Here is a 72089-nt window from a genome sequence, read left to right as displayed (position 1 = left end):
TCGCCCTATTCATCCCCCCCCCTCTAGGCGACTTTCACCCTCCCCGACGCCCGAGCCCCCGAGGAGGAGGAGGTGGCTTTGACCCCTACGTTGGAGCATAGCAAGGCTCTTCCTTCGCCTGCCCCCAAGATGGGCAATTCAACTATTCCTCCTACAATTGTGAAGCATGCTACGGTTTCAAGATGCCTAACCTAGCCCTGATGGTCCTAGGACTACAGACCCTTCCGGTGACCGCGACGTTGGTGGGTTCAGTCTCGTCGATGACGCTTGCATCGATGCCAGATGACGTGACACTAGTGTCATATTTGACCATCATCGTGGATGTGGCCACGGAGGTTTCGCTTCCCATGCCTTCAACTATGGTGGCGGTAGAGCTCATTCCTTTGCTGGCTCCTAAGCCCCAGTTAGATCTTAAAGCATCCTCATGGCAAGGTCTCCTCTGTCATTTGGGTCAAACGGGGGAGGTTAAATTGTATCGGGATGTAGACGTGTCAAACCATGGGAGGTCACCTCCAAATTCCATCGCTGCGACAAGAACATGTGGGTTTTTGCCTTCCCACACATTCATGTCCTCCTGCGTTGGGTTTTTGTCATTGACTAATTGCACGATCTTTTAATTTCAGGGGGCAAGACGCCTCTCTACACATCGCTCCGCAGAAGTCACCACGACGCGAGATGACACTTGTCACCTACGTGTCATCCCTGCATCTTCGCCAAGCACTTTCAGTGTGTCCATGGCGACTATCGAGGAGCTGCCTGGATCGTCTCCCGTGGGTGTGACTACAATAGTGGAGACCATGTTGGCAGTGGTTGTCCTTGATTCACTAGCTAGAAAGGTCACCTATTCGGGAGAAGGCGATGTGGGGGATAAATATCCCTCAGGTTGTGTCTAACAAAAACAACTTGAAATGTAAGTTACAGTGTCGTACTTGAGAGCACCTAGAGGGGGGTGAAAAGGTGATCCTGCGAAAACTTGAAACTTAATCCGAAAAACTTGATTAGGAGTTAGCACGAATAAGCCAAGTGGCTAGAGAGGAGAACTTGCACAACACGATAACCACAAAGAGATCAACACAGAGATGGCACAGTGGTTTATCCCGTGGTTCGGCCAAGTCCAACACTTGCCTATTCCACGTTGTGGCATCCCAATGGACGAGGGTTGCAATCAACCCCTTTCAAGCGGTCCAAAGACCCACTTGAATACCACGGTGTTTTGCTTTCTCTTTACTATATCCCACTTGCGAGGAATCTCCACAACTTGGAGCCTCTCGCCCTTACACTTTGATGTTCACAAAGAAGCACAGAGTAAGGGAGGGATGAGCAACGCACACAAGACACGAAATCAGAGTACAACACGCACACAAGTCACAACAAGAGCTCACAACACAACCCGACAAGTTCACAACTCAAATGGAGCTCTAGTTGCTATCACAAAGAATCAAATGCGTGAAATCGAAGTCTTGGTGCTTAGGAATGCTTAGAGAATGCTTGGTGTCCTCCTCCATGCGCCTAAGGGTCCCTTTTATAGCCCCAAGGCAGCTAGGAGTCGTTGAGAGCATTCCAGGAAGGCAATTCTTGCCTTCTATCGCTTGGCGCACCGGACAGTCCGGTGCACCACCGGACACTGTCCGGTGCGGATTTCTTTCCTTCTTTGGTGAAGCCGACCATTGGCGGTTCAGAGCCGTTGGCGCACCGGATACTGTCCGGTGCACACCAGACAGTCCGGTGCCCCCTTCTGACCGTTGGCTCTGCCACGCGTCGCGCGCGGATTCTGCGGTCGACCGTTGGCCCGGCTGACCGTTGGCTCACCGGACAGTCCGGTGATTTATAGTCGTACGTCACCGACGATTTCCCGAGAGCAGCAAGTTCGCCTGAGCCAGCCTGGCGCACCGGACACTGTCCGGTGCACCCAGACTGAGCAGACTTTTGGCTGCTTCGAGCCAAGCTTTTCCAATTGAATTTCCTCTGATTCTAACACTTAGACAAACATGTTAGTACACAAAAACCAATGTACTAAGTCTAGAATCATACCTTTATATTGATTTGCACCTTATCCACAATTTGGCATAGTTTATCACTTAAGTACTTGTGTTGGACACTAAATCACCAAAACACTTAGAAATGGCCCAAGGGCACATTTCCCTTTCAATCTCCCCCTTTTTGGTGATTTATGCCAACACAATAAAAAGCAACTAAAAGAAGTGCAACATCAATGCAAATGAAAACATAAAATTGTTTTGATTCAAATTTGGCATATATGGATCATTCTTTGCCACCACTTGGTTTGTTTTTGCAAATTAAACTCAATTTCCTATCTCTAAGTCAAACACACTTGTTGAAACACAAAGAGAGATATTTCATGAGAAATTGATCAAGGATTCAAAAACTCCCCCTCTTTCCCATAATCAAGCCTTCTCCCCACAAGAAACCAACTTTTGACAATAAGAGACAAACAAGAGTATTTTGACAAACAAAAGCTCTAACTCTACTATTTTCAAAATTCTCAAGTGGTAGTTGATCCATTTCTTGCTTTGGCCTGATCCATTTCTTGCTTTGGCCTTATTTTCTCCCCCTTTGGCATAAAGCACCAAAACGGGATCAATTTTGGCCCTTTAACCCCATTGCCTCACCAAAATCTTCAACTAAGAGTAAAAAGGCAATAAGAGTACAAAGATGAACTTGGAATTAGTTACTCTTTCATCGGAGTGCAGTGAAAGTCTTGCATGGTCCAAGTCCACCTTTCCCTTTCAAACCTCCTTTGAGACTAAAGTAAGCAAACTCAAGTACACAGTTAGTCTCAAAGGGTCAAGTTGTAGCACATCTCCCCCTAAATATGTGCATCACTTGCAAATGGACTTGTGAGGTCCGGGGAGTGCTTGTACAACTTGAGCACCATAAATAAACAACAAAATGCATTAAGGAACATGATCAAGGCATAAAACACATGTATGCTATAAATCAATCTAGGTTCCACGAATCTAAGACATTTAGCTCACTACGCAGCTTGCAAAAGGTCGACTCATCTAGAGGCTTGGTAAAGATATCGGCTAGCTGGTTCTCGGTGCTAACATGAAACACTTCGATATCACCCTTTTGCTGGTGGTCTCTCAAAAAGTGATGTCGGATGTCAATGTGCTTTGTGCGGCTGTGTTCAACAGAATTATCTGCCATGCGGATAGCACTCTCATTATCACATAGGAGTGGGACTTTGCTCAGATTGTAGCCAAAGTCCCGGAGGGTTTGCCTCATCCAAAGTAGTTGCGTGCAACATTGTCCTGCGGCAACATACTCGGCCTCAGCGGTGGATAGGGCAACGGAAGTTTGTTTCTTAGAGCTCCACGACACCAGGGACCTTCCTAAGAATTGGCACGTCCCCGATGTACTCTTCCTATCGACCTTACATCCAGCATAGTCGGAGTCTAAATATCCAATCAAGTCAAAGGTTGTAGCATCCCAAAAATTCAAATTCTGAAATTTTCTCAAACTCGCCCTAAATTCAAAATGAATTTCAAATTTCATTTCAAAATGTTTGTTTGCGAGTTGATATCAACAAATAAAGTATAGTGGTCTATATTCTCTCTAAAATCCTCCTCAAAATACCCTACAAATATTTCCTCAGTGATCCCCCTCAAATTGTTTATAGAAATACTGCCCAGATATTTCCCTAGTGATCCTCTTCAAGTTCTTTCCAGAAATACTGCCCAAATATTCCACCGATATATCTCCAGATATTTTCCTCCTGAGAAATACCTTCAGAATCATTTTTCAAGTCCCTATAAATATTTTCTTCATAACTTTCCTCATGCTCATACGTATACGTATGCCTCCAGTGTCATACGGTGAGCTCTACAAGCAAATCTCACTTATACAAGACAAATACATGCTAATCTCCCACTAATCCTCTCATCCTCCCACTAATCCTCTCATCCCTCCCCCTAATCCCCCCACCATGGCTATAAATAGAGGGGCAAGGGCCTCCTCTCATCCCACCCCAAGCCATTTCATGGCAACTCTCTCCCCCCCACACACACACCCACTCCATGTTCCACACAAGCACACACTAGCACAAGGATCGTTCGATCGTTCTTCGATCGTTCGTCCCCCTGTTCTTAGTTTGTTCGTTCGTTCGTCCGATCGTTCGTCCGATCGTTCATGGTTCGTTCGTCCGTTCGTTCGATCGTTCGATCGTTCGTCCGTTCGTTCATCCAAATAATCTTTTTCCTACCGTTATGCTGCCGAAATTCCGATCGTTCGTTCGTTCGATCATTCGATCGTTCATCGTTCGTTCATAGTTCCTATTCATCGTTCATCGTTCGTTCATAGTCCCTATTCATCGTTCTTCTAGATAATCTTTGTCCTGCCGTTATGCTGCCGAAATTCCGATCGTTCGTTCGTTCGATCATTCGATCGTTCATCGTTCGTTCATAGTCCCTATTCATCGTTCATCGTTCGTTCATAGTCCATATTCATCGTTCTTCTAGATAATCTTTGTCCTGTCGTTATGCTGCCGAAATTCCGATCGTTCGTTCGTACGATCATTCGATCGTTCGCCCGTTCGTTCGTCCAAATAATCTTTTCCTGCCGTTATGCTGCCGAAATTCCGATCGTTCGTTCGTCCGATCATTCGATCGTTCGTCCGTTCGTTCATAGTTCCTATTCATCGTTCATCGTCCGTTCATACGAACTATTCACTATCACTATTCACCATTACTATTCACCATTACTATTCACTATTACTATTCATTGTTACTATTCACATACACTATTCATCATCGTTACTATTTATCGTTACTATTCATCGATGATATCTATAATTTCTTTTCCATCGCCACTATTCATCGTTACTGATCATCGTTACTATTCATCGGTCATCTAGTCATCCCAAATTTCAACTACTCGTACATCATGTTGTCCGGTCCACCTAAGACCAGCCAGACCCATATTCCAGTCATACGAACTCCGGTGACTGTGATTTTTCTTCCAGTAGGGAACTTCCCATCTGGTCACCCATCCTAGGTTTCTCCAAGTTGAGCACGCTTAACTTTGAGAATCCTTCGAACCAGGCTCCCAAACTCAGATTCCAATAAATCTCGTTTCTAAATTCTTATCAAACTATTCCCTACCCAACCATGTCATCCCTTAAGCATGGTCCATATTCCAGAAAACTCCCAAAATACTCTTGTCCCATATTCTGCCTATAACTCTCCTGTTCATACTAAGTCAGACGATTCATTCGTCACTATTCTCACCAACAGTGAACTTCACTGTGCTACACCACATACACCCAGCTACCCTCTCCCTCTCCACACACACTCAACACCCTCAGCCAAGGCAAACACCCCACCCACTCAGTTACTCTGCTCTGCCGGCTACACACATAGTGTCGCTTCGCCTCCAGTCCACCCTCCTGGTAAGCACCTCCGCTCCACCACCAGTAATATCACAACACCACATGACACAGATTCTACTCAAGACTCTACCCATCCATATATCGCTATTCTGACCACTATACTAAATATTTGTTGGTATACTTGCTGGTTTGTATGTTTGCTTGTTCATGTTGCATAGTTATCGGAGCGTTCGTGCCGTCTCGTGGAGGCCAGATCTGCAAGTCTACGCTAGGCGGTGGAGCCAGAAGCCAGTTCCGCGAGCTCCCCTTCCCCCTTCGCCGGATAAGCACGGCAAGCTCACTGGATCCCTTTGATGCATAAATTACCTATGTTTTACAACCACAACCCTCAGCCTGTTATTTTATGCATAATATGAATTTGAGACAAGTTATTATGGCCACCCAGCCGCTTGCCGCAATCAATCCCTGATATAATTGTTACAAATGATTTGAGGAAAGGTGTGAGTTTTCAAAAGAAAATGCTTTTCAAAATGCGTTTGATGAAGGGTTTTCACCCTTATCACCTTTGAGTAGGGATAATCAGGGACTCCCTGGTTTAGGGGAGGGCCTAAGGTGTTGGCTCAGCTGGTTTAGGCGTGAGCAGAAGGATTGTCCCCTCATATAAGGACCGGTTTGTCATCTTCACTACCTGTACTCTTTAATAGTACAACCACTCGAGACTGTGTGGGCAGTCACTCAATCTGAACCCGTACGGTCCAACCCCAGGGTTATGAAGGCTGGGGAGCACCGGGAGGATAAGGAGGGGGAAAGTTTTGTCCGGTTTGGACATGGTGGTGGCCTGACTCCTTCCGGATAACCGTTAAGGTTAGGACATGCGGGGAAAGAAAGAGAGTCGGATTCGGGTCTCATTGGCCATGGGATCGCAGAGCCGAACTAGTGGGTAAAGTGTACACCTCTGCGCAGAGTTTGAGAACCTATTCGAATAGTCTGTGTCCACAGGAATGGACGAGTCTGGTGTGGTATGGCAATTAGTGTTTGGTTTTTCCAAAAAAAGGGTGTGTTTGAGAAAAGTGGTTTTTAAAAGGACCGGCGGTTGAGCCGTGAGCTATGGTGGACGGGAAGTCCAATAGCTGTTTTTGAAAATGAAAACCAGTGGGAAACTGCTGAGATACCTGGATGGTTTAGTCCAGGGGATTTTGTTATAATACTGAAAAACTTCCTGCTCCTTTTGGAGAGGATGCACTTTGCAAAATACAAAATGTTTTTCAAAACAACCCTGCATAAAATATTGCTGTTTCTGCAAATATCCTGAGCTCTACATATTCCATGCATTATATCTGATTTCCCCATTCCGCGGGTGAAGGTGGGCTGCTGAGTACGTTTGTACTCACCCTTGCTTATTTGTTGTTTTTTCAGAAAAAGGAGATCAGGTAAGAGTTACGACTGTTCCCAACCTTGCCTGTGGCTGTTGGACCGCTGAATTGCTTCGCTGCGTATATCGGGCTGCTTCAGCCCCACTCTGATGATATGTCCCGAGTTGTGGACCAACTCTTAAAGTTGTTCGCCACCTTTGTAGGTTTGTCTCGTTTAAGCAGATTTGGTATCATCTGATGTATAAATGTGTTTACTAGCCTCCTGGGACTAGTAATTGTATCACATTTGAGTCCCAGAGGATTCGGGACGCTTCAGGTGGTATCAGAACTGTTAGGTTGGCCGCAGGACGTAACCCTTAGCCTGATCCAAAAGTTTTTGAGTCCAAACTATTTTCTTAAAAAAAATTCTTGCTCGCATCCCTTCATTTCAAAAATGTTTTCCCCCTTTCCTTCTCTCAGAAGTCAGATGGAGGTTCAGTGCCAAACCAGCTTCTGCCAGAATGAAGATGGTTTGCCCAAGTTGCTGAGAGCATGCACAGTCCGCCTCGGAATCAGGAGCCAGCCAGAGTATGATGGTCGTGAATTCGTCGAGCATGGCACAGAGAAGTGTGTCGTGACTGTATACATTGGATCCAGTCCGCACCATGTGGAATGGAGTGTCACTGCTGCTGGGCACAGATTCAAAGACACCTGCCAAGTCGTCGCCCGCAAGGCATTGAGGACCCTGTGTCAGATCTATGAAGAAGAAGTGGCCGACACACCGCTCAGATTCTTTCCGCCCTTTCAAAGAGACCGTCCCGTTTGGATGGCCAGGATGCGTGCATTGGAAGGTCAGCAGCTGCTTGAGGATGACCCCACAGTCGTGTACCTCACTGCATACCTGCTCACCCTGGATGCCCAGTATGATTTCTTGGCTCGGCACCACCGTCAGATGATTGCCTGAGCAGAAGATGCAGAGAAGCGCAACCGTAAGCTCCATGTGGATCTCACCACAGCTCAAGCCCGTGTAGCTGCCTTGGAAAGTCGTGAAGCCATTGCTGTTGAAGCCCTGAAGCAAGCCAAGGATGAGCACGTCCAGAACTTGATGGAGGCCTACTTGGTAACCCATAACCAACGTAGAGCCCTGCGGATCCAAGAGCCTGCTCCATCCAACCCAGTTCAACCCAGGAGAGCTGAAGACCCCCAGATTCTTGAAGGTCACCCGGTCTCTATCAGAGGAGAAAAGAAGGCTTGGGAACTCCCGGAAGGAGCCATAGTCTTGGAAGGAATTCCAGTCTCCCCTCAGGCTATGGATAAGCAAGAGCACCCTGAATCCTCCCAAGATCCCCCGCTAGAGTTGTTTGAACCCCTCACCATGAAGAAGATTCCAGCACCATCCCTTGAGGTCAAGGAAGAAGCTGCAAGCACCCCGCCAGCACCGCCGCCCTCAGAGGAGCTACAAGAGCCAGTCCCGCTTGAAGAAGAGTTCGACCCTGTCCTGCCATCTCAGTCGCCGCCAGAAGAAGTCATCAACGTCAGCTCCCTCTTGACCCATCCAGGAGATGTCTCAGATTGAAGTTGTGTGCCAGCCCTGCCAGAAGAGAAGTTGTCTGGTCTGAAGTTAGTATGCCCAGTCCTCTGCATGCATTGGGTAGTGAAGTTTTTCTTCACTTTGGCTAGAGCCCTGCATGTATGAGAGTTAATCGTGTAGTCCCGTGCTTTGAAAAACTCTATTTGTGTGGCCCCCTAGGGCATTTCAAAATGAATTTCGCTTGATGTTTTCTTCCCTTTGGAGTGCATATGTGATGCTTTAACGTTAGTGCTCATAAGTTGCATTTAGCATAGTTCTCAATTCAAGAGCCAAGCAATAGTAGTTATGCTTAGCCCCCGAATCTGAGTAGTCCGTGCTTTGGAAAAACTCTATTCTTCCCCTATTCAAAACATTCGATTTGTTTGTGCTTATCATTGCTGAGCTTGTGTGTTTTTTTAAGAAAGGTTTTCTCTAAAAAAACATAGATCACAAATTAGATCTAATCCTCACCTTATGCTTCCATTCTCATCTTAACCCATCTCAAGAGAAAAGTGCCTTACCCAAGAAGATACCGGGAAGCTTACCCTTGAAGCCTGGAACAAGCTACAGAAGAAGCCAGTCCAGCCGCTCAGTCAAAAGGACCGACCGTGAGAATCAAAGCACTGCCCCTGAGTCAAAGTAAACAGGAAAAGAGGACAGAAGGAGTTATTACCATACACAGAGGCAAAGATTCTTGGAACCAGAGACCACAAACATCAGGGTCATCGACCCCACCACTCACCCGTGCCCCCCCACGCGTGCCCGCCTCCATGTGCACTACCACCGCCCCACGCCCCCCTTTGCAGCGCACTACCGCCGCCCACGCCACCTTTGCAGCGCACCCACCGCCACCATCATCGCCGGCAACACCAGGCCCCCTCCCCTTATCGCACCCGCTGCCGCGTAGCACCTACTCCATCACCACTGCTCCGCAACCGAACACCCCCGCTCGCCTATAAAACCCCCCCACCATCTCCCTCAACTCCCATCTCGCTCAAAGCAAAAGCACACTCCAGATAAATCCCCTCTGCCAAATCGCAAGCAACTCCATTTTTCCACTCCCTCGCCCCTAAGATCACAATGCTTGGTGATTCTTGGGTTGAAGACTGTTGTATATGGTTCAACATCTTCGGTTTCCTCCTCTGTATGATGGTAATACTCTTTGATAGAATCCTCGAGTGGGAAGAGCAAAGAGAAAGAAAGAGGCAGTGAAAAGTGAAAAGTGAGAAGAGAAAAGAAGATAGTGAAGAGAAGATGAGAAGAAGGTTGTCCCAGAATCAACCCTGTGTCAGTCATTTCTCCGCAGCCTGCTCAAGCAGCAGCAGCAGAAGAAGGCCCCGTAACACCCTTGTTATGAGGTACTTCAAGGAGTTCAAATCCCCAAGATTCAAGAGTTCTACCCTCATTCTTTTTAAGTGGGGTAGTATTCCAGTAAGGTTCCTGCTATGGGGAAAAAGAAGAAGGCCTGTAGCAAGCTTGTGGAGGACCAAGTCATCAAAGCATATAAGTTTCTGGATGAGAAGTGATCACCCAAGTTTTGTTGATGAAGCACCAGAAGACCAATCAAGGAAGGAATCCATGTGGGAGTTCGCAAGAGAAAGGTTTGCGTGTTGGCATCGATGCTTCTTCAATAAGCTAGCTGCCAAGCAAAAGCTAGAAGCCTGAAGATGATCTTTGAGTAGCCAGAATCAGTGTTTTCAATCAGCAACCAGATGTTCCTCAAAGACCAGACTTTGTTGAAGTTTCATCTCCTCGAAGAGTTGCAAAGTGAAGATATGTAGCTGAAGTAAAGCTATACCCATAACCCTTCTAAACCGAATCTCGAGGACGAGATTCCTTTTAAGTGGGGTAGATTTGTAGCATCCCAAAAATTCAAATTCTGAAATTTTCTCAAACTCGCCCTAAATTCAAAATGAATTTCAAATTTCATTTCAAAATGTTTGTTTGCGAGTTGATATCAACAAATAAAGTATAGTGGTCTATATTCTCTCTAAAATCCTCCTCAAAATACCCTACAAATATTTCCTCAGTGATCCCCCTCAAATTGTTTACAGAAATACTGCCCAGATATTTCCCTAGTGATCCTCTTCAAGTTCTTTCCAGAAATACTGCCCAAATATTCCACCGATATATCTCCAGATATTTTCCTCCTGAGAAATACCTTCAGAATCATTTTTCAAGTCCCTATAAATATTTTCTTCATAACTTTCCTCATGCTCATACGTATACGTATGCCTCCAGTGTCATACGGTGAGCTCTACAAGCAAATCTCACTTATACAAGACAAATACATGCTAATCTCCCACTAATCCTCTCATCCTCCCACTAATCCTCTCATCCCTCCCCCTAATCCCCCCACCATGGCTATAAATAGAGGGGCAAGGGCCTCCTCTCATCCCACCCCAAGCCATTTCATGGCAACTCTCTCCCCCCCCCACACACACACCCACTCCATGTTCCACACAAGCACACACTAGCACAAGGATCGTTCGATCGTTCTTCGATCGTTCGTCCCCCTGTTCTTAGTTTGTTCGTTCGTTCGTCCGATCGTTCGTCCGATCGTTCATGGTTCGTTCGTTCGTTCGTTCGATCGTTCGATCGTTCGTCCGTTCGTTCGTCCAAATAATCTTTTTCCTACCGTTATGCTGCCAAAATTCCGATCGTTCGTTCGTTCGATCATTCGATCGTTCATCGTTCGTTCATAGTTCCTATTCATCGTTCATCGTTCGTTCATAGTCCCTATTCATCGTTCTTCCAGATAATCTTTGTCCTGTCGTTATGCTGCCGAAATTCCGATCGTTCGTTCGTTCGATCATTCGATCGTTCATCGTTCGTTCATAGTCCCTATTCATCGTTCATCGTTCGTTCATAGTCCCTATTCATCGTTCTTCTAGATAATCTTTGTCCTGTCGTTATGCTGCCGAAATTCCGATCGTTCGTTCGTACGATCATTCGATCGTTCGCCCGTTCGTTCGTCCAAATAATCTTTTCCTGCCGTTATGCTGCCGAAATTCCGATCGTTCGTTCGTCCGATCATTCGATCGTTCGTCCGTTCGTTCATAGTTCCTATTCATCGTTCATCGTCCGTTCATACGAACTATTCACTATCACTATTCACCATTACTATTCACCATTACTATTCACTATTACTATTCATTGTTACTATTCACATACACTATTCATCATCGTTACTATTTATCGTTACTATTCATCATCGTTACTATTCATCGATGATATCTATAATTTCTTTTCCATCGCCACTATTCATCGTTACTGATCATCGTTACTATTCATCGGTCATCTAGTCATCCCAAATTTCAACTACTCATACATCATGTTGTCCAGTCCACCTAAGACCAGCCAGACCCATATTCCAGTCATACGAACTCCGGTGACTGTGATTTTTCTTCCAGTAGGGAACTTCCCATCTGGTCACCCATCCTAGGTTTCTCCAAGTTGAGCACGCTTAACTTTGAGAATCCTTCGAACCAGGCTCCCAAACTCAGATTCCAATAAATCTCGTTTCTAAATTCTTATCAAACTATTCCCTACCCAACCATGTCATCCCTTAAGCATGGTCCATATTCCAGAAAACTCCCAAAATACTCTTGTCCCATATTCTGCCTATAACTCTCCTGTTCATACTAAGTCAGACGATTCATTCGTCACTATTCTCACCAACAGTGAACTTCACTGTACTACACCACATACACCCAGCTATAAATACACCCAGCTACCCTCTCCCTCTCCACACACACTCAACACCCTCAGCCAAGGCAAACACCCCACCCACTCAGTTACTCTGCTCTGCCGGCTACACACATAGTGTCGCTTCGCCTCCAGTCCACCCTCCTGGTAAGCACCTCCGCTCCACCACCAGTAATATCACAACACCACATGACACAGATTCTACTCAAGACTCTACCCATCCATATATCGCTATTCTGACCACTATACTAAATATTTGTTGGTATACTTGCTGGTTTGTATGTTTGCTTGTTCATGTTGCATAGTTATCGGAGCGTTCGTGCCGTCTCGTGGAGGCCAGATCTGCAAGTCTACGCTAGGCGGTGGAGCCAGAAGCCAGTTCCGCGAGCTCCCCTTCCCCCTTCGCCGGATAAGCACGGCAAGCTCACTGGATCCCTTTGATGCATAAATTACCTATGTTTTACAACCACAACCCTCAGCTTGTTATTTTATGCATAATATGAATTTGAGACAAGTTATTATGGCCACCCAGCCGCTTGCCGCAATCAATCCCTGATATAATTGTTACAAATGATTTGAGGAAAGGTGTGAGTTTTCAAAAGAAAATGCTTTTCAAAATGCGTTTGATGAAGGGTTTTCACCCTTATCACCTTTGAGTAGGGATAATCAGGGACTCCCTGGTTTAGGGGAGGGCCTAAGGTGTTGGCTCAGCTGGTTTAGGCGTGAGCAGAAGGATTGTCCCCTCATATAAGGACCGGTTTGTCATCTTCACTACCTGTACTCTTTAATAGTACAACCACTCGAGACTGTGTAGGCAGTCACTCAATCTGAACCCGTACGGTCCAACCCCAGGGTTATGAAGGCTGGGGAGCACCGGGAGGATAAGGAGGGGGAAAGTTTTGTCCGGTTTGGACATGGTGGTGGCCTGACTCCTTCCGGATAACCGTTAAGGTTAGGACATGCGGGGAAAGAAAGAGAGTCAGATTCGGGTCTCATTGGCCATGGGATCGCAGAGCCGAACTAGTGGGTAAAGTGTACACCTCTGCGCAGAGTTTGAGAACCTATTCGAATAGTCTGTGTCCACAGGAATGGATGAGTCTGGTGTGGTATGGCAATTAGTGTTTGGTTTTTCCAAAAAAAAGGGTGTGTTTGAGAAAAGTGGTTTTTAAAAGGACCGGCGGTTGAGCCGTGAGCTATGGTGGACGGGAAGTCCAATAGCTGTTTTTGAAAATGAAAACCAGTGGGAAACTGCTGAGATACCTGGATGGTTTAGTCCAGGGGATTTTGTTATAATACTGAAAAACTTCCTGCTCCTTTTGGAGAGGATGCACTTTGCAAAATACAAAATGTTTTTCAAAACAACCCTGCATAAAATATTGCTGTTTCTGCAAATATCCTGAGCTCTACATATTCCATGCATTATATCTGATTTCCCCATTCCGCGGGTGAAGGTGGGCTGCTGAGTACGTTTGTACTCACCCTTGCTTATTTGTTGTTTTTTCAGAAAAAGGAGATCAGGTAAGAGTTACGACTGTTCCCAACCTTGCCTATGGCTGTTGGACCGCTGAATTGCTTCGCTGCGTATATCGGACTGCTTCAGCCCCACTCTGATGATATGTCCCGAGTTGTGGACCAACTCTTAAAGTTGTTCGCCACCTTTGTAGGTTTGTCTCGTTTAAGCAGATTTGGTATCATCTGATGTATAAATGTGTTTACTAGCCTCCTGGGACTAGTAATTGTATCACATTTGAGTCCAAGAGGATTCGGGACGCTTCAAAGGTAGACCCCTTTGGATACCAGATCCCGAAGCAAGGCGTAGCGACTAAATATCTAAGAATTCGCTTCACAGCCACTAAATGACACTCCCTTGGATCGGATTGAAATCTAGCACACATGCATACGCTAAGCATAATATCCGGTCTACTAGCACATAAATAAAGTAAGGACCCTATCATAGACCGGTATGCTTTTTGATCAACGGACTTACCTCCTTTGTTGAGGTCGGTGTGTCCGTCGGTTCCCATTGGAGTCTTTGCGGGCTTGGCGTCCTTCATCCCAAACCGCTTGATCAAGTATTGCGTGTACTTCGTTTGGGAGATGAAGGTCCCATCCTTGAGTTGCTTCACTTGGAACCCAAGGAAGTAGCTTAACTCTCCCATCATTGACATCTCAAACTTTTGAGTCATCACCCTGCTAAACTCTTCACAAGACTTTTGGTTAGTAGAACCAAATATTATGTCATCGACATAAATTTGGCACACAAAAAGATCACCATCACAAGTCTTAGTAAAAAGAGTTGGATCGGCTTTCCCAACCTTGAAAGCATTAGCAATTAGAAAATCTCTAAGACATTCATACCATGCTCTTGGGGCTTGCTTAAGTCCATAGAGCGCCTTAGAGAGCTTACACACGTGGTTGGGATACCGTTCATCCTCAAAGCCAGGGGGTTGCTCCACGTACACCTCCTCCTTAATTGGCCCGTTGAGGAAAGCGCTCTTCACATCCATTTGGAACAACCTGAAAGAATGGTGAGTAGCATAGGCTAACAATATGCGAATTGACTCTAGCCTAGCCACAGGAGCAAAAGTCTTCTCAAAGTCCAAACCTGCGACTTGGGCATAACCTTTTGCCACAATTCGTGCCTTGTTCCTTGTCATCACCCTGTGCTCGTCTTGTTTGTTGCGAAACACCCACTTGGTTCCCACGACATTTTGCTTGGGACGAGGCACCAGTGTCCAAACTTCATTCCTCTTGAAGTTGTTGATCTCTTCTTGCATGGCCAACACCCAGTCCGGATCTAGCAAGGCCTCTTCTACCCTGAAAGGCTCAATAGAAGAGACAAAGGAGTAATGCTCACAAAAATTAACTAATCGAGAGCGAGTAGTTACTCCCTTGCTTATGTCACCCAATATTTGGTCGACGGGATGATTCCTTTGAATCGTCGCTCGAACTTGGGTTGGAGGTGCCGGTTGTGCTTCTTCCTCTATCACAAGAACATCTTGTGCTCCCCCTTGATCACACGCCTCTTCTTGATGAACCTGTTCATCGTCTTGAGTTGGGGGATGCACCATTGTTGAGGAAGAAGGTTGATCTTGCTCCTTTTGTTCTAGTGGCCTCACATCTCCAATCGCCATGGTGCGTATTGCGGCCGTTGGAACGTCTTCTTCATCTACATCATCAAGATCAACAACTTGCTCTCTTGGAGAGCCATTAGTCTCATCAAATACAACATCGCTGGAGACTTCAACCAAACCCGATGATTTGTTGAAGACCCTATACGCCTTTGTATTTGAGTCATAACCTAACAAAAACCCTTCTACGGCTTTGGGAGCAAATTTGGAATTCCTACCCTTCTTCACTAGAATGTAGCATTTACTCCCAAAAACTCGGAAATACGAAACATTGGGTTTGTTAATGGTTAGTAGCTCATACGAAGTCTTCTTGAGGAGGCGATGAAGGTAGACCCGGTTGATGGCGTGGCAAGCCATGTTCACGGCTTCCGACCAAAAGCGCTCGGGGGTCTTGAACTCTCAAAGCATCGTCCTCACCATGTCTATAAGCGTCCTGTTCTTCCTCTCTACCACACCATTTTGCTGTGGCGTGTAGGGAGCGGAGAACTCGTGCTTGATTCCTTCCTCCTCAAGATACTCCTCCACTTGAAGGTTCTTGAACTCGGACCCATTGTCGCTCCTTATCTTCTTCACTTTGAGCTCAAACTCGTTTTGGGCTCTCCTTAGGAAGCGCTTGAGGGTCCCTTGGGTTTCAGATTTATCCTGCAAAAAGAATACCCAAGTGAAGTGGGGAAAAATCATCAACTATAACAAGACCATACTTACTTCCTCCTATGCTTAGATAGGCGACGGGTCCGAAGAGGTCCATATGAAGTAACTCCAGGGGTCTTGATGTTGTCATCACATTTTTGGCATGATGAGAGCTTCCCACCTGTTTCCCTGCTTGACAAGCTGCACAAGGTCTATCTTTTTCGAAAGTAACATTAGTTAGACCTATCACGTGTTCTCCCTTTAGAAGCTTGTGAAGGTTCTTCATCCCCACATGTGATAAGCGGCGATGCCACAGCCAGCCCATGCTAGTCTTAGCAATTAAGCATGCATCTAGACCGGCCTCCTCTTTTGCAAAATCAACTAAATAGAGTTTGCCGTCTAATACACCCTTAAAAGCTAATGAACCATCACTTCTTCTAAAGGCAGACACATCTACATTTGTGAATAGACAATTATATCCCATATTACATAATTGACTTACGGATAACAAATTATATCCAAGCGACTCAACTAAGAATACATTAGAAATAGAGTGCTCATTTGAGATTGCAATCTTGCCTAAGCCTTTAACCTTGCCTTGATTCCCGTCACCGAATATGATTGAATCTTGGGAATCTTTATTCTTGACGTAGGAGGTGAACATCTTCTTCTCCCCCGTCATGTGGTTTGTGCATCCGCTGTCGATAATCCAGCTTGATCCCCCGGATGCATAAACCTGCAAGGCAAATTTAGGCTTGGGTCTTAGGTACCCAACTCTTGTTGGGTCCTACAAGGTTAGTGACAATATCCTTAGGGACCCAAATGCAAGTTTTATCTCCCTTGCATTTTGCCCCTAGTTTCCTAGCAATCACTTTCCTATCCTTTCTACAAATCGCAAATGATGCATTGCAAGCATGATAGATTGTAGAAGGTTCATTTATTATTTTCCTAGAAACATGAACAACATTTCTTCTAGGCATGTGATTAATAACATTTCTCCTAGCTAAATTTCTATCATGCATAATAGAAGAACTAGAAGCAACCATGGCATGAGAATCAAAAGCATCATAACTTCTATAACCATTTCTAGAATGTCTCCTATCATGATACATGAAGGCATGGTTCTTTTGAGCACTGCTAGCCATAGGGGCCTTGCCTTTCTCCTTGGCGGAGATGGAAGCCTTATGGCTTGTTAAGTTCTTGACTTCCCTCTTGAAGCCAAGACCATCCTTAATTGAGGGGTGTCTACCAATCGTGTAGGCATCCCTTGCAAATTTTAGCTTGTCAAATTCACTCTTGCTAGTCTTAAGTTGGGCATTAAGACTAGCCACTTCATCATTTAATTTAGAAATGCAAACTAGGTGTTCACTACTAGCATCATCATTAAAATCTTTGCACCTATTGCAAATCATAACATGTTCTACACAAGAGTTAGATTTACTTGCTACTTCTAGTTTAGCATTTAAATCATCATTAACACATTTTAAAGTAGAAATGGTTTCATGACAAGTAGATAGTTCACAAGAAAGCATTTCATTCCTTTTAACTTCTAGAGCAAGAGAATTTTGTGCACTAACAAATTTATCATGCTCTTCATATAAAAGGTTCTCTTGTTTTTCTAGTAATCTATTCTTATCATTCAAAGCATCAATCAATTCATTAATCTTATCAATCTTAGTTCTATCTAATCCCTTGAATAAGCATGAATAGTCTATTTCATCATCATCACTAGACTCATCCTCGCTTGAAGAAGCATAAGTAGTATTGTTTCGAGTACATACCTTCTTCTCCTTTGCCATGAGGCATGTGTGATGCTCGTTGGGGAAGAGGGATGACTTGTTGAAGGCGGTGGCGGCGAGTCCTTCGTTGTCGGAGTCGGACGAGGAGCAATCTGAATCCCACTCCTTTCCAAGATGTGCCTCGCCCTTCGCCTTCTTGTAGTTCTTCTTCTTTTCCCACCTTCCACTCTTCTTTTCCTGGTCACTATCATTATAGGGACAATTAGCGATAAAATGACCAATCTTACCGCATTTGAAGCAGGAGCGCTTCCCCTTCATCTTGTTCTTGTTGGGGTGCTCCTTGCGACCCTTTAGCGCCGTCTTGAACCGCTTGATGATAAGGGCCATTTCTTCCTCATTAAGCCCGGCCGCCTCAACTTGCGCCACCTTGCTAGGTGGTGCCTCCTTGCTCATTGTCGCTTTGAGAGCAACGGTTTGAGGCTCGTGGATTGGGCCATTCAATGCATCATCCACGTATCTCGCCTCCTTGATCATCATCCGCCCGCTTACAAATTTCCCAAGAATTTCTTCGGGCGACATCTTGGTGTACCTAGGATTTTCACGAATGTTGTTTACCAGATGTGGATCAAGTACAGTAAAGTACCTTAGCATTAGGCGGACGACGTCGTGGTCCGTCCATCGCGTGCTTCCATAGCTCCTTATCTTGTTGACGAGGGTCTTGAGCCTGTTGTACGTCTGGGTTGGCTCCTCCCCTCTTATCATCGCGAATCTCCCGAGTTCGCCTTCCACCAACTCCATCTTGGTGAGCATGGTGACGTCGTTCCCCTCATGTGAGATCTTGAGGGTGTCCCAGATCTGCTTGGCATTGTCCAAACCGCTCACCTTATGGTACTCGTCCCTGCACAATGAGGCTAACAACACAGTAGTAGCTTGTGCATTTTTATGAATCTGTTCATTGATAAACAAAGGACTATCCGAGCTATCAAATTTCATTCCATTCTCTACTATCTCCCATATACTAGGATGGAGAGAGAACAAGTGACTACGCATTTTGTGACTCCAAAATCCGTAGTCCTCTCCATCAAAATGAGGAGGTTTACCAAGTGGAATGGAGAGTAAATGAGCATTGGTACTTAGAGGAATACGAGAATAATCAAAAGAGAAGTTTGAATTAACCGTCTTCTTTTTCTCATAGTCGTTGTCGTCGTCCTTTTGGGAAGAAGAGGATTTGTCGCTGTCGTAGTAGACTATCTCTTTGATGCGCCTTATTTTCTTCTTCCTCCCATCTTTTCTTTTGTGGCTCGAGCCCGAGTCAGTAGGCTTGTCCTCCTTTGGATCATTGACAAAGGACTCCTTCTCCTTATCGTTGACCACCATCCCCTTGCCCTTAGGATCCATCTCTTCGGGCGATTAGTCCCTTTCTTGAAGAGAACGACTCTGATACCAATTGAGAGCACCTAGAGGGGGGGTGAATAGGTGATCCTGCGAAAACTTGAAACTTAATCCGCAAAACTTGATTAGGAGTTAGCACGAATAAGCCAAGTGGCTAGAGAGGAGAACTTGCACAACACGATAACCACAAAGAGATCAACACAGAGATGGCACAGTGGTTTATCCCGTGGTTCGGCCAAGTCCAACACTTGCCTATTCCACATTGTGGCGTCCCAACGGAAGAGGGTTGCAATCAACCCCTTTCAAGCGGTCCAAAGACCCACTTGAATACCACGGTGTTTTGCTTTCTCTTTACTATATCCCACTTGCGAGGAATCTCCACAACTTGGAGCCTCTCGCCCTTACACTTTGATGTTCACAAAGAAGCACGGAGTAAGGGAGGGTTGAGCAACGCACACAAGACACGAAATCAGAGTACCAACACGCACACAAGTCACAACAAGAGCTCACAACACAACCCGACAAGTTCACAACTCAAATGGAGCTCTAGTTGCTATCACAAAGAATCAAATGCGCGAAATCGAAGTCTTGGTGCTTAGGAATGCTTAGAGAATGCTTGGTGTCCTCCTCCATGCGCCTAGGGGTCCCTTTTATAGCCCCAAGGCAGCTAGGAGCCGTTGAGAGCATTCCAGGATGGCAATTCTTGCCTTCTGTCGCTTGGCGCACCGGACAGTCCGGTGCACCACCGGACACTGTTCGGTGCACCACCGGACACTGTCCGGTGCGGATTTCTTTCCTTCTTTGGCGAAGCCGACCGTTGGCGGTTCAGAGCCGTTGGCGCACCGGAAACTGTCCGGTGCACACCGGACAGTCCGGTGCCCCCTTCTGACCGTTGGCTCTGCCACGCGTCGCGCGCGGATTCTGCGGCCGACCGTTGGCCCGGCTGACTGTTGGCTCACCAGACAGTCCGGTGCACCACCGGACAGTCCGATGATTTATAGCCGTACGTCGCCGACGATTTCCCGAGAGCAGCAAGTTCGCCTGAGCCAGCCTGGCGCACCGGACACTGTCCGGTGCACCACCGGACAGTCCGGTGCACCCAGACTGAGCAGACTTTTGGCTGCTTCGAGCCAAGCTTTTCCAATTGAATTTCCTCTAATTCTAACACTTAGATAAACATGTTAGTACACAAAAACCAATGTACTAAGTCTAGAATCATACCTTTATATTGATTTGCACCTTATCCACAATTTGGCATAGTTTATCACTTAAGTACTTGTGTTGGACACTAAATCACCAAAACACTTAGAAATGACCTAAGGACATATTTCCCTTTCAGTACTCCTTACATCTATTTTGCGATGTGAAGGGTTTTGTTAAGTAAAATAGGTGTTCTAATGTCGTTTGTAAAGTTTGTGTCTCACCCAAATAATTTTAATTTAACCTCTCCTAGAGCTGTTGAATTCGTGTGAAATCAAAGTTGGATGGTTCTAAAATATGTTTCCAAAATTTTCTAGCATTTTATTTTTCTATGGGCAACCTTTTCTAAAATAATACTTGGCGTTGTTTCATTTGTGCTTTGCGTTCGTGTGTTTGCATGGTTTATTTTGTATGAAAAATTAATTATAAATTTTGGATGTTTTTGTGTCTAGTTTTGAAAGATCAGAATTTCAAAAGTATTTTACATGAATATCTTTGAACTTTGAAGGAAAAATTTAAGGTTTCTAAATTGACATAATTTGGAAATTATAATATGAAATAATTGCTGCGGAAAGTTCAAAACTAAAAAAATAAAAAAACTATATTAATAAAATGTGTAATTCATATTATAGTAAACAAATTCACCAAAGATGAGTTTAGCCCAAAAATCTCAGGGGCCCAGAAATGACCGGCCTGACGCACTACCACCCAATTTGATCGAATGGTTGAGATCTCATCTCACCTCTGAAAATTTCATCCATGAGGGCTTGAGTCCTATTTTTATGAGGTCAATGATCCAAATGACAAAAGGTGAAGCATAATGTTTGGAGTTTAAAAATCTAAATTTCTAGAATAGAAAGACTCTTATTAGTCTTTGGTCAACCAGTCAAATACTGTTTTGCACTATAAAATATATTGTTTTGCTTACTAAAATTTAAAATAGAATTCGTCTAAATCGTATAATATAACTTATTTTAAACGGTCATTGGGGCAAGGCAACCGGCGGAAGCTAGCTAAGAGCCAACCATCACGTCGGGCAAGAGCAGTTCTCGGCGACCGAATGGCTCGACGAACTGTGACCGTGGGAAGTGAGTAGGGCGGCGATGGCCTCCCCCTCCCCCTCCTCTCGTCGGCCTCCTAGCTCAGGTCCTCTTGCTTCTCGTGCTCCCCTGCCCCCTGGTCTTCTCGTTTCCTCAAGCATGGACCTCGCTCTCCTGGACTTTCGGTCGGGGTTAGCCTTCGAGGATTCCCTCCGGCTTAATTTGACTTCTTCGGTTTGTCCTGCTCGCCTCTGTCTTCGGTCGTCCTTCTGGTTGGTGGTTTCTTTTGGCAGATGCATTTTCAAGTTGAACTCGGATTCTATTGGTCATCTCCTCCAGGCCGCCCTTGGTGGGTTCGCGTCTGGGTTTGAGGTGCTTCAGCTCGCTGATCGGGTTTTTCGGTTTTCGGTTTCTTCGATGGTCGTGGGTTTCCATATCTACAATTCCAGATGTATTGATCGTAAGGAATTTAGAACATTCTTCAACCTTTGGAACCAAGGTGGCCCTAACTGGAGACAAGAATTCAAGATTTTTACGGATGAAGAAACGGCATCTTGGCTGGATGTTCGGGGCAGGAAGAGATTATCTTTTGCGGATATTGTTAAGCTCCCTCTCACTGGTGCTAATGTTGTCCCGATTCGTAGCAATATTAAGTTCTCTGGTGGTGATGAGCATCAGGCTCACACTAGAATATCTGCGTTCAATCGTATGGGCTCTCCTTCTCGTAATTTGGCTCCGGTTCGCAGCGATAAGAGGTTCTCCGCTGGTGGGACGCATCAGCCTCGCTTCAGAATTTCTGCGTTCAATCGCCTGGGATTGCCCGCCCCTAGGTCGTGGTCTTCATCCTCTCAGCGGAGGGCTGTGTCCCCAAGGTTTTCGAATTCTAGGAGGGTTTCCTCATCACTGCTTTTCCCTGATCCTATTGGCGAAGTTCATGGCGGCAGAATTCGTGACTGTTACAAATTTCAAAATTCGAATTTTAACTGGTCTCGGACTCGCAACCTTCAATGGCGTCCCGTTCGGGTTCGAGGGCCTGCTGGGCCACTGGGCCCACCTGTCTTCCGCTGTCATTTCTGTAAGGTGAGGGGGCACTTGGAATTATTTTGTCCCTCTAAGAAATCTTCTTTCGGTTTTCCTTTAGCCTCGTTCCCTGCCTTTGGGAGTCGTGCCATTTTGGTGGGAAATCGAAAATCTCTGGACCACAGTACCTGGTTTCGCTCCCCCGTGGTGTCTCTGATCGGTGGACCCCTAGCTATAGTTGCTTCGAGGAGTTCGCCCGGGAGGTATTAAAAAATCCGAATCGTCACCTCTCCAGTCCCTGACGCTTTCTTTGGGTGTCACTTCATCAAAACCCCAAACTGCTCCTTCTTCGACTGCTGGTTGGCGATCCTCGCTTCCTTCTCCGATGGCGTATAGGTGTGTTGATCCCGAGCCCTTTCTTCCGCCGGGCTTCAGCGCTTCGATGGTCCTGCACTGGGAGGTTATGGCCAGGTCAGTGACTAGGCGTCTCCCGCCAATGCATGAGGATTGGGCTATTATCAATATTCAACCTTTACCTGATCATGAGGTCACTTTCCGACGGTGAGGGATGTGGTTAGAGAATATTTGGTGGAGCACCGGTGGGTTGGGGTGCGGGATATCCAGCGGTCGCACCTGGGTCAGGTTCTGGTTCAGTTTAGCAGTGTGCTTGAAAGAGACAATCTTGTCTTGCTTGGTCCGCAGCAATACCTCGATGCCACCTTCACTGCTCAGCGACATAATGATGCTTGGAACCGCAGGGCGCTTTTTTTTAATCGCGAATGCTGGCTTATGTTGTTGGGATTCCCCCTTGATTATCGTTCCTCAGAGTACTTGCAGGCTGCTATTGGCTCCTTTGGTAGATTAATCTTGTGGGAGGAAGACAGACACAATGTTTATAGGACTATGCTTAGGGTTCGGGTCACGTCTCTCGAGGAGGTCCCGCAGTTCATTGTTTTTTCGGAGGCTGATGGTTTTATCGGTGACTCGTGGACAGTGCAGTGTGAAATCATTCAACAAACCTTGCTGGGGGGCCAGCCCCAAGATGAAGATCTGGTGCCGGTGGTCCCGGAAGATGGTCAGCAGCTCCCTCTCGCGTTCTTTGGTCTGGGTCAGCCTATGCCTGCTGCGGGGTGGGATCTCAATTTCCCGCCAGAAGGCAATGTTCAAGTTCAGCCAGCAGACAATATTCAAGGGGATTGGGACCAGTGGATTGTTAATGACCCACCTACGCAGTAGCCCCAGGAGGACCTGCCACCTGACGAGCAGCAAGTCAACAATCAGCATTCGGGCCTGTCCTCGGATAGTTCTTCTAGTCCCATTCATGGTGTTCCGGTGCAGAATGGGCAGATTCTTGATGACCTGGACGTGGTTGGGCCGGTGCTACGCTTTAATGCCCCTGCCCTCCCTGCTTTGGGTGATGCTCCTATGAATGGGCTCCAGGAGGTTGACGGCCCACCAAACCAGGGAGATCTCCATGTGCCGGGGGATATTCTTATCCCTGATGCCCAGCCAGAGGAACAAATCAACAATGGTCCCAACAATATGGTGTTGAACTATATGTTCTCCCAGGATTGGCAGCCAGACCCTGTTTTACTGAGTCACTTGGAAAGGAAAAGGAATGCCCAATTCTATAGGATCTGGGCTAACTATTTTGCTCCCGCTGGTAAGCCAGAATTCTCTGTGCAGATCCCTAAGAAGTGGTCTCCTTTCTTCATGTCTAACCTGCTACATGAAGATTCTTTCAACTGGTCGAAATCTTTCTTGTCTTCAGATATTCCTTCTGCTTTGCTGGAGCCTGAGTCTGAGACTCACCCTTTTGCCATCCCCAAGAAATGTCCTAATGGCAAGTTCCTTGAATCTGTCCTCTCAGAAGAATCTACTGGCAACGTCTCTGCTCCGTCAGACTCGGCCTCTTCCCCCTCCAAGCCTACAGTTGTGGAATCTGACCTGAGGAGAAGTAAGAGACTGCGTGATGCTCGGGCTGGGTTCAGGCAGGACTCTTGCCAGAAAAAGAACTGTCTGATGTGTCAACATAAGTTTGAGGGCCCTCCTTCCTTATCAGCCAAGGCCATCAAAAACCTAGGGGGAAAATTTTGCAATCTGTCAGAAGTGGATCTGTCTGATAAAGCTCTGAAGAAGAAGAAGAATCCCTCTGGATGTGTTGGCCCCAATAAGCCAGGGAAAAAAGACAATGAGGATAAGAAACAGGACTCTGCAGATGAAGACAACTAATTTGATGGTGTTGCTCCGGGTGGGGGGATTTTGCAGGACTTTACTTCGTCGGGCTTTTTGGCTGTTTCTGCCCCGGCGTATTTGTTTTGTTGTTGCGGTGTCAAACTTTGTGGTTTCTGGTTATTTCGTTGTGCCCTGTTCTAACAGATACTTGTTTGCCCACCCAGTAATTGGGTTTGGGTTTCCTTTCGTCGACAAACCTGATTATGCCCCCGATGAATAGTCACAACGCAGTTATTTTTTCTGAATGGTCTGTTTTAAGCTTTAATGTCTGTGGGATCAATTCAGTGGTTAAAGTGAATGGTATTCATTGTGCGATTAGGGAATCCAGATGTGATATTATCTGCTTGCAGGAAACCAAGAAGGAATTTTTCGACAGGGCTGATCTCAGAAAGTTTTGTCCCAACTCCTTTGACTCACTCGCTTTTGTCCCCTTGGTGGGAAATTCGGGTGGTTTCATTATTGTTTGGAATAGCTCGAAGTTGGTGGGCAGTGTTATTTACCAGAATGATTATGCTCTTTCGGTTGAATTTTCTGCTAATTCGTCGAATGAATCCTGGATTGTCACGAATATTTACGCGCCCTGTTCTCCGCATGGGAAAATTGAATTCCTAAATTGGTTCTCCAATATAAATATGCCCTCGGAAAAACTTTGGCTGATTGTTGGGGAATTTAATCTTACTCGTAGGCCCGAAAACAGGAATATCGCTGGGGGGCCTTAGCCTGATGTTGAAATTTAATGAGTCAATTAGCCAGCTTGATCTGATGGAAATTCCTCTCCATGGTCTGTCCTTTACTTGGTCGAATAGGCAAAGAGAGCCCCTTCTTCAGAGACTCGATTGGTTTTTCATCTCGCAAGAATGGTCAGTTTTCTACCCCGACACTCACGCAACTACGCTGCCTAGGGACATCTCCGACCATGTTCCTTGTCTGATTTCTTTCAAGTCAAAGGTCCCCAAGCCTAAGCTTTTTAGGTTTGAAAATTTCTGGCTGCAATTTGAAGATTTTATGTCTGTCTTTCAAAATTCTTGGACTGGTCAGCCAATTCTTTGTGACAAAGCGAAGAACTTAACAGCAAAATTCAAGTACACTAGAAAGGCTCTCAAAGAATGGCAGCGGTCTCTGCCAAAAATTGATAAAACAGTGAGACAAATTAAGTTGCTTATTGAGTTCATTGACATAATTGAGGAGGATCGTGACCTTTCGATTGAAGAATGGAATTTCTGGGAGCTTTTGCAAACCAAAATTGCGGGTCTGCTTCAAATTCAGAAAATTTATTGGAAGCAACGGGCTTCCATCAAATGGGTCACTGATGGAGATATCTGCTCTAGATTTTTTTCATGCTCATGCAACGGTAAAGCATAGGCATAATACAATTGTGTTGCTCTCTGATGACAGTGGGTCAATCTTTTCAGAGCACGATCATAAAGCTAACCTTCTGTGGAATGTCTTTAAATGTCGATTGGGTTCTTCTGAATTTTTGGAGAATGTTTTTATCTCTCAGGCCTGTTAATTTTGCAAGATGGCTTGCAATGGTTGGATGCGCCTTTTTCAAGGCAAGAAATTGATAGCATTGTTGCAGCTCTCCCTTCAGACAAATCCCCGGGGCCTGATGGATTTAATACCAATTTTATCAAAAAATGCTGGCCGGTTATTTCTCAGGACTTCTACGACTTATGTGACCAATTTTACCATGGGGATGTCTGTCTTAGAAGTATTAATGGCTCTTTTATCGTTCTGATTTCGAAGAAGGAAAATGCTCATTTAGTGGGAGATTTTAGGCCAATCTCGCTTCTAAATAATAGTATGAAAATCATCACTAAGTTGCTGGCCAATCGAATGCAGACAGTGATGACTTCCCTTGTTCACAAAAATCAATATGGCTTCATCAAAGGAAGAACCATTCATGATTGCTTGGCCTGGGCGTATGAATATATCCATTTATGTCATATCTCTAAAAAAGAAATCATCGTGCTCAGGTTGGACTTTGAAAAGGCCTTTGATACTGTTGAGCATGAACTGATCCTCCAAGTGTTGTCTCATAGAGGATTTGGGCCCAAATGGCTGGGCTGGGTTAGGAATATCCTTCAGTCTGGTACGTCATCGGTCCTACTTAATGGCGTCCCAGGGAAAACTTTCCATTACAAGCGTGGGGTCAGTCAAGGAGACCCCCTCTCGCCTTTATTATTTGTTTTAGCGGCAGATCTGCTTCAAAGTATCATCAATAAAGCGAGACAACAAGACTTACTCCAGTTGCCCCTGACTAAGAACTGTGGCCAAGATTTCTCGATTGTCTAATATGTTGATGATACATTATTGATAATGGAAGCTTGCCCCAGGCAACTATTTTTCCTCAGAGCAGTTCTTAACTCTTACGTAACCTCGACGGGGCTCAAAGTGAACTATATAAATCAAGTATGTACCCCATCAATGTTTGCCCAGCAAAGATGGAGATTCTTTCTAGAACATTCAACTGTCAGACATGATCAATGCCTTTCACCTACCTTGGTGTCCCTCTAGGCCTGTCAAAACCTAGAATCCGTCACTTTTTATCACTTATCCAAAGGATTGAAAGGAGACTGTCTTGTACATCTGCTCTCCTCTCCCAGGCCTGAAGATTGGAGCTAGTTAACTCTGTTTTTTCAGCTTTCCCGACTTTTCTGATGTGCACGCTGAAAATTCCTGCCACCACAGTCCAGAAGATAGATGCTTACCGGAAACATTGTCTTTGGAGAGGAAACGATGTGAACTCAAAAAAACCAACTCTAGCTGCCCGGTGCATGATTACTCAGCCAAAGAGCAACGGGGGCCTTGGAGTGGTCAGATTGGAAACGCACAACAAGGCTTTGCTTTTGAAATTTTTAAACAAGTTCTTCAATAATCATGACTTACCTTGGTAAATCTCGTTTGGAACAACTATTACAGGACAGACAGACTACCTAGCTGCTTAAGTATTGGATCTTTTTGGTGGAAAAGTCTGCTTAGTCTTGTTCAAGATTTCAAGGGATTGGCAGCCCCAACCATTGGCAATAGGAGAACTATCCTTTTCTGGGGGGATATGTGGAATAAGGGCATTCCAGCTCAGCAATATCCGGAATTATTTTCCTTTGTTTGCAACAGCAAACTCTCTATCAAAGAAGCAAAGCAAAAAGATCATCTTTTTGAGATTTTTCAGCTTCCTCTGTCTGTGTAGGCCTACGAGCAGTATCTTGAGTTAAATGAGGCCTGGGGACAAATCATTGTGATCAACGCAAAGGACACTTGGAAACACATTTGGGGATCAAAGATTTTCTCTACAAAAAAGACTTACAGGCATATGATGGGTCATTATCAAGTTCATCAGATTTTCAAATCGCTTTGGAAAAATAAATGTCAACCAAAACATAAAGTTTTTTATTGACTGTGGCTAAAAAACAGATTCAACACAAGAAATATGCTGAGGAGAAAAAACATGACACTTGAGTCATACACTTGCGAAAACTGCATCTGGCAGAAGGAGAAAACTCTTTATCATCTCTTCCTCAGATGCAACTTCGCTAAGGCCTGCTGGAATTCAATTGGTTTGGTGCCCCCTAGAATTGCTAATCCAGAGGAGGCTGCAGCAAATCTCAAGCAGCAGCTCAATGTTCCCTTCTCCATGGAGATCATTATTCTCATGACTTGGAGCATTTGGAAGTGTCGTAATGCTTGGCTTTTTCAGAACAAAGATCCAACGGTGCAGCAATGCAAGCATGAGTTCACAAAAGAATTACTCCTGGTCACTCATAGAGCTCTGGGTAGATTTGGTTCCGCCATCCCGGAATGGCTTCAGCAATGGCAGTAGTAACTCACCCTAACCTCCTGTAATTCGTCTACTTGTATGTTCTAAGCACTGCTTTTTTAGTTATAATAAAATTTTCAGTAGGGGCTCCCTCCTTCTTAAAAAAACTTATTTTAAACTAAATATTAATTTTAAATAACGAATGGGCCCTATGACTAGGCATCGGCAAAATGCAAACGCTCACAATCTTCTCCGCACCCCCCCCCCCCCCCCCCCCCCTCCGTACATGTCGCCTCTATAGCCAAACGGGCCGCGCTTGCATGGGTAGACGGTAGACTCGGCACGGCAGCAATGGTACACCTAGGCTGGAGCACAGGCAGTTGCAAGAGGAAGAGCACGAAGAAAGATCTTGGTGCCGCATGGCCAGCTTCCCGCCGCCGCCTCCATCGTTGGCGATGACAGCAGCGTCTGGGCCTATTCCGAGAGTTTCCGCTAGGCCATTCTCTCTCTTCCCATCTACTTGATTGCTAATTGTGCTCATGGTTTGTCTTTTTTTTAATCGTGGAAGGAGGAGGAGGCGATAGAGGACGACGTGCGTCCCTGCCGAGATCTGGAGAGCAAGAAGCCGGAGGCGGCTAGGACTGCCAAGCGTTGGGAAGTGGTAAGATCCTTGGAGTTCTCTGGTCAGCCGACGTCACCGGCGTGTCCTCACTGGTGTGTTATAGCCACGCCTGTTCCTTACTAGGGATTGTTTTTTTCCAAATATGCAAGAAAATGTGATGTCCACACTAGAATATAAGGATGATGCTTGCTATATATGAGTAGGGTCCTGACCACATGGCTAATTTTCTTGATATTCATGTTAAATTTGGAGAATTTCTTATGGGTTTCATGAAGCTTGTTTGTAGTTAATTAAACAGCCTCCTGGTATATAGGACAACGAATGTATATTGTTATGTATTTGTATTTATTATCCTGAAGCGTAGTTTGTACTTTGTAGAATGATATTTTGCAGCACCGTAGTCTGAACTTGGTGTTGGTGTCATATTGAATGTTTTTCCTTCCCATTTTTTTTACCTAAAAATGGTGAATGAGTGCAAATTTGTCTTGATGTTCAGACAATTCTGCGACAATGAACTGAAGCTTATGCTGATTGCTGACTGATTATTCAACTAGTTGTCACTTGTGGCTACTACCTCTTTCTTGATTAGCTACTGGATCTTTTTTTGTTCAGCTTGTGCATGGTAAGTTAGGCAAATATCAATCAATTGCATTCACCAGCATGTGGCCATATTTGCAGGACATCAATTAGGCTCACATTGATTAGCTTATTGGAAATTATATCCCTCATGGTTGCTCTCAAATGTGGACTAGTGTTCCTAACTGCATTTAAACTTTGAGTTCCTACAAGTATGTATCTGATCGTTTTTTGAAATCTCATTATAATGTTATATTTTTGAACCTGAACATCTGGTTGTAATGCAGGATATCAACTAGTGGGATTACAAATTATTCAAATGGCAACGCTGTTTAACTTAAGCTCTTTACTTTAAGCATGCTCTTAAGTATATATTTCTCACTTTGATGCCTGAAAATTCTGATTCTTTGTTTTGTGAAGCTACATTGAGTCATGAGGTCACCAGTCTCTCCGCAATTGCTAGGGAAAGATTTGCTTTGATTTATCACTTCCCCAGACCCTACTCATGTGGGAGCCCCTTCGGCATTAGGTCTGCCATTTTTTCTTGATTTGTGAAGTTACAACCAATTAACATGTGATCTGCAGACCTGAAATACTAAATGAAGTTTGTTATTAACTATTAAAATTTCATTTGAAACAATCATAACGATTTTTGTTGACGTTATTTCTCTACCTCAAATGTGGCTTGTGCAGCCTTCAGCATAGTTGTTACTTCAAATTTCATTCCAATTACATAAAAGGTAGGCCTTATCTTCTTCTTTTATGCTGATTGGTTTGTACCAGTGATAGAAGTTCTAATTTTTGGTATCTGATCCTTTCTCAGCTGCTGAAAAGTTGCCCACGCAGCAACATGTCTTTTTATAAGCGGTTACCTAATGATTTTTGTCACATAGGTCCCATCTCCCCTTTTACACTTACATGGTTTCGACTTATTTTTCATTTATACATGGTTGATTTGGTGGCCCATACCATTTTTAGTCCAATATGATATTTTGTATATATGCAGTAATTGGTTTAAAATTTTATATTTCTAATGATCAATTATTACATTTTCCTGGAAGATATTTTTTTGTATTGAACTCTAATTTTCAAATGCCAATTTAATTATGGTGAAAATATTCCTGTGATAAAATCATGTAACCTGGACATATGATTGTCCCCCAGATATATGTTCTCCGTTTATCAGGGATTTTGCATCTGTTGCCTGGACTTGATTCCCTGTCGCTGATCTGTGTTAAGTGTCTACTCTGGAACCATAGACTTGATTCCCTGTCGCTGATCTGCGTTAGATGTCTACTCGGCACCCCTGATGTGTTGTTGTGCTTCGAATTCCACTACATTGCAATGTAAAGATCCATTCTTTACTAAAACTATTTCCAGCAGTTTATCCATATTCATCCTCATATTCAAACTTCACTCTGCAAACAATACAGTCTATATTACAAAACAGTGCTAGCATGGTAGTTTACAAGTGTGACCATATGTGAACTGCTGGAGGCGGTCTAATATATTAACTGCTAGCATGGTAGTTTACAAGTGTCATGCATCATCAGTGAACTGGCCAACCTGGTGAATCAAATAAACTGAACTCAAAGTAAATTAGTAAATTACCACACCAAGACTGCTAGTCTGCTAGTGATTATAGTGCTGATTGCTGAAAGTGGTAGTATTTTATGTACCAGGCTCAGTTATCTATATACCATTGACTAGGTGTTTAATTGCTTACTTGCTTAGCTAAGGGCATGTACAGTGGAGAGACACCAAAACGGTTCTCTAAGCACAGGAGACAACTAAGAGACTCTATTGTACAATGGAGTGTCTATAAACGTAGTCTATTAATAAATACATAATTAAATGTATTTGTATAGCATCAGATCGATAGAACAGACGACAAATTGGTACAGTGGGAAGTGAGGCGTCTGTTGTTACTTGGTTTACGAGCCAGAGGCGTCTCTTCACGGAGAGACGGCTCTAAGATTTTTTTGCAAATAACCCCCTAAAACACCTTAAGAGCCCTCCACATTAAACACCACTGTACATGCCCTAATACTCCCTCTGTTTCGTTTTAGTTGTCGCTGGATAGTGCAAAATTGAACTATTCAATGACAACTAAAAAGAAACGGAGAGAGTATTACTGGAGATGCACACTTTTTCATCTTGGATCTCTTGGTGCTCGCAGGATTTGGTAAGTCCTCCCCATAGTTTATATTTATGTGGCCTTAATCTATTAACCAGTCTAATGATTTTGATTCCAGCTTCAAATCTATCATTTCGGTGTTCTAGTTTCACCTACTGATTTGATGTTTGGGTCTATTACATATGCTTATCAACATGTGATTTACATATCCTGCAGTTCCTGTGCCAATAACATATCCTTATCAACATGTATTTTACCATGTCGCTGTACTGTGCATATACCAATATTAATGGTTCTTTTTAGGAGGAAGCTAGAGTTTGGGGTGGAGCGCACGAGTGATATTTGGGTGGAGCAGGAAATTCATGAATTTTGGGGTGCTTAACACGACCTTCGTTACTCTTATTCCAAAGAAAGAAGGGGTGATGAGGTGAAGGATTTTAGGCCAATTAGCATAGTTCATAACTTTGCCAAGATTTTAGCTAAGCTTTTGGCTATTTGGTTGGCTAGCATACTACACGACATGGTCCAACAAAATCTCACTATCTACATCAGCAAAAACAGTTACGTGTGCTTCTCAGACTTGATATTTCTGATGTGTTCGATTCAATCTCTTGGCCTTTTCTCATTGAAGTCTTGTAAGGGTTTGGACTTTGGACAGATTTAGAGGGATTTGAATCAGTGGTCTTCTTTAGACTTCATCGACTAGGTTCTCCTTAACGGCTCCCAAGGACAGCCCATTTGCACCGGCGAGGGCTCGGACGGGAGGATCCGCTCTCTTCAATGTCGTTCATCTTGGTTATGGACTTTCTTGGGTTTTTTGCTACAAAGGCAGGAAATTAAGGATTTCTTCAACCTCTTGAGGCTAGGATGGTGCAGCACCATATCTCTATTATGTGGATGATGTGGTCATTTTCCTTTGACCAATTACGATTCTTCATCTTTTTGGGCTGCTTTTGGTTTGCGTACCAATATGAATAAAAGTAGTATCTTTCCCATTAGATGTGATGAGCAGGATCTGGCTGTTGTACAGGAGTTGCTTCCTTGTGAGTTGTTTGAGTTTCCATATTTTTTGGGCTTTCCTATCACAAATTCACAATCAAAAAACTCACCAAAGATCAAGTTCAGTCTATCTTTACTACTCTTAAAATGATAGTGTAGGCGTCCACATCTACACGGTTCTGCCACCGCCGACATCCTCTCCGTGACGCACGTCGCGCAGAACCTTCCAACTGCGCTCTCCACCGTGATCTCCGCGCGCACCGTCTCTCTCGCTGTCCAGCCGCGTCCGCTCTCCCATGGAAGGAAACTCTCCACCGCGATCTGCGCGCGCACTGTTCCTCTCCCCATTACTCCTCTCCCCATTACCACGCTTGAGTCAGTGGTAGGTCCGCCATTTTTGGAAGGTCCGCCACCTCCGCCTCGGCCCGCCGTCAATGGAAGGTCCCAGCCTCTCCCCGCCATGCCCCCGCCCACGCGTCCCCACTCCCGCGCTGAGATCTCACGCCCGTAGACACCGCCACAGCGCCCCTGACCCGTCGCGCGATCTCCAGCCCCCGCTCCGTGCGCCTTCGCAAACCCCTCCGCCACGGCAATGGAGGCTTGAGATCGATGCCACGACGCACTCCCCGCCACGACGCAGCAGCAGATCCACCATCCTTCGCAAACCCCTCCCCCTGCACTCCCCGCCACGACGCAGCAGCAGATCCACCATCGACGCGCGCGCCGCGCGCCCCGACGCGGAACGCTCGATCCCGCGCAGCAGGAGGCGGCCAACCAGTCGTCGTCGCCCCCGGCCCCCACCCCGCCTGCCGCAGCAAGAGGCGTCCGCTACCGTACGCCCTCGTCCCCGGACCTCCTCCTCCCCGTCGACGCCGCCAAGATGCGCCGCTACTCCGCGCTGCCCAATGGCGGCCACCAGGAGACGCTGGCCGACCGCGCGCACCGCTACCGAGGCGTCGTGCTCGTCATCCTCGCCCCGCTCGTGCTCGTCTCTCTCGTCCTCCTCCTCATGCCACGCTCACCCGCTGGCACCATGGGCGGCGCCCGGAGGTCCGGGACAGCCGGGGCAGACAGGTACGCCGTCATCTTCGACGCCGGTAGCTCCGGCAGCCGCGTCCACGTCTTCCGCTTCGACGCCAACCTGGATCTCGTCCGCATTGGCAGCGAGATCGAGCTCTTCGTCCAGGTACGCACTCCCCCGCCCGGTGATTCGTTGCCGGTTGGATCTGGATCTCACTCGCGTCTCCTTCCGCCTGCAGATAAAACCGGGGCTTAGCCACTATGCCAATGACCCCCGGGAGGCTGCCGAGTCGCTCTTCTCTCTCCTTGACGATGCCAAGCGAGTGGTGCCCGCCGAATTGCGCGACCAAACGCCTGTCAGGGTCGGGTGGGTGGCACGTCTCACCTGTCGATTTTGTAAATTCCAATTGGTACTTGATGGTGTTCTTACTGTATTAGCTTCCTTCTCGATCCATGCGCAGGCCACCGCAGAGCTGAGAAATTTGGATGCACAAAAATCCGAGGCAATACTGCAAGCGGTAAATGGTTCTTCTCACCTTTCAATGATGCAGTCACTGAGTTCATCGAATGTAGCATGGTTTCACTAAGTGATTTTTTTTCTTTTTGTTTGATTATTTAACGGTGATCATAGCTTCCGATTAACTCAATTTGGCTGCTGGCATATCCACAAATGGTGCAGGTTAGGGACCTTCTTCGCAAAAAGAGTTCCTTTAAAAACCAACCGGATTGGGTTACAGTCCTTGACTATTGATGTTTGTTGTCATGGTAAGGCCCAACTATCCAAAAATAATGAAATATACAGGGCTAGGCATGCGTTTGGCACTAGATGGCCTGGCCTATATGTAGTTGTCATGGTTTGGTGTTCCTTGTGGCATACTGTTTTTTTCAGTTGAGAAGTATCGCGTGACATGGATCTCTTTTGTGTTTGCAACTACTGATCTTGATTGGTGTTGATATGAAGTATTTATACAACCTACTTTTTCTTTCTTTCAGAACCACCCTGTATCGTTATCATTTGCTACTTTTGACGCTTGATGATCACGAACCACCCTGAAATCAGATTCTTGTCCAATTTTATTACACACCTCTAAACAGAAGTTGCGATGAAATAAATGTCAAATATCCTGATTTTCTTAGTCTATATTTCAAGAAGTTGGTGTAACTCTATTTACACAAGCGAAAGGACCACCTTGTTTCAGTTAATATGACTACCCAGTACCGACTTTTGATTTTTTTTTCTTCTTCTCCTACCAATAGTTATGAATATGAGAAATGCAGAGAAAGGTGATTATGAATATGATAAGTTATTTCTTGTTTTTTTCAAAATACTATACTATCCATGACAGATATCAGACTGAGAATAGGATTGATCTAACTTTCAGGTTCCATCAAAGCTTATTGGTGTTGTTTTAGCAGGCCAACTAGGAAAAGAGCAGGTAAATTAATTGGATCTGTTCAAAATGGCTAGCATATTGTGGACAAGGCTATTTACATCACAAAATAAACCCTATTATGCAGAATTTTTTAGTACTATGATGTTCTTCCTATTCTCATTTGTCATCACTGATCAACTGTACCACCCTTGAAATGTCTGAAATGTATGGGTCTGCATCTGTGATCAACTGTACCACACTTGAAATGTCTAATGTCTGAAATAACAACAAACCTTCTTTGTGCCAATATGTAAATACTATCAAATTAGTACTACAAACTATAATAACATAACAAAAATGCAATGATACTTTATCTAAACAGTAACAACAAATGTCTGCTTACATAATTGGCTTGTCCTCAAATGGTTTCACCTAATATATTTTTCTACCCTTACTGGCCTTTAATCTCTCTCTACTAATTTGTTTCATGCATGCTGATGCAGTGATTCCCTCACGGTTGTGTCCTTCACAAAGGAAGGATGTGAAGCCACACTATTATCAAGCAACAAAACCAGAGTTGTGTGACACAATTATAACAAAGGAATCATCGCCCATTAGCACACTAAAATTGGTGCATACAGAGAATACATCTGCAAAGTGGGATCATTTGAACATAGTTCAGCAAAGGGCCGACGCATTTGAGTCAATCCTCGAGCTCTACGCAAAGCTTCTGGAGGAGAGGCTCGATGAGCTTGCCGACATTTTTCGACCATTTGGTGAGAGAGTCATGTCATCGAGAGAGATGAGCATACAACGATGTCTGACCATGAGCCTGATGACTCCACCGAAGTTTTGAGAGTCCCCAACAATGCTTTTGTAGCAGCGATTCGTTTCAGCATTTTTTTGTTTTTCAAATACCATTTCGAGAGTGTAAATAACTTCAACAGAATTCAAAATTGATGTACTTAGGTAGGCCTGAGCCCTATTTATCTTTGATGTATATGGTTTGCATGTCACCAACGAGTGATGATTGATTATTTACCGTCTTGTTTTATCTGTCTATACTCCTTTAATGCAGCACCTTCGTGTCTTGTGTCGTCTCCCCTATAAGATGTTGATTAATATTCATTATATCATTGTTTATTTTTTAGCAATGAAAAAGTACGTGTACAATCTTATATATCTTTTAAGGTATCTAAACATATACTTTACTAAAGTATAGATAACAATTAAGGTTTTTACAAATCAACGTATTTTATCATATTGATTCCGTAGCAACGCACAGGTATATACCTAGTAATTGATAAAATAGCCAATAAACTTCTAGAGTGGAAGGCAAACTTGTCGACTAAGGCAGGACAAAGAGTTTTTGTTCAATTTATTCTCATCGGGATGCTCATCTATTTGGTTGTGGTTGTGGATCTACCGACTTGGACTCTTAAGGTGGTCGACAAAATCCATTGAGGCTTTCTTTGGAGAGGTTGCAAAGATGCTAAGGAGAACACTGTCATGTGGCTTGGGGCAAAATTTGTTGTCCTCTTGAGCTTGGAGGCTTAAGTATATCAAATTTTGTGCACCATATGGAAGCATCTTGATGTCGGTACTGGTCCCCTTGGACCTTGAACTCTTTCTTCTTAATATAATAAAGTGCGATGTTTTTACGAGAGAAAAATATATTGATCAAAAAATGATGAAGCTTTTTTATATGATTTATATGAATGCACGAGAAGGATCACAACAAGTGGACGACAAGTGAAGACCCTTAAGAATATACTAATTGATTAACTTACCTACGTAAGTGTTACTTTATATAAATTGTTTCATTATTTTTTTATCTACAGCATTGTCCACGTGTGGTACTTCAACTAACTAAATGTTTTCTTGTTGGGGTTGTATTGTTTTAATATTGTTCACTCATATTGTTTTTGAATGTTGATTATGTTGTACTATTTGATTTTTGGTTCATCCATACATGTTGTTCGATTATTGATTCATCTATGGACCGTCTGCCCGGGGAGGCCAGACCATACCATCCACCCTGTGGCATTTTCTTCTTTGAGACTTGTACTTTTTTATAATTGTGGATCTTTAATAGGTCTTTTAATGTCTCCTTTGAGGTGTTGTTTCCTCATTGCCTTAGTCCAAAACACATTTGCATCATGTGAACTACAAACACAAATACTTGCAAAACTACTAGTTCACAGGTTATGTTGATCATCAAACACTAAAATCAATTAATTAAATGGGTTGAGACCATTTTCCTTACAAGCATAGGAGACTTAAAGATGTATACAAGTTTGGGCTCTCAGCGTGAGATAACACCTTATATCGTGTTTATGGTGGTGTCTATTGCCCAAGCAATATGGTCAGATGATATGTCTCTTGGGGTGTCCTAGCCCTCTTTTTATATTCTATGGAGGGGTGGTATTTATAGGATATGGATCTAGACTGGTGACAAGATATAGATCATAACCAAGCCTACCTGAGTTTATCCCTTCTTATTTGGTAACTAATCTCTATCTATACATATGTTTCGCCCTTACCAATCGGATTTTACCATATCTATATGGATATCAATCTTACCTTCTAATATGGTAGGGTCTTTGCTATATTTATCTTCCTAGAGCTTCCTTGCAAGTGAGATTGTTGAGGGGAAGGTCCAACTAGACCTAGATCATGTATCCAATTGGCTATGACCTAGCCTTCGACTCATACGGATGCATGTTTCAGAGGTAGCAACGAAAGATCGAGGGAGGCTTTATCTCAATCACCATCCTAACGAAGGCTACGACGATTTTGAAGAGGATCTCCACCAAGTCTAGGCAGAGGTGGATAATGTACCAAAGCCTACGCTTATGGTAGAGGGGACTTCGCCCACCATGGTGATACCCTTTGATGGTCGATCATGTCTACAATCGCCACCTCTCCAATGTGGGGAGTGAAGGCTGTGACAAGGACCATATCATGGGCAAAGTTCGTTACTCATGGCCTAGGCAGGTGAGGCCTAGATATAGATCTCAAAGGGTTTAGGCCTCGACCTGGGCAAAGAGTGACCACACTTAGAGACAACGCCGAAGAGATGTAGGCATGGTGGGCCACCTGTCTTAGGGGGCATTAGTCGGCATCGTGCACTTCGTTACACTAGAGATGGTACAATAATGGGTGCATGTAATACTTGGGTTGTAACAACCTCTATTTACATTGGTGTACAGGATATTCCTATGATGTAGTAGCTAACCAAGGGAAAGGCCATACTTTAAGAGGCTACCCCTTCATTACCCTATAAATACCCCTACCCAGATAGGGTGATAGGATAGCTGACAAGATATTTTGAGAGCCATTGTTCCTCACTTTTCTTGTTTTTGCATAGTTGTCCATCTTATTTGTTTCTCATCTGTAAGAATCCAACATTTGGCACCCACCATATCCACTACAGAAAACAAGCCCGCGATGCATCCCAAGAAGATGAGCACCTAATCATAGCCTACTCTCAAGTCCACGGCAATGAAGGCACACTCCACTGGCAATGCAACAAAAGAAAAGGTTACCTTCACTGATCATAGTCAAATAACAAAAGTAGAGGTAGTCTTCGTTGTTCACAACAAACTAGCAAGAGCGAGGTCCCCCTTCCCTCACTTCAATGGCCATCAAACAACAAAAGGCTCGAACACAAGCCTAGTGCCCTTATCGATTTCCTCCGGGCCAACCGCGATGTTTTTGCCTGGAAGACCACAGATATGCCAGGAATCTCGAGGGAGGTCGACAAACACTCCCTAGATATCTAGCCTACGGCCAGGCCAGTCACCTAGCGGCTTCGTTATTTTGATGAAGAAAAGCGCAAGGCCATTGGCGAAGAGGTAGCAAGGATTGTGGCGGTGGGATTCATAAGGGAAATACACCACCTAGTGTGGATAACGAATCATGTGCTTGTTAAGAAGAAGAATGGGAATTGGAGGATGTGCGTCGACTAAATAGGGCTCAATAAAGCATGCCCCAAAGACCCTTCCCTCTCCCATGTGTCAATCAGGCCATAGACTCGACCATCGGGTGTGAGTTCCTTTCCTTCCTGGACGCATACTCGAGCTACCACCAAATCGCCATGATGAGACCGACCAACATGCCACCACCTTCATTACCCTCTTCGCCATGTTCCGCTACGTCTCCATGTCGTTCGGCTTGAAGAGCGTTGGAGCTACGTACCAGAGGCGCATGTGCCACTGCTTCACCGACCAAGTCGGACGTAACTTGGAGGTCTACGTGGACGACATCGTTGTAAAGACCAAAAATCCCGCAATGGAGTGATGTCGAAGCGTAGTCGATCTCCATGTGTGGCTGCTACGGCCTTCGGCCGACTCGTCGCCGACCTCCATGTGCGGCTGCTCCGGCCTCCGGTGCTCTGCTCCCCCCTCTGAGACCATCGACCTTTGGTGCTTCAGTGCTCCCCCTTCGACGGCGGTGCGACGCTATAGCGACGGCTGTGGCGTGGTGTTAAAGCGGCGGCGCTGCGCTAGGTCAAGCCATGGGCATAGGTCACAAGGACTTGAGTAGACTCACATGTTGGGTCTTGGGTTGGCCATTTGGGTCATTGGTTGGGCCTGCCACGCGTACACAGTAACACTAACATGGTACACTATCCGCTTAACAGGGTGGGTTACGGGGATGGGGAGTGGGTAACCATACCTGACCCCGCTAGACCCGATAGGGGAATGATTTTGTACCATAAGGATCCCTCGTGGGGATCAAATTGACCCCATACACATCCCCTAATAGAGGAATTACCCATGGGAAATCAGGGATCGGGTCCCCATTACCATCTCTAAGGAGGATGTGGTTCATGGGATTATGCTAAAACTTGGCTTCTACTAATAATAAATAATTTCACATAAACACCTAGTTGCCCTCGGTGCAACCTTTGCTTAGGAGAAGTTGCTGAAGCAATTTCCAAGAGTTCCAAGACTTTGTGAAGCATGAAGGCTAGGTCTACGATCTCCCCAAGTCAGATGTATGTGGAGTGACATGTTCTCCCTTGTCTTTCTATGCTTCCGTTTTCGCGTAAGTGTTGCTGCATAATGTTATGTAAAATATCTATTTTATTTCGAGCATTGTACAATGATATGTCATTTATGTAGCCGTTGTGTATGTGAGTTTGGTCCTGTATTTATGTAGTCGTTTGTGTATGTGAGTTTTGATCCTGTCACGTATATAGTTTGTATTTGATTTGTCTTTTGAAACCGAGTACGATATAGGTGGTATCAAAGTCGTTCTTGTTTTTTACTATAAACAATAGTGTTACGTAGTGTAGTTTTAAATATAGAGATAGTGGATTTTTAAATATATAGTAATATATGTAATTTGCTGGAGATAACCATGGCTATGCCGAGCTGCGTCACCTCGAGCGGTCACGTCTCGCTCCTATCGTTAGGTCTCTCGCGATCTGACGCTCTCTTTCACCTCAAGCGGCGCCACCAGGCCCTGGTCTACTCTACTCTACTGTGGGAACGAGTGGACAAGCTATGCAGTCGAGAAGGACCCCTGGTCCCAAACTGACCGGTAGGAGTACACCACAAGGTGAAAGCCATTGGCTGCGGTCGTGTCCCTCGGCGACACGCGCGCATGCAGCTCTTGGAATAGCTGCGCCGCAAGACATCCGTCAGCTCCGCCCAGGCAGACCGGTGCAGTGGTACACGACCAGACGGCACCGATCTATATGTATTGGCAATTTCTCCTTTTCCTTTGTAGTCTGGCTGGCGTGGGCGTCAGCAAAATTGCTTTTGTGGGATTGATGCGATGTAGGTGCGTGTCCGTGTAGCTTGCAACGTCTGCCTCAGCTTTCTTCACGTTTCCTTTCCTTTCTCCGCACATGTGTATTCGAAACTTTGTTCATATTACACATGAGCACCGATCGGATTCGGAGCCGAAGGGGTTACCCGCTCATGAAAGCCTTGTTTGGATAAATAAGGATTGAAGTGTATTTTAGAAATTGAAAGGGAAATTAGTTCATATTATACTTCAATACACCTTATACCACATCAATCCACTTCAATCCAAGATTACCCAAACAAACCCGAAAGCAGAAGCTGTTCTTGGTCTTATCGGTTTTTGAACACCGCTCACCGCTACGGTTTTCTTATCGACGCTTGGGCACAGCTCCGGTTTGGAGCGCAGGGGTTGCCCGATCATGAAAGCTAAAGCATGTATAAAGGTCTCAACCGACTTGTGCAGTGCACTGAACTTTGCAGGATGCAAACATTCAGATCCTGTCTATACATATACACTTGTGCAATGTCCTGCAAACATTCAGATCCTGTCTATACATATACACTTGTGCAATGAACAATATGGTTGCCGTGCCATTTTGAACAATGCCCAGTTTTCAACATTATAATATCACTGCAAGTATCATTATATGTATATATATATGCTACACCATCCAATTTCTATAACATTATATAATTTTGCAACACAGGCAAGTGGACAATGAAACCAAACAAGGTAACTCCGCAGAACAATGCCAATTTTTCTTGCTCTCGCCGACCAAAGAACAAAACCCAATTACAATGTCCTGTTGACAAAAAAAAACATATACCGCAGCTCGTACAACCGTTGTCTTACCAACCGAAACCATATACAATCTACTCCGAACCAGTAATAAACTTTGACAACTCGGAGAATGCAACCCCACCACCTGAGGTGAGTTTCTATAACAAATGCTCTTACAAGCCCCCCCCCAAAAAAAAATTCAACAAGACGGAGCAACTGTCCTCGAGAGAAACTTTCTTGCGCAACCAAGACGGCAACAACAGGCCACGAAGAACATGGCCGACGTGACAGATTATCCAAGATGCTTCCTCACAAGGATAGAATTTTGCGAGCCTAAAATTGTCCTACCCTTAAAGGTTGGCTAAGGCTGCAAAACTCATACCAGCGACCTGCAAATCACAGGGAATTGACCAGACACCAATGGCTTATACTGGCAAAATGGCAAAAACAAGGGCGGCCAGAAATGATTTATTATGTCACTGTGCATTTGCCTTCTCAGATTTCTCTCTCTCAATTTCAATTTTTCTTTGCTCGGCATGTTGTCCTATGCCACTAGCAAGCGCCTGATAACGGAAATCCAATGTCTGCATAAGGTTCTGGAACCTGGCAGGATCAGATGCCTGCAAAGCTGTGACAAACGGACAGGCAATTTATGAGGAACTCAGCCAGATTTTTTTTTTCCAAGTGAGAACAAACATCTATTAGCAAAGAACACAGTTTACCTTGAACAGTTTCTACAAAGAAAATGAACGGATCCACCTCATCTATTGGTGAGTGTAGCTCCTCATCGTCACTGAAATCATCATCTGAGTCATCATCCTCGTCGGCTGGTTGGAAGCCTCTAGCCTGGAGGATTATAAAAATGAACGATCAAATTATCAAGCACAAGGGTCACGCCTCAATTAGAGTCAAATCTGTTCAGCCTTCCCTAGTTAGCTGATTGGGTTAGTTTGGAAAGTTGGAGGGATAATAGGACAGAACAGAGAAATTATAGGGAGTCATTAGTCAGGGAGGATATTATATGTAAGCCATGTGGGGATTAGAGGCAAGCAAGAATTAGAAGAAAAAGGCCTTGTTTCTTGCTCGGTCGTGGGCAAGGCCCCAGCTGACCCCCTCTGCCCCTCCCAACCATAACCGCCGCATATACATCTGGCATCGGAGATGCCAGGTTCCGATGAGGGTGACATGCAGCCGAAGGTGCCACCAACACAAACTGTCGGATCCCTTAGCCAAGGCGCTGGCCGACCTCGTTCAGCAGATGGCTTGCAGGGCTACGGGACAACAGACGTCTCCATGCCAGATTCCGCTGCAGATCTGTCCCAGCTTCCATCGCCTGCTTCATGTCAACAGCATTATTTTTGCTGCTGCCCTTCATGCTGCATGGGCAGTGCACCATCTTCAAACACCAGCGCCCTGGCATCCCCTGCAGACCAGCTATCTGCAGCAGCAGCTGTGTTGCTGCAGATCAAAAAGATGAAGGAGATTGCGCAGGAGCAGCTGTGTAAGAAGAGTGCCCACCGGGTGTCAGCGGTGGTGCGACTGCAAACTGCTGCACTCGGCCTTCTAGCGCGTTGGCGGGTGCGGTTGATGCACAATCTGCAGCTGATTCAAACCTGCATCCCTTCACAGCTCCTCCAAGTTGCGCTTCACCTCGTAGAGGACCTCAGTTTCGTTCGATGTGTAAGGGATCTTGGGCATGTTCCCCCTGCAGACAGCAGGCATGATGTTTGCCCCACTGGCAACAAACTCAGGGTCTGTGTCGGCAGTTGGGAAGGCGCAACCCTCCTCACCACTTTCCATCGGGGGCCCTCCTCTCTTTGTGCAGTGCGGGCTTAGGGGTGGTAATGGGCTCTAGATTTTACACTACAAATTTAAGGATCGAATCGGATTAGGATCAGGCTCTATTCCTATTGAATTTTAACTAAAATTAATTAAGGCCCCTAACTTATTGTGAAGAAACATTTGGATCGTGATGCATTACCACCCCTATGCAGACTACAACATGGGATCCACATGGCTATACATGAGCAGCTCCGGCATGCGGATGGTGTCCACCTTATATTCAGGAATCAGGAGGCAGGAAAAAGAGTTCCAATCCTTCAGTTTGAGAACAATAAAATAAGCCAAGATGTAAAAGGCCTGTTTTTAGGTGTTAGATAGATGCAGAGTTGTCACATTATAAGCTAGTTAGGTTGCAGCTCAAGGACAAGGAGGGTGTACTGTTAGAGGCGTGTGTCACATGTCTACCTAGCGCCTAACAATCGCACCTGAATTAGAGGCAAATCTGTTCAGCAATTTCTTAGTTAGCTGATTGGGTTAGTTTGGAAAGCTGGAGGGATGATAGGAAAGAAGAGAGAAATTATAGGGAGTGATTAGTCAGGGATGATATTTATATATACTCCCTTTGTCCCAATATATAAGACGTAACCACATCTGGTTTAAAGACCAAGAAATACATTTAATTTTCTCTATACTGTTGCATCGATGTACGTATGTCTAGAGAGAGCACACCTTATATTATGGGACAAGAATAAAAAGTGGTTACGCCTAATAAATTGGGACGGAGGGAGTAACTCATATGAGAATTAGAGGCAAGCAAGAATTAGAAGGAAAAGGCCTTCTGTCTTGCTCTGTCGTGGGCAAGGCCCCCTGGCCGGGCCCCTCTGCCTCTCAACCATAGCCGCCGCCACAAAATAGATGATTGTCTCACGCTAAGTGAAGATTCAAAAACAGACCTCTGCAGCTAATTTTTGCAGCTGAAGACTGCTTATTTCATCCCCGTCTTCATCATCAACACCCATCTCCTTATCGGAGTCAACTTCATCATCATCTTCTTCATCAGCATCAAAACCATCCATATCATCAGCAGCCTCTTCATTTTCCTTCTTAGCTTCTGTGTATTCGCCAGGGGAAAAACACAAGCACAATTAAAATAATTAGATACTTTAGGTGAGGTTCACAAAGGCACAATGTAAAGGAACACATCCAGTGAAAAAATAACAATAAACATAATCCAACCAAACTGGAAACAACATATAAGGGCCTGTTTGGAAGTAAAGTATTTTTACAGTTTCTAGGCAATACCATGGTTTTTAGTGATACTATAGTATTTTATGCCATAAGGTGTTTGGTGCATTTCTGAAAACTATGTTTTCAAAATCATGGTATTCTAGATACCCTAGTATCTTTGGAGTATTGGAAACTCCACTCCTACCCAAAGTTTTCATGGCATGGTTAGCTTTTGCCTAATACCTTGGTTTACAATATTGTATCCAAACTATGTCTATCAAAACTATGGTATTTTTGGAGTTCGCACTCCACCTGCAACTTGGTCCTTGTAAGCAACAAGAAGCTCAAGTGTTGCTTTGAAGATCCGATCCAAAGCTTCTGCTGGAATCTTATCAGCTGGAAGCGCGATAAGAGAGGTCAGGCCCAAGCAGCAAACTTTCTTATCATGCTCCCTGCAAACAAAGAAATACAACAATACTGGTTCATTATAGGTAGCATGAATAAGCATAACCATGCAAAAACAAACAACTGTACCTCTTGAAATTAACCCGTGCTCCACTTTTTTTAACTTGTTGTAGCATAGCAAACCAATGGTTAAAAATGTCAGCTGCAACCCCAAGTTTATTTAAAGATTCAAGGGTCAGCGCAGGATTGTAGTAGAGCGCATTAGCGATCTGCAAGTATCACAGGAGTTCTTAGGTACAAGCAAATATAGCAGAGAAAAACATGAATCAGTACACAGTGAGTTTGTCTTTGTATTGCTAGTTCTAGCCCCCATTCAGTTTCCTTTTTTGCCACTGAGCCAGACCCTGATCCATCCAGGCAGCCACAAAAAGAAAAGGTGGTTTACATCACATGATGAAATAGGAGCTAACCCATATATGTGACCTCAATGATATTTTTGCTGAAACACCTTTAGAGTGTCATTATTTAGTACCAACATTTATGATAATGACATGTTAGCACAAAGTTGATATTCTGGGTTCAATCCTGCCTTGCTTTAACAGTTTTAATTCTTTTCAGTTAACATATAAACAAATGGAAAGGCCAAGATATTTCAAACATCAAATGCAGTGTGCAAGAACCAGATCCAAAAACACCATGATACTTCATATCTTATCATTAAGGGAGTGTTTGGATACACCCACTAACTTTAGTAACTGTCACATCGGATGTTTATATGCTAGTTACAAAGATTAAATGTAGTCTAATTACAAAACTAATTACATAGATGAGGACTAAATGGCAAGTCGAACCAATTAAGCCTAATTAGTGCATGATTCACCCATGTGATACACTAATACTACAGTAAATATTCGTTGAGCATAGACTAATTACGCTTAATAAATCCATCTCGTCGTTTAGTCTTCATCTGTATAATTAGTTTTATAATTAGGCTATATTAATACTCGCAATTGGCATTCAAATGTTCGATATGACACGGATTAAACTTTAGTCAGGAAAACCAAACACGCCCTAAAACACCTAGATAGTTGAACAACATAATAGTTTTATGCACCACATTTGTCTATAGTTAAGCATTAGAGATGGAACAGTAACTGAACAAGGACATCAATCAAATACCTAAGTACATGCCTAGACCTTTTCAGTGCCAAATTATAAATCCTTAGGCACAAAAAAAACTCGGTCAAGGAGGGAATGACCATTCTCCGACCAAACAATGGTCCCGGCCCAAAAAAATCCCCAAACCCTGGCCCCCCATCACTAGCAGGCCGACGTCAATAGTCCACTCTGCAATGGCACAATCGGAGGGTGGCGCACAGGACATCATAACCCAAGGGCGGATGGGACACGAGGGGATTTTTTTAACCAAGCCAAAAAATCCGCACCCTAGGGAAATCGAACTCGGGACGTGGAGGTGCTACTCAGAAGCCTTCAATTGCTAGGCTAGGGGCCCTTTCGCAATCCTTAGGCACACATACTATGGGAAAACAATACTGCTATATTCAGCATCCCTTAAAGTATTCAACTAACCCTATTTGTACTTGCACCATACATGCCAACATCAGGAAAGTTACATGACTAGATTCCACCAGTTGAATCCAGTAAGGGCTAGTTTGGCAACTCCATTTTCCCAAGGGATTCTCATTTTTCCAAGGGAAAATGCACTAATTTCCCTTGGGAAAATGGGGTTGCCAAACTAGCCCTAAATATGTGAATCTACTAATAATTAAATTTGATCAGGAAAATTTTGAAAGCATGTAGTTAGTATCCTCTAACATTACCCACCCTCAATCGACAGCGAAGTTGGTAAACCATCCAATACCCAGACCTCACAAGTCGTGAGTATTCCTAAGGCCATGCTTGGTTAATCCCCTCCCCAATCCCGACCAACCCGACAAGCCATAAAGGGTTCAGTACTGCACTCTATTGAGATAAAGAGTAGACCTGTGATCAGGTTCCTTCTTTCCTATCTTAAGTGTTAGATATTGGAATACTATTAATAAGAATTGATATTTCATTAAGTATGCTATCCAAGCAATTTTTTAGATGCAGACAGACTGGCAAAACAAGACATACCACCATCCAGCAGCATGAATCTATCCAGCACTTGCTAGTTTCTTGTGTGTTCACAAGACAGGTATGGTTTGCCATGTTTCAGCAGTAATCAGCGGTTCCTTAGCCTGGAATAAGGATTCTCTCAGGCGAGTACCTACTAACCTTTCCATGTCCAGGTCTAGGTCGTCCTTCTCTTATCAGTTTGTGGAGTTCATGCACTACATTTGTGGGTGTTTTTCACCTTTTTAGTGAAGTGGTGGGACTAAGCTTGCGTCTCTCTTGCATGTTGGGTGGGGGGTGGGGATGGGGTAATCCAGTATAAATTAGTGTTTAGTAGTTCAGTGTGCCCAGTATTACGCCTATAAAAACAGGGTACACAGTCGTGCAGAAACCGAATCAGTTACAGCCCGATTGGTTGCCTGCACCATTGGTGTCTGGCTCACGCAATCCTGCACCGATTGATACGCACGTTTCTTACTCCCCCACGCATGCAGGCTAACTAGGGTATAAAGGTCTAGCCTGCACCTGCGCGCACAGGTTCAGACGCTGCCATGCAGCCAACCAAGCACACGCCCAGCCACGGTCAACGCATGCACGGGGCCTGGGCGCAGGAGCCCGGCCAACCAATCATGCAGTTAGCCTCCTTGGCACTGCAGCCAAACAGATAGTAGGCTATATGTAAATAACTAAATATCCTTCTGAACGAGTACAGACATTGAATTTCACTAGATAAATTCCATCCCCTGACTAGCCACAGTACAAGAAAGAATGAGGATCAGTAGTGGATACAACTAGTAAAAAACTCTTCCAAGAGATTAGTGCTTCATCAGAAAACACAAACAGCATGCTGATGTTGCAATTTTACAACTAAGAAAGGAAGACACTCAACACGGTTTTTGTGCTCAATGAAATCGATCAGCACTCAGAAAATAAAATTGTAAATAGGAGTGTTCATGTAGTAGCATCTTACCACTTGTACAAGGAGGCATTTCAAGTATGGTTTCTGTGCTCTACGTAACCGTGCAATTGTAATCCTGAGGTAGTGCTCAACCCACTGATCCACGTTGCCTTTGCAATTTTGAAAAACAACTTCAATGAGCTTGGGAGCAGGTTCAATATCAGAATCTTCCATGTTTTCGTCCATCATTATCTACAAGCATCGACGCTTCTCAGCAAAAGGTACTAGCCCTAGGCCCCTAGTATTACCCAGAACATTACAAGTCAATGGAACAATTACTCTTAAGCAAAACTTACAGATTGTAGTGCATCCCACAGGCTTTGCTGGTAATCTGGATCTTTGCTTGCAAGAAAGATATCAGTTCCCCGAGAAATGTAGTTGTCCAGTGGAACAAGAATATCTGTAGGAAGGTAACCAAAAATAGCTAACATCAAACATTGAAAAGTCAACTGATGTGAAGAGCACTTCTATTTTCAGGTTGCACTCACAGACAACAAATGCAGAAAGAACTACTTCACACAATGGGAAACATGTTCACATAGACTGTCACTTTATTCATCAGACCTCATACTTATTTATAAAATTCTTTTCAAGAAATGAATTTAACAAAAAATACCAACATACATTAAATCCGCATAATGGACAACCAGTGCTGGCAGCGCTCCCACATGAGTGGGTTCTGGGGAAGGAATAACCAAGGCAAGCCTTACCCCCTACATTTGCAGAGAGGCTGCGTCGAAATACATTACAACACACCAAACCAAATGATAATGTACACTGGATCAAAACCAAAACGGAATAAACACAAAAAAAAAGAGCACAAGCACAACAATACAACATAGTGCCAGGCTATAGAAGACTTGGTTTCAGACAGCAGCTTACAGCTACAGCATTGAAGATTAGCTTAGAGACACCAAGAGAACCTATGCTCAGTGCAGATCTCAATAGGATAACTATTTTTATCTGTTGACAGCTATCCACGTGCTTGAATGATTTGTGGCTTCCGTTGGGTTTCAACTCTAGCCTACCCAATAGCTTGAGACTAAAAGGCTTTGTTGTTGTTGTAACAGCACTACAGCAGTAACTCATGAATGAGCAAAATGTGAGCTGTATTCCATGTAACCAAAACTATATCATGACATTCATCTAACATTACAAAACGCCCAAAGGACAAAGTGTGCAACTACCCAGTAACCATTTAATATACATCCAGGAGTTTTTAATATAACATCAAAAAGAAGACTGATCTATATACCAGTCCTACATTAATAGGATAGCAACCCATCTGGACCATTACAAATGGACCAAAAGAATGTATCACTGTATCAGTGTGCTAAGCATATGGAAAGCCTGGAATATTTCTCAAAATATGACAAAGTATAAGAAGGAATGGCACAACTATAGTTGACAGATTCACACAACAATAACGTAAAAGCATGCAGCATGCGCTAAAAAATAATGACACTTTTTTCCTGAGAGAACAAAACAAAATACATAGTGCCACATCATAAAGTTAGACATACTCTCAAAGAAATCTATAGCCCAGTCATTAAGCGCTTCCATCATCAGTGGCCACAAGCTCCACATGTCCAGTGAAATTGTAGGTGAGAAAAATGTCATATAGGAAACAATTTCAAGAACTTCTTCATAAACATCTGCCAGAGAATTGGAGATTAAGTGCATGAACAAAAAGGAACAAAATAGTAGTAATACATAATCACTAGAACAAAATGGCAGTTATATAAGCATATGACTTTCTGGGAGGATATTTCTCATTATGATAGTTACATCATGGTGGTATGGATGCAACAATTGGTAAGGATATGCACGTTGGCATGGTAAATAGGTTTTCATAAATAAGTAGATAATCATACAATCACTGATGGTAGTGAATCCATAAGTTATTTCAAGCAGCACATCATTATGCAACAACATTGTTTGCCTTAAACCAAAATATAATTCTATTTGTATCCAAAAATCTGACCTGCAGACATTTTTCCACACATGTTTAGGATAAGGATGCCTAAAAGATAATATTTAACAAAGTATCCTTGAGCAGTTTAATACCTTGGCCATCAGATGTCAACATCCTGCGCATTATAGGTAACAATGTAGGTTCTATTTGCAGAAAAAGATGTGGGAGGCTGCTTATGGACTCAAGAATTGTGCTAATTGCTCGTAAGCAACCAACAGCTGCCAAAGCACCAGAATCATCAGCTTCATCATCAGCTTCTGAACTAGCCATACATCTCCAGAAAGCAGCAGCCTATCATTTTAAAACAGCAAGTTTTGTAAGATGGAAAACATTTACAGAACTTTTATTATAATATTCATGGAAAAAGACCTTGGAAAGAACATACCAAATTCTGGCACAAACCTAGTGCATAAGGTGCCATCTCTTCGCCAAATTTGTCAACAATGGTTTCTAGGGTGAATACAAGATCCTCATTCTCAACCTCATTCATCAGCTTAAAAAATTCTGTTCAGCAGGCATGATGAGCCAAAAGATTAATTTATAATCAATTTACTAGACTAAACAGGTATGTTAATCCAGAATATTAAATTATCATAAATTTACTAGACCAAGGTAACTATTTTCATACCATCAAGGAGCTGAGGAAGTATAGGTCGGATCTCATTTAAATCTGCAGAGGTAAAATTATAATCAATTATTTGGACTAGTCTCCACAATTTAGCACTAGATATACAAGATAATAACCTTTGCAAGCTTCAACAAAACAACGAAGTGCAAAGACCGAATCAACCCTCACAGGAAGATCTGGATCACGCATTCCTGAGACAATACAGTGCATAGCCTGACGAAAATTGTTCTGGTCTGAAAAGTTGATATGGGCATACTGCCCAGCAACCCATGCTGCCTGTAAAATTCAATATATCAGATCATTACTGTAAAATGAATTGATGAGATAGAAATTAATCACAACAAAAAGACCTTGAACATATTTGAAGGTCCCAGGAAGAAAACACCAACCTAGTACTACCTCCGTTCTCGAATATTTGTCACCCGCTAGTTCATTTTTGAATTAAAATGCGACAAATAAAAAAGAACGGAGGGAGTACCTACTACAGATATAAAAATACATCAGATGCTTTCATTTCATTAATATACACCGGTCAATTCGGATCATTTGATCAATAGTACCCAATAGTTTTTTATCGATTAAAGACATTGTTACAACTAATGCGACCACTGAAAAAAATAGTTGTAACTTTGTGTTAATGAAAATACGGGTGTTTAATATTTGGTAATCCCTGCATTTATACAGTTTTTTGCATGCACATATTTCAGAATTCAAACTTTAAAAAAGTTTACCCGCTAACTAGCATTTTTGCTATACAATTATTGGTCCCACACTCCCACTGAGCCAAAGGTCCTGCGTTCAATGCAGCCTCGCCGCAAAATGCAGGGGTAAGGCTTGCCTCGTTTATTCCTTTCCCAAACCCCACCCATGTGGGATTCTTCAGCACTGGATCTGTCCTTAATATAATTAAGGGTACCATGGAACTCACATTTAGAAGAGGTAACAGTTTTTTATAATATTGATTTTATTATCACGAGCAGCATGCTATATAATATAAATCAAATGTGAAGGTATAGCACCAAATCAAACTGCATTTTGAAATGGAGTACCAAGTATGTAACATTGTAGATTTAGTGTACTTCATGGTAATTTAACTTAGTCTTCTATATCATTATTGACCAGTGAAGAGCTAATATATTCCACCTTTGCTCGCAAGTGTCCAACACGACTGTTGAATTCAGGAAAGACATGTCGGACCAGCATACTCTCAAGCTCTGTTTTATATGGATCTGTTTGCTTCAGTTTATCACAGAGTGTCCCAATAGCGAGAAGAGCACCATCTTTTTGGCGATATGGCTTAAGATCAGCAGGTGCTTCATCATACCTGTTGAGTATATCATCAATTAGAAACAATGTGGAAAATAGTGGGCAATGAAATTTAGCTTGGTTTGTTCAACCCACTGACAGATATAGTGGTCACTCTACCATTTAGTGTTTTGGGAAATGCAAGCAATTTATAGGCCACAACAGCTATTATTCTAGCAGAAATTCAAATGACTGCTCACATAACATTAGAGATAAGTAGGTATAAGATATACATAACACAAGTGCTTGTCGACAGCCCAAGACATAAGCAAATCGCCAACCAGACAATCAAATGCTGGTTGCTTAAATTCTTAACAGAACATGCGAAATCTGTTTAGCGCCGTTAAATAAATAGCCCGCTAGTCACTTTAGCGCCGCTAAGTGTCTATAAACAAATAGTCTGTTAGGCAGTCTAGTGCAGCTATTGCCTGATATAGCTCCAGTAGCAGCCACCCATAGCCCCATAGCACAGAAACAAAGAGCAAAAGCATAAAGAGAAGGTGCTCCAGCCACTATAGCAGCGCTGTAACACTGTTATAGCCTACTATTTTCAACATTGATTAAAAAGTCCATAGAAGTTAACGGTTACAAGTTGGTAGGCCAAACTTACCTCCTAAAAATATCCACAATGAAATGGATGAACTTTTGGAGATTGTTTTTCCCTCGCTTTCTAATCAATTCACTCACAAAGTCCATAGCAGCTGTTCGGGGACTGTACAAATCTTCGATGATATCTGTAAACATGAAATACAACAATGAGTATTCAAAATACAACAACGAGTAATCTGGTTACACTGCTGAACTGAGACAAAAACAAGAACCACATGATTCTTATCAGTAATAACCCATTCTAACCAAGATTGATATACAGAGAGCAGTAAATTCACCATAGCCCTTGCGAACATATTCATGGGGATCTTCTTCCCATAACTTTTGGTCATTGTCATTGAAGCACATAAGAGGAAAAATTATCTCAAAAAGAAGTATATCAATCTGAGGCTGCATCATCTGATACATACTGTTCTTTGTAACACTGCAACATATAAACCAAGCAAATACTGATAAGCATTTCTAAAATCACCAAGTTGGATAACACGTAAGCAAGGGATATCATAAATTGAGTTTGGCAAAAAAATGACCTAGCACATTTTAACTGTGCACCAGAATTTTTCAAAATATTTACCAAGTATTTGGACAGTATCCCATATAGTAAGCCTTGAATATAAGATAGTGCATGATTAGTTGGGCAAAACAAAACATTCTCAAGTCAAAAGCAAGATGTTATATCCAAAGTCCAAACAGCATCATAGTCAACTATTATCATGAAGTGCCCAACTTCAGTAGGGACAAAAAAATACAAATTAAAAAAACACAGTAATGAAACAGATGTTCCTTGGATTTACCACCAGAGGCCAGAACAACCAGTGCACAGAAAGGCACACCAGGCATAGCCAATACCCCCAACAGCTCAAACATAGTCAAGCTATGGCTCCTGTAGCTGTAGGGCTTTATCAGATTTTATAATTATGTACTCCCTCTGTTCCAAATTAAAATTCGTTTTACCCTTTTATTGGATTCATACAATAATTAGTGTGTGCTTTGTATGTGTCTAGATTCATTATCTTTTATTTGAATACAGACATAAATAGCAAGTGATAAAACGAACTCTATTGTGGGACCGAGGGAGTAGTTGTTATCATTTGCTACTCAGATAACAAGATAGACTATGTCTGGCAAGACAACCTAATATGGATTGACACCTCTGAGTTAGAGCAATAACAAAGCACTTTTCCGCCCTTTTCACTCATTATGCCACCTGCACCTCACATCCTTGACCAAAGTGGCACCTGGATACATCCCTAGCGACAGTGGCGCCTGGATAGAAAGTCCAAAAGCATCACAAAGAGAATCTGTTGAAGCAACTACGCCGCCAATATTTGAGTGTGGCTGAACTCATTGGCTAAATTAATGAGAATTTCTTCTGATACAATATAAAGAAAATAGGATGATGCAGATGATGTGAAATGCTAGCAAAAAAAAGACCACTTTACAAGCGCAAAAAAGTCTTGTCATTAGCATCAATACACACCTGTTAGTTAGATACTGAAGAACAAGATTGATAACCCTATCTGGCAAGTAATCACCACTACGAATTGCATTCAGCAGCTGCATGTGGCATGCCAATATTTTTCCTGCATAAGTCTTCTGAAACATTTGAGCGAAAGCTTTACTCTCTGGTTTCTGAAGCTTCAGATCACCGAATCTGCAAACAATTAATAACAGTCAACACAGAGTAAATAATAACTACCCAAGATAGTTTGTTACATGGCAAATTGGCAATCCAAGACTGACCTGGTGTAGAGACGGTTCAGGATATGGATAGTCCATTTCTTAACTTTCCACCAGGCCCAAGATTTCCTAATCTCAGGATCCATTGGTTGGCCTTCCACAGGAACTGGCCTTTCCAACAAGTTTATAAACAAAACCATCCATGCATTGAAGACATTTGGATCAAATAGTTGCTTCGGAATCTCCAACTGGAGAAGCAAAAGAACAAATGAGGAAAACAACTAGAGATGTCTGGAAAAATTATGCAAAACAATAGCCATAATAAAAAGTTTGATTATAGAGTACAAAACATACATAAATTGATGACCAAAATATTTTACATATCAACTTGATTAAATCAGCAACTTCAATTGGTGGATTGACAATCTGAACCAATTTGCTAAAAATGCTTAGTAGACGAGGAAATGTCTCCTCTACAATGTGATATAAAGGTATCCTCTCATCCTCAGACTTGAACCTTCAAAATTAAAAAGAGACATGAGACTATGAGAGAATGTAACAACCAATATATATATATATATATATATATATATATATATATATATATATATATATATATATATATACATACACACACAATGCAAATAAAGGAACTGGTTTCATCCTGGATAGCAATACAACACAGAACACAATTAATAAGCTAGGATTTGGGTCACCAGTTGCTTGCTGTTACTTAACTCCTACAGAAAGGTAAACTGGTAAAGAGCTCTGCTTCAAAAGGCAGTGCTAAGATGCCTAGGGCCCTAGGCATGGCTGGAGTAGCAACACATCACCTAGCGCCTAGGCATTTTTTATAATGCCCTACTGCCCTTCCGGCTTGATCTATGTATGAAAACTAGGACAAATTCACATGTTCACCTTTTTGTTCGCGAATTAATTTGGAACTCATGCCTACAAACTTGTGACAATGACAAAATCTCAGTTTTACTATGTAACTTCCTAAGTCCATACAATGAGAAAAAAGTATACCCCACCCCCAAAGAAATTCCTAAGCAATGTCTGGGGAGTTCCTAGACACTAGTCAGGCCTCAGAGTGAGTGCTTGGCAACTAGTACCTAGCACTTTTTGAAACATTAGTTAAGAGTGCTATAACTACATTACAGGTCTATGACCAAATCTCAACTTCAATCCATGGTCCTCCATCCAGTGGTAAGGTTACAGAATCATTCTAGAACCTTGGTTGCCTTCAGAGGCGTAGCCAGGATTTTTCTTTAGGGGGGCCAATACATATATAACTACAGTTATAATGTTAATAAATAGAATATATATATATATATACAATATACAATAGTCATTAGTAATAACAATTAACATGGAACATAGACACAAAAATCAATATTGAATATGCACAACGATCATCAACTGCAAATTCGTTTTTGTGAGTTTATGTGAATTTCACAATGTGGAAAAATATGCATACATATACAAATAAAACAGGAGCACTCTACTACAACTCATTGCTACTCTTGAGCTGTCAAACATGATTATAACTATAGAAACCAGAGATTCGAATTCATGTGCTCAGATATGAATCTCTTATCATGTTATTACTTTCTATGGTGTCAAGACCTCAAGGAGGACCGGTATGCCTCTTGGAAGTTAGAAAATTTGCAGTGATTATACAAAGTTTGAAGTTTAAACAGAACAGTTAGAATACCCAATTAGGGTTTTGGAGACTTCCCTGTGTATTTACCCTCTCGTCCCTCTGTAATGGGCCAGGCCCAACTCCAAGCCTATTAATGCATCACCCCACCCTATTCTAGGGTTAGGGTTTCCCACATGGTATCAGAACCAGATTTTTTCCCTCTTTTCCCAGCCGCCGGCGCCTCCTCAATCTCCACCGACCGTCGGCACTCTCCATCCCTCTTCCACCGGGGCCCCCGCTCGTCCTACTGCCACAGCCCCTGCGGCCCATCGTCCGGCCTCCACCGCTGACAACGGTCGATGCCCCCGCAAGGGTGGACGCGGGGGTGGCAGCTTCACCGGTGGAGGTTCCACCGGCCTCCCACCCCGCCTCGATCGTCGTTGGAAAAGGTTCCACTCTGTCGGTCACCTCAGTAGGTGACTCGGTTCTCACTGGGTCGTTCTATCTCAACGACGTTCTTGTAGCCCCCCACATCACCCACAATCTCCTTTATGTGTGTTGGTTCAGCACCGACAATTCTTGTTCTATTGAGTTTGACCCCTCTGGTTTTTCTGTGAAGGATCTGGACACCAGGACCCCTCTCGCTCGTTGTGACAGCACTGGGCCCCTCTACACGCTCCGGCCTTCCTCCACCGGCGCGTCTCCACCTCCCGTCCTAGTCTTCACCACCACCTCCACCACTTGGCATCGTCGTCTCGGCCACCCAGGACCTGACGTCATGACCAAGCTTTCCGGCAGTTTAGATTCTTCTTGTATTAGCCTATTAGGGGACATTTTGAGGGCCTCTGTCATGCTTGTCAACTTGGCTGACATACTCGTCTCCCTTTTACTACCTCATCTTCTCGGGCTGAGCAGGCTTTTGACCTAGTTCATTGTGATCTCTGGACCTCCCGTGTACTCAGTTTTTTGGATATAAATACTATTTGGTAATTTTGGATGACTTTTCCTATTTTCTCTGGACTTTTCCTCTTTGGTTGAAGTCCGACACTTTTCCCACCCTCACACACTTCTTCACCTGGGTCTCCACCCAGTTCCGTTGCCCAGTTCGTGCACTGCAGTGTGACAATGATCGCGAGTTCAATAACCACGCCTCCTGGTCATTTTTCCTCACCAGTGGCATTCAGTTGCGTCTCTCATGCCCCTACACCTCTGCCCAAGGTCTCTTCCCGCACCCGCGCAAGTACGCCATCGACATTCTAGAGCGGGCTGGCATGTCCAACTACAAGCCCCGCTCCACGCATGTCGACACTCAAGCGAAGTTCTCTGAGGACGACAGGCACCCGGAAGTCAACGCGACATCTTACCGGAGCCTGACCGACGCGCTTCAGTACCTCACCTTCTCCCGACCCGATATCGCCTACGCCGTCCAGCAGGTGTGCCTCCATATGCACACCCCACAGGAGCACTATCTCACCGCTCTCAAGAGGATAATGCGCTACCTCTGCGGCTCCCTCAACTACGTTCTGCGTGTATTCCTAGACTTTCGGTCCAGTCTCCGACATCTTCACCAAGGGGTTACAGACGAGTATATTCCTAGACTTTCGGTCCAGTCTCAACATATATACTGGATAGAGTTGCTACTGCGTGGGGGTGTTAGAATACCCAATTAGGGTTTGGGACCTTCCCTATGTATTTGCCCTCTCGTCCCTCTGTAATGGGACAGGCCCAACTCCAAGTCTATCAATGCATCACCCCACCCTATTCTAGGGTTAGGGTTTCCCACAAGAACAAACATACAAGGAAGATAATGCAAGACTGGTCAAATTGATGGTCTAGTAAACATTCAGATGAGGAAATCAGAAACAAAAACAAAATGCATTGAGTAATATAAAAATGAACGAAGTAAGAATGAAGTCTAGCAACCAAACAAAAACGGAACAGGAATACAAATCTATAAGGATACTTACTCATATTTTCTGGCAAGAACCCTTAGGACATATAAAGCACCAAAAATTTGATTCTGTAAGTCTATGTTGTGTGAAACCCAGTGAAGGAGACTTGGCCACTGCTCAGGATAATCAGAATGAATAATTGTTTTGATACTTTCTCCAAGCTGGGCTCTACAAATAACCAGAAAACGTTAAAACAATGTTTCCATAAATGACAATACAAAATTATAACATTTCCACCACAAGATGGCAGACTTTCAACTTTATCAAAAGAGAAATGTTAATGATGGTATTACAATATCATAGTGTCTAAAAACATTTGAACTGATATTTCTATTAAATAGTCAACCCATAAGGCCTAAAGAGACAGGACCAAACAAGTATGAGTTAAACGATATGTCAAGATTTTTGTACCTAATGCTTCACTTGCAATCAAAAAGACAAACAAAGAATACTCAAAACAGCAATTCTCCATATCTAATTTAGCACAATCATTATCATATAACAGGGGGATGAAATAAGGTTGATGTGCTAATAATCAGAACCATGTTGGCACTGAAAATGTCAAAGCCTGATCGGTAACACTTTTGTAGCCATTCCAACAGTTAGGAGGAAATTTAGGGTACTACTAAGTATTTACCTTAACAAAGGGGGCACTTGAACAATAAAACCAAGTACGTTTTCACGAACCATGGCCTTGTCACTTTCCAAAACTTTCGGAGACTCATCTACATAAACAAAATAAATATATTAATTTGAGTTAGCAGAGCATAAGCAAATTCAACGGCATGCCAATAACATCTGCAGACCTGGATCATTGGGTGACCAGTTTTTCGCAATAAAATTCTTGAAATGAATGCTTGCAACCTGTCTTACAGCCATATCACAACTTCCATCGACAATGATCTGTAACAATCTCACCAAATGCTGTGGTGTGAACTGGAACTGCATAAATTGGAGAAACATCAACTTAATTACATGCTCAAAAGACAAGAAAAACAGCCTCTTGGATACATCCTGCATTGCCCATATAAATTGCATATCCATTTTCACCCAAAAAAATGGCACATGATGCAGTAGAAGTAAAAAATAAAAAGGCAAATTGAGAAGAGAGTCCTCTCCAGCATGAACTCATACATAAAAAGGGGCATTTGATCATATCCTAATACAATAGTCCATGGCAAAACACAGTAGATCTAATTTTCAACTTCAAATGAACTCACAGACCAAAAAAACATTAATCCTCACTCATTAAACTCAGATTCTTTAGTGCCACTGACTGTCCCACGTTTACCGCGCTAGTGTTGTGCTCCTCCAAAATAAGTACTACCTCAGTTCTCGAATATTTGTCGTCCGCTAGTTAATTTTTGTACTGAAACGCGACAAATAAAAAACGGAGGGAGTATAAGCTAACGGTTCCAACATCCATGTCAGTTTTGGAACAAGAGAGGCCCTTAACACCATAAGGGATTATGAAATGGGGATATGTAACAAGACAAATGGGAGGTCTTGCATAGGGGCCACTAACCAGGCATATCAGTTCATAATGCAACAGCTGTAGTTTAGGTATTACACCAATTAAGTTGTATTTTGTTTAGTTATCCTTAGATTTCCTTTAATGTCTACATTCAGCTATGATTCAACAATACAAGGATACCATCGATATCATTCCCTATTAGTCAAGCCAGATAAATAAACAAGTATTTCTCTGCCAGTGGTTCTATCAATCCACTATGTAGTCTACAATTCTCTTAAAATTTCACCTTCAGGAATGAAAACTGGTCCTCCTTAAGAGCACCATTTGCCCTGAAATGATGTATCCTGAGTTCATGACACTGCGTTATTAGAGCCAACACCTTGCATTCCACCAATAAGTTATAACTTCACTTCAACTCAGGCTAGACAGGCATCACAGTGGATATGATGGCAATAACATGGCACATCAAGTGGTTATGTCCCCACTAAATTGATATTTGTTTGTGCAATTGCAGAATCTATATCCTCCATATTGTCCAATGCTTGAATGCAGGTGCCATTGGAAGTGAAAATCGCAGAAAAGGTACTAGATCAGTAGGCACTGTTGCTTGTATCAACACAAGAAGATCAAGAGGAAAGCTTTCCCTTGATACCTCGCTACAGCCCCAAGCTCACTACATGGCCAGCATCCACACAGCCTCCCAAGTCACCCACTGACATTGCAATCTAACACAAGCTCCAACAATATTGAAATGAAACCATGTCAACATCATGGCCTCTTGTTGTATAGGATTCCAAATTGTACTTCAGACAGCCAGGGATACGTTGTCATGCAAGGGTGTCAGATGTTGTCATGTAGAGAGGCCCAAACAAGTTCAAACAATTCACAGCATATATGGCAACCATGATAATTGTGTGCCACCGAATGTTACTGGAGATCTCAAATTGCCACTGGAAAGTTATGGTCCCCCTCCTAAACCATCACTTCATCTTGTTTATTGCCTTGCAACAGTACACGATGGGACAAAAACTGAATTCTCGATTACTTGTGTATTACCTACTACCAATTCCATTTGATATAGGTGGCACGTAGGGGCTAAAGAAGATGAATTGGAGGAATAGGGGTGTCCTTCACTTTTTAATGCCAAATCAAAGCATTTGATCACACACAGAGAATTAACCCTAAGCAGAATGTGTTCATCTTTCTAAATTACAATTCAAAAGGTACAGGATACCTCTAAATTACCATGAACTGATCATGACACTAGAAAGGGAAAGTTGGATATGTACCGTTAAAAGATTACAACTTTAGATATATACCATTGCTATCTCACTTACGTGTGGGGTTCACATGAGTCAATGACATGTGGAGCCCATGGTATATATCTAAAGTTGCAATCTTTTAATGGTATAAATCTAATTATTCCCACTAGAAAATGCATCAAATTACTTAGAAAGCTCATCAAATAATCAAAGACTGAGCAAACAACACTCAGTGCACCATCTTGACCAATATATGTTACACAAGTATCACAACTGGAAGCTTTTAAGCCAATCCAATCAGCTGACCCAAAAAACGAAAATGTTTTGTGGTAAATGTACTATTAAAAGCGAAATTGGAACAACCACCAAAAGTTAGCACCCTAACCTCAGTTTTAATCCTTTGCAACTGCCAAACAGAATTTGTAATCACGATAACAATAAAACAAATAATGGGATACTTTGGAACACCAGTACGGATTTCAAAAACGACACCTTCATATTGTGATCGACTATGTAGCCCATTTGAATATGTTGACCCGCTAACCTATCTGTGCTCGAACAGTTAATCGAGTCACCAACTTTTTGGCATCGCCTCGCAGTGTAACTGATATTACTGTAGGAGACCCCAGAAAACTTAATGAACCTAACAACTCAAACCCGCTGCAACAGTACAGTCAGTACCAAATTACCGCAGTACAGCAGTGAAACTTGCACAAGTACCGAGCACGATACCACGAAAACACACACGAACCCTGTGCATCGGAATAATCAGAGCACCAACGACGAATACAAAGGCCCCCTGGAAAAAAAACCAAGCGCTCGAAGTATCGACCTCCCAGATTCGCGCACATCGAGCCCCCAGATTCGCGCGCGGATCACCTCGAAGACCCAGCTATCGACTCGCGATCAAACAGTAACAAGACGCCTTCAGAGGGGTTTGGATACTGAGGAGGAGCTGAGGTCCACCATCGGGTGACGAGACTACGGAAGGCGACGAGGCGCTCACCTGGTTGAGACTCTCCTCTGCAGCTTTGCGCTCCTCAGGAACGTGACTGAGCGCGGCGCGCAGCACGACGGCGAGGCTTGGCAGATCCATGTCCACCTGCGCCAGCGGCTGCAGGTTGTGCCAAAGAGACTGGAGGGCGGAGGCGGAGACCAACCTAGCCCGGGGGGGCAGGACTCAGGCTCGGGCTCCGCCGCCGCCGCGAGGGGACGGGGGTGGAGAGCGCTGAGTGGGCCGTGCGGGCGTGGGGGTGGCGGTCTCTCCTCCTTTTTGGCGTCGCGAGGTCTTCGGGGCGGGGGCGTGCGGGAGAGAGGCAGGGATCAAAATGTATTTAACCCTAGGGTTTGGTCCGGGTGCGGCGCGAAGGGTGGGTTGGTGACCATGGGATGTTATGCTGACAGATCGGACCCAGCAGTCAGGAGATCCTCTGTGCCGGACTGACCGGCCTCGCTGGTGGCTGCGGCTGCCAGCAGGGGTCACCTGCCGGGGCAAGCACAGAGCCGCAGAGAGACAGCTCACAGCTGGTTGCCTGGTTACAGCGCCTCTATCATTTCGCTCGTTTTGGATTAGACACGCCAAACGCCGATTGGTCGAAATTCCTACATTAGAAGATGGAGTTTTCCTTTACATTAGAAGATGGAGTTTTCCTTTAGGGATAATTTAGGAGTCACAAAATTAAAAGGGATTAGAGGGGCTACAAAATCGAAGGGGATTGAATAAACTTTGACTAGCAAACTAGACCTCATGGAGATGTAAACGCGGAAACTCGGTAAACAAAGACGGATTCCCCATCTCGTTCCTCGCGGAGACCCGTTAAACATGCACATGACGATGTTTTCGTATACTACTTAATAATAAAATTAATTAATTATCTTATCAAGAGATTACTCATTGTACAAATGTGTTATTTTTTATGTACACATAATAATTTCTTACATCTCACAATATATAGAAGTAATGATGTTTTGCGTTAATAACAAAGAATCTATATCCTAATTATAATTTAAGCGGGATCCCAATCCCCACTTAAATCTCCGTCGTGGATTTATCCCGTAGAAGATGGGGAAGAAATGCACCCTGCAAGCGTTTGTGGATATCCCTGGGGAAGTTTTTATGTCGTGAGGAAGGAGATGGGGAGGTATTCCCCGACAGCGAATTACTCATTGTCATCCTTGTCATCCCTAGATTCAATCTCTACTACTCTATAAGGACGCAAGGAGGGCGTCCACTGTAATACCCAACTTTGAAATATAAGAGAAAGAAATAAATCTTCATGTGTAGTACCTTTTCATTCATGAAAAGTATTAGAAGGCAAAGGTAAAGTGGATAATTCCTTAATAAAATATGCATCATGCTGAATTTATTTTGTGTGAGTGCATTCACTGAAAATAGTGATTACATAAATGGGAATTAAGACTTGGTTTACAATTTAGAATTTGAAATAATAAAGAAAGAGAGGAAAGATGCCATGAAGGAAATACCTACATAAAACATTATACCGTGTTCATCACTAGATTTGAATTTGTACAATTGAAATATGAACGAGTCCAAAACAAAAAAATTTAAAAGTCAAAATTTGAAATTCAAAATGAGAAAAAAAGGAAATCAGAAAAGAAAAGAGAGAATACAAAAGAAAAAGAAAAAAAACTCGCGCTGGGCGCTCCTGGGCCGCTTCAACTCCATTTTGGCCCATTTAGCTTCTGCCCCCGCGCAGCCCAATCCGCATTCCCCGCCACTGGCGCGTGGACCCAGGACGTCAGACTCGCCCCCTTCCTTCGCCCGCGCGACCCGGGCGAGCTCCATCCTTGCGCGATCCTCGGAATCGGTTGACGACGCAACGAACTGACCCCCGCGCGATCGTAAGGGATTACCCTGGGGCTCTACGTCCTCTTTGCGTCAATCCCCCTCCAATAGAACGCTGTCAGTCACCATGTTCCCCAGTTTCGCCCACCCGCCGTGGAGATCGGCTGATGCAACAGCTCCGCCGCGAAATTCGCGGGCATGGGCTGACCGGGATGACCCCCTCTGGGCTGGGTACAAAGGGCAACCCGTGCACCTCTTCTTCTCCCTCCTTTATTCTCAACCTCTCACCAGCCACCAATTCATCGCCGTCGCAAGCTGCCGCGGTCACAAGAACAGGGGAGAATGAGAGAAGAAAATGACGAGTGCCGCCGCTGACCATGCTCGCCGTCGAACCATCGGGCACCAGCCGGGAGAGCTTGGCCTGCTTCAAGTACTCAGTTGCAACCTCTCCGCGCTGGACTGGCGACCTGGTGCGCGGGGAGTCTTCACCGCCGTGGGACCGTCGCCGCGACCTCACCGCTCACGTGGCCGGAGGCATCTCCTCCCCTGAACCGCGGTAATTAGCCTCTGTCCGTGTTCGTTGGGTCTGTAGGATCGTTTTGCACCGAGTCGTGTGGGCAATGGTATGCCGGGGATCGGGAACTCGTGTCGCCGGCGTGCCCATCGCCGTATGCCAGGGCGGCGCCGCCGCTTTCTCCGGCCAGGTAAGGTAGGGCAGCCATGAGCCGTTGATCTATCCGGGGACGGTTAGGATTAGAGCAACCTTTACCCATTCGTGCCGATTCAATCTGGTTCACTCGTTTAGAATCCAACGGATCGGATTAGAGTTCATATACCTCAACGCGTGGTCAGATCTGGGTCGTCGATCTTAATCATACGGCTCCGGTTCAATGAAGGGTAAGATTTAACCTGTGCCGTAGATCTTCGATCCTACGGCAACCATGCTATACCGGTTCGGGCGCGGCTAATTAAATCTGTGCGGTCGGATCATGATCGAACGGCTCATCCCGTCCGATACCCTTTCGCCGATAGACTTTGCTAAAGAGTCCCTACCTTTTATTGTTATTAACCCGCAGTCCACCGGCGGGTAGTGCTGAGTCTGGGTTATTGTTGCGCCGAAGCCCCTAAACTTTCTGAAAAATGAGGCCCAGTCCAGAGATGTTTAAAAACAGAGAAATAATTATAGAAATTCATTTTTAATACAAAAACAAATCTATAAACTTGTAAAATTCATAGAAATTCCATTTTTGATCCAAATTGATCCATTCCAATTTCTATAATTTTGTAATAATGTTGTTTATCACCCTGTGTCTCTGTTTTAACATGAAAATGGTATTAAAAATTTATCTCTTAATTAATCTCGTACCAAATACATAAACCCTAGGAAATTCGTATCTCCTCCGTTTTAACTCCGATTTGATCCATTCAAGTTGCGTTAGTCTCGTAGCAACGCATAAATTATTAATATTCAGTTTGTTCTTATGTTTGGTGTGATGTTAATTTTATCTATACCATATCTGTTTGTATTGCTACGACAAGCGCGAGGACACATGTCATCTGAAAAGCGAGTTGGTACCTGGAATCTCAAGTGCCAGGCAAGTTGTGCCCTTGATCACTTACTTTTCCCAGCCATGTTCTTATTAATTTTAATGATCTGCATAGGTTAATTTTGATGGGAGCCTTTATGTTACCCCAGTTTTAATTACCTCTATACCTTGTTCACCCCTGAAATATTTTTGGGTAGTACTTGCTATTGCTTTATGTGGATTTGGTATGGAGATACACTATTCATGATTATTCTGTTATTATCTTGTTATTATTACTGTTCATGTTAAGATCATTAAATTAATGGGAACATGGAGCGACCACCCGGGAAAACAGTGCTACCACAAGGGTTTAATGGGACGCCCTTGGCTGATTAACTAGGAAAGCTAGTGGAGGGCTACCTTACCCGAAAGGGGCAAGGGCAGTAGGGGAGTGGTCAGTGTAGGGAGGTCCCTGGTTGATTTTGCTGCGATGGCGGTCAGCCAGGAACCCTGCATTGGAACTTCCTATAAACTGTAGCGGGTAGTCTGAAGCTAGTGGAACTTTGTAAAGGCCTCGTAGTGTTGCCCTGCCTCGCCTCCTCGGTAGAGGTGTATGGGATTGGCCATCTCTTGGCAGATGGGTAACATGACTTGTGGGTAAAGATGCGCAACCTCTGCAGAGTGTAAAACTAGTATACTAGCCGTGCTCACGGTCATGAGCGGCTCGGACCCTCACATGATTAAATATGGAACTTAAATTCAATTTGTCATTTGCATCGCATTTGGGATTATTTTACCATTACTGTTCTTTATTATTATTATTAAGGTTTGGTATTTACTTACACGTAGTAATTGCTAATAAAATTTTGACCAACTTATAAAAGCAATGCTCAGCTTCAGCCTTTATTCCATTGATCAGCCTTACACTTCATGAACTCCCACCTTTGGTGAGTTCATGCCACATTATTCTCCACGACTTGTTGAGCGAACGTATGTGAGCTCACTCTTGCTGTCTCACACCCCCCCCCCACAGGAGAAGAACAGGTGGTTCAAGTGGAGCCAAGTATCGAGGAGTTGATCTGATCTAGGTGGCGTTTCTCAGTCGACATTGGCGCCGACGATCCTTAGTTCGTTTTATATTTATCTTTATTTTGTAATAAGTCTTCCGCTATGTAATAAATACTCCGATGTTTTATGACATTTATCTCTATACACTCTGTTATTATATGTGTTGTCTTCTTGGCGCATGTATGAGATGCACCCGGCTTTGTCCTTTAAAACCGGGTGTTACAGAAGTGGTATCAGAGGAAATGTTGACTGTAGGACGAAACCTAGATAGAAATGGATAAACCCTCTCCTACTTACCTTACTCTGACTCATTCTATACTTATCTTGATCTTGTCTCACCTTTTGCTATTCTACTCTGATTAATCTTATCTTTTCTACTCTAAGACAAGAGGGATTTCACACCTTGGAATCCTACCACTATGATCTTTTTAAGAGATAGGGAACCTAAGACAAAATCAAAACTATTTTCTCTACTTAAAATGTTGGTTGATTGTTCTGATGAAAAATGTCTGATTTGCTTCTTTGATTGATTGAAATATTATATATGGACATCTTAGCATGTGCCAGCATAAGGTAATAAATTAGCTATGGTAGGTAAAACATTAAACTGCTTAGCTAATAAATCCCCCAAAGTAACTTGATTCGTAATTACTCGCCTTGTCTACAATTCTTCCTTTCTTACCCTATATTTCTAACCGAGATGGACTACCCCTATAGTGTTAGAAGAGAGCACTATAGACGTGATACTTGGTATGTCATGGTTAAGAAAGGCAAAGACAGTTTATACACTGGGCTAAGGGAACCTTAGAACTCACCCGTTCCAAAGGACAAAGATTTGAAGTTGAGTTTGTCATAGATCTATTACCTAGAACTGCCCCTATTTCTAAACGACCATACAGGATGGCTGTAGAAGAACTAAAGGGACTTAAGAAGCAGTTAACTGAGTTACAAGAAGCGGGGTACATTCGTCCGAGTTCCTCACCTTGGGGAGCACCGGTGTTATTTGTGCAGAAGAAGGATGGATCGCAACGGATGTGTGTGGATTAAAGGTCCCTTAACGATGACACTGTGAAGAACAAGTATCCATTACCCCGTATTGAGGATTTGTTTGACCAGATGAGAGGTGCTAGAGTATTCTCGAAGATTGATCTCCGATCGGGATACCATCAGATGAAGATTAGACCATCGGATATTCCTAAGACGACTTTCTCAACCCGATATGGATTATATGAGTTCATCGTTATGTCATTTGGACTAACTAATGCACCAGCCTATTTTATGGATCTGAAGAATAAGGTGTTCATGATTTGGACAAATTCGTCGTGGTTTTCATCGACGATATTTTTAATTATTCCAAGAGAGATAGTGATCATGAGGAACATCTGATATTGGTGCCACCGAAGCTACGAGATAATCAACTCTACGCCAAGTACAGCAAATGCGAGTTTTGGATTGGAGAGGTGCCCTTTCTTGGACATATCATTTCTAATGGAGGGATATCAGTGGATCCTGCTAAAGTCAAGGAGATAGTGGTGTGGAGCATACCCACTGCCGTTATTGAAGTTCGGAGTTTCTTGGGACTTGCAGGATATTATCGGAGATTTATTGAAGGATTCTCTAAGATTGCCAAGCCTATGACCTCGCTTTTGGAGAAAGGAAGAGAATTCAAGTGGGATGAGAAATGCCAAGAGAGCTTTGATCAATTGAAGGAGAGATTGATGTCACCGCCAGTATTGATTATGCCAGATCTACAGAAGGGATTTGACATTTATTGTGATGCATGTGGCCAAGGATTGGGATGCGTGCTCATGCAGGAAGGACATGTGATTGCCTATGCGTCTCGTCAGTTACGGAAACATGAATTGAACTACCCCACCCATGACTTAGAGCTGGCTGCCGTTGTGCATGCACTTAAGATTTGGAGACACTACATTATGGGAACTAAGTGCCAAGTATACACGGATTATAAGAGCTTGAAATACATATTCACTCAGAAGGATCTCAACCTTAGGCAACGCCGTTGGTTGGAGCTCATTAAGGATTATGATTTGGAGATTCACTATCACCCAGGCAAGGCAAATTTGGTTGCAGATGCCTTGAGTCGAAAGGAGCATGTTCATTCAGCTGTTGTTGCCCAGCTACCCGATGAGATTGTTGAGGATTTCAGGAGACTTAGCCTGGGGATAGTTGCTCACACTGAAGGAGTTATTATTGATGTGGAATCTACTCTGGAACAAGAAATCCGCAAAGGACAGATTGGTGATGCTAAAATACAAGAGATTAAGGATCTGATTACTAAAGGTCGAGGTCCGGAATTCACGGAAGATGAGCAAGGCACCGTACGGTTCAAGGACAAGATATGTGTCTCTGAGACTGAAAGCCTTCGTGAGACTATTTTAAAGGAAGCCCGTGACTTGTATTATTCTATTTATCCTGGTAGTACCAAGATGTATCAGGATTTGAAGCAGAAGTACTGGTGGTATGGATTAAAGAGAGATGTGGCTATGTGCGATGTGTGTCAAAGAGTTAAGGCTAAACACGAGAGACCAGCTGGACTATTACACCCACCAAAGATAGCCAAGTGGAAGTGGGAAGAGATTGGTATGGACTTCTTTACTGGATTGCCTCGCACCTCAAGAGGATGTGATTCTGTATGAGTTATTGTGGATAGACTAACCCAAAGTGGCTCATTTCATTCCGGTCAAGACTACTTATAAGGGATCACAATTGGCTAAGTTATACATGTCTCGGAATGAGTCTCTACACGGTGTACCGAAGTGGATCATTTTGGATAGAGGATCACAGTTTACCTCTAGATTTTGGAAAAGTTTTCATGAGAATATGGTTACGAAGTTGAATTTTAGTTCGGCCTGCCATCGTTAGACTGATGGACAAACTGAAAGGACTAATCAAGTATTGGAGGACATGTTGAGAGCTTGTGCCCTTCAGCATGGTAGTAGTTGGGACAAGAGTCTACCTTGTGCTGAGTTCTCATGTAATAATAGTTACTAGGCCAGTCTGAAGATGTCACTGTTCGAGACTCTATATGGCAAGAAATGCAGGACTCCTCTATTTTTGGACCAGACTAGAGGAAGACAATTCTTTGGGCCTGAACCTATTCAAGAGGCAGAAAAAAAACCAAGTCCGTATAATTCGGGAGAACTTGAGGGTAGCTCAAACTAGGCAAAAGAGCTATGCTGATAATAGAAGGAGACCACTGGAATTTGAAGAAGAAGATTATGTGTATCTCAAGGTGTCACCACTTCGTGGAATGAGGAGATTCAAAGTTAAGGGCAAATTGTCCCCTCGCTATATTGGACCATTCTTGATCTTTAGGCGAGTTGGGGAGATGGCATACCAACTCGAGTTACCCGCTACTTTATCAGATGTGCGTAATGTGTTCCACGTATCTCAACTTAAGAAGTGTATCCATGTCCCTGAGGAATAGTTACCAATGGAAGAGCTCAGTGTTCAGAGAAATTTGACTTACACGGAGTACCCTATCAAGATTCTTGACACTTTGGCTCGAGTTACAAGAAGTAAGGTTATAGAGATGTGTAAAGTATAAGGGAGTCACCATGGAGAAGATGAAGCAGCGTGGGAAAGAGAAGAAGAGCCTCGCATAGATTTTCCCCATCTTTTCCCTAGTCCTTCCTAAATCTCGAGGACGAGATTCTTTTTAAGGGGGGTAGGATTTGTAATACCCAACTTTGAAATATAAGAGAAAGAAATAAATCTTCAGGTGTAGTACCTTTTCATTCATGAAAAGTATTAGAAGGCAAAGGTAAAGTGGATAATTCCTTAATAAAATATGCATCATGCTGAATTTATTTTGTGTGAGTGCATTCACTGAAAATAGTGATTACATAAATGGGAATTAAGACTTGGTTTACAATTTAGAATTTGAAATAATAAAGAAAGAGAGGAAAGATGCCATGAAGGAAATACCTACATAAAACATTATACCGTGTTCATCACTAGATTTGAATTTGTACAATTGAAATATGAACGAGTCCAAAACAAAAAAATTTAAAAGTCAAAATTTGAAATTCAAAATGAGAAAAAAAGGAAATCAGAAAAGAAAAGAGAGAATACAAAAGAAAAAGAAAAAAAAAAACTCGCGCTGGGCGCTCCTGGGCCGCTTCAACTCCATTTTGGCCCATTTAGCTTCTGCCCCCGCGCAACCCAATCCGCATTCCCCGCCACTGGCGCGTGGACCCAGGACGTCAGACTCGCCCCCTTCCTTCGCCCGCGCGACCCGGGCGAGCTCCATCCTTGCGCGATCCTCGGAATCGGTTGACGACGCAACGAACTGACCCCCGCGCGACCGTAAGGGATTACCCTGGGGCTCTACGTCCTCTTTGCGTCAATCCCCCTCCAATAGAACGCTGTCAGTCACCACGTTCCCCAGTTTCGCCCACCCGCCGTGGAGATCGGCTGATGCAACAGCTCCGCCGCGAAATTCGCGGGCATGGGCTGACCGGGATGACCCCCTCTGGGCTGGGTACAAAGGGCAACCCGTGCACCTCTTCTTCTCCCTCCTTTATTCTCAACCTCTCACCAGCCACCAATTCATCGCCGTCGCAAGCTGCCGCGGTCACAAGAACAGGGGAGAATGAGAGAAGAAAATGACGAGTGCCGCCGCTGACCATGCTCGCCGTCGAACCATCGGGCACCAGCCGGGAGAGCTTGGCCTGCTTCAAGTACTCAGTTGCAACCTCTCCGCGCTGGACTGGCGACCTGGTGCGCGGGGAGTCTTCACCGCCGTGGGACCGTCGCCGTGACCTCACCACTCACGTGGCCGGAGGCATCTCCTCCCCTGAACCGCGGTAATTAGCCTCTGTCCGTGTTCGTTGGGTCTGTAGGATCGTTTTGCACCGAGTCGTGTGGGCAATGGTATGCCGGGGATCGGGAACTCGTGTCGCCGGCGTGCCCATCGCCGTATGCCAGGGCGGCGCCGCCGCTTTCTCCGGCCAGGTAAGGTAGGGCAGCCATGAGCCGTTGATCTATCCGGGGACGGTTAGGATTAGAGCAACCTTTACCCATTCGTGCCGATTCAATCTGGTTCACTCGTTTAGAATCCAACGGATCGGATTAGAGTTCATATACCTCAACGCGTGGTCAGATCTGGGTCGTCGATCTTAATCATACGGCTCCGGTTCAATGAAGGGTAAGATTTAACCTGTGCCGTAGATCTTCGATCCTACGGCAACCATGCTATACCGGTTCGGGCGCGGCTAATTAAATCTGTGCGGTCGGATCATGATCGGACGGCTCATCCCGTCCGATACCCTTTCGCCGATAGACTTTGCTAAAGAGTCCCTACCTTTTATTGTTATTAACCCGCAGTCCACCGGCGGGTAGTGCTGAGTCTGGGTTATTGTTGCGCCGAAGCCCCTGAACTTTCTGAAAAATGAGGCCCAGTCCAGAGATGTTTAAAAACAGAGAAATAATTATAGAAATTCATTTTTAATACAAAAACAAATCTATAAACTTGTAAAATTCATAGAAATTCCATTTTTGATCCAAATTGATCCATTCCAATTTCTATAATTTTGTAATAATGTTGTTTATCACCCTGTGTCTCTGTTTTAACATGAAAATGGTATTAAAAATTTATCTCTTAATTAATCTCGTACCAAATACATAAACCCTAGGAAATTCGTATCTCCTCCGTTTTAACTCCGATTTGATCCATTCAAGTTGCGTTAGTCTCGTAGCAACACATAAATTATTAATATTCAGTTTGTTCTTATGTTTGGTGTGATGTTAATTTTATCTATACCATATCTGTTTGTATTGCTACGACTAGCGCGAGGACACATGTCATCTGAAAAGCGAGTTGGTACCTGGAATCTCAAGTGCCAGGCAAGTTGTGCCCTTGATCACTTACTTTTCCCAGCCATGTTCTTATTAATTTTAATGATCTGCATAGGTTAATTTTGATGGGAGCCTTTATGTTACCCCAGTTTTGATTACCTCTATACCTTGTTCACCCCTGAAATATTTTTGGGTAGTACTTGCTATTGCTTTATGTGGATTGGGTATGGAGATACACTATTCATGATTATTCTGTTATTATCTTGTTATTATTACTGTTCATGTTAAGATCATTAAATTAATGGGAACATGGAGCGACCATCCGGGAAAACAGTGCTACCACAAGGGTTTAATGGGACGCCCTTGGCTGATTAACTAGGAAAGCTAGTGGAGGGCTACCTTACCCGAAAGGGGCAAGGGCAGTAGGGGAGTGGTCAGTGTAGGGAGGTCCCTGGTTGATT

The 72089-nt window shown here is 43.8% G+C and overlaps 2 protein-coding genes across 3 annotated transcripts; one reads left to right on the top strand and one right to left on the bottom strand.

The window, feature by feature from the left end:
- Positions 1-28543: 28543 nt before the first annotated feature.
- On the top strand, positions 28544-33955 carry LOC118471960 (verprolin-like). Its single transcript, XM_035958898.1, has 6 exons — positions 28544-28609; positions 28693-28785; positions 32613-32840; positions 33099-33644; positions 33718-33845; positions 33940-33955. The coding sequence occupies exons 1-6, from the start codon at positions 28544-28546 to the stop codon at positions 33953-33955; spliced, it is 1077 nt and encodes a 358-aa protein (XP_035814791.1).
- Positions 33956-41242: 7287 nt separating this feature from the next.
- On the bottom strand, positions 41243-61773 carry LOC100193617 (uncharacterized). Of its 2 annotated transcripts, none has more exons than XR_004858119.1 (22): positions 61415-61773; positions 58479-58614; positions 58310-58397; positions 57688-57840; positions 54430-54592; positions 54139-54323; positions 53876-54049; positions 52674-52819; positions 52397-52520; positions 51625-51805; positions 50598-50757; positions 50482-50523; positions 50239-50357; positions 49946-50144; positions 49402-49533; positions 48175-48278; positions 47891-48070; positions 44935-45074; positions 44644-44852; positions 44127-44284; positions 42114-42237; positions 41243-42019 (listed from the first exon to the last, which is right to left on the bottom strand). XR_004858119.1 is itself a non-coding variant. In NM_001358847.1 (22 exons), exons 1-22 carry the CDS (start codon positions 61502-61504, stop codon positions 41868-41870), a joined length of 3090 nt encoding a protein of 1029 aa, NP_001345776.1. In that variant the 5' UTR covers positions 61505-61695; the 3' UTR covers positions 41350-41867. The 2 variants fall into 2 exon arrangements, 1 of the variants encoding a protein (NP_001345776.1); NM_001358847.1 differs by having other exon boundaries at positions 41350-42019; positions 44713-44852; positions 61415-61695.
- Between the last annotated feature and the right edge of the window lie 10316 nt (positions 61774-72089).

This window comes from Zea mays, chromosome 5, assembly GCF_902167145.1.
Source record: "Zea mays cultivar B73 chromosome 5, Zm-B73-REFERENCE-NAM-5.0, whole genome shotgun sequence".
In the NCBI taxonomy this organism is placed as follows: Eukaryota; Viridiplantae; Streptophyta; class Magnoliopsida; order Poales; family Poaceae; genus Zea; species Zea mays.
The sequence above is the reverse complement of the archived record's forward strand: the minus strand, read 5'-3'. Positions and strand labels throughout refer to the sequence as shown.

Excerpts from the sequence above, each read along its gene's own strand:
- LOC118471960 (XM_035958898.1), top strand. The coding sequence starts at position 28,544 with ATGGCCAGCTTCCCGCCGCCGCCTCCATCGTTGGCGATGACAGCAGCG. Across the intron at positions 28,786-32,612 it reads CTGCCAAGCGTTGGGAAGTG|TGTAGGCGTCCACATCTACA; the intron begins GTAAGATCCTTG and ends TTAAAATGATAG. Across the intron at positions 33,645-33,717 it reads AGATCGAGCTCTTCGTCCAG|ATAAAACCGGGGCTTAGCCA; the intron begins GTACGCACTCCC and ends TTCCGCCTGCAG.
- LOC100193617 (NM_001358847.1), bottom strand. The coding sequence starts at position 61,504 with ATGGATCTGCCAAGCCTCGCCGTCGTGCTGCGCGCCGCGCTCAGTCAC. Across the intron at positions 54,050-54,138 it reads CTGAACCGTCTCTACACCAG|ATTCGGTGATCTGAAGCTTC; the intron begins GTCAGTCTTGGA and ends AATTGTTTGCAG. Across the intron at positions 50,524-50,597 it reads TTTTGTTGAAGCTTGCAAAG|ATTTAAATGAGATCCGACCT; the intron begins GTTATTATCTTG and ends TTACCTCTGCAG.